Genomic DNA, 72,089 nt, shown 5'->3' on the forward strand with positions numbered 1-72,089 from the left:
TTGATGGATTGAAGCATAATCTTCTAAGTGTCAGGCAGATGTGTGATCAAGGAACCGAGGTGATATTTAGATCAAATGGATGTCGTGTTCGTGATCTTGATACAGGTGAAACAATGATCAAAGGTAGAAGAACTCCAAATAATCTATATATATTTGAAGAAGGACAACAACAATGCTATTTGAGCAAGGATGATGAACACTGGTTATGGCACCAGAGGTTGGGGCATCTATGTTTTTCACAAATAAGGAAAGCATGCAAATATCAGGCAGTTCGTGGTCTTCCAGATATCAAAATTCCAAACAACACCATATGGAAATCATGTCAGTTTGGAAAGCAAACCAGAACTAACTTTCTAGAGAAGGAAGGATCAACTAGCATGCCTCTTGAGCTAGTCCATACAGATGTATGTGGTCCATTTAGGAAAAGGAGACCTCGAGGAGAAGAATAATTGATATTATTCATTAACAATTTCTCCAGGTTTGTTTGGTTAGGACTTAGGAATCACAAAGACGAAGCATTCGAGAAATTCAAATCCTTCAAAGCCTTCGTTGAAAATGAATCAGGTTACAAAATTAAGTGCCTCGGGTCTGATAGAGGTGGGGAGTTTACCTCAAATGAATTTTTTGATTTCTATGAAGAATATGGGATAAGAAGAGGATTCTCTACAGCTAGAACTCCTCAACAAAATGGAGTGGTGGAAAGGATGAACAGAACAATCCAACAAATGGCTCGTGCTATGCTGGATGAGTCTGGAACTCCCGCAACTTTCTGGGGTGAAGCTGCATATGCTGTGGTTTTTATTCTCAAAAAAACAAATGTCCAAGTGAACAACACTCAAACTCCTCATGAGCTCTGGTATGGTGAGACTCCTTCAGTAAAGCACTTCAAAATCTTTGGGAGCAAATGCTATATTAAGAATACTGATGAGCAACTTGGCAAACTTGAACCTAGCGCAAATGAAGGCATTCTTCTTGGTTATTCTCCACAAAGCAAAGCATATAAGTTCTACAATAAAAGACTTGTAAGAATTGTTGACAGCATTGATGTAGTGGTTGATGAAAGGGGATACATTCCTAGGCAAGTAAATCATGAAAATATCGAAGAAGATGAAGACTACCCTCAAAGATAGAATGATGAAGAAGAAGAACCTCAAGAAGCACTAGAGAAAGAGATAAGGATAGAAGAGAAGACTCCATCCCGGTATGTTCAGAAGAATCATCCAGAATCTCAGATTTTGGGGCAGAAACAAGCAGGTGTACAAACAAGAAGAGCAATTGTAGAAGCTTCAAGCTATTTGGCATTACTCTCCTCAACTGAACCACAAAATGTAAAAGAGGCATGCAAAGATGAATGTTGGGTCAAAGCAATGGATGAAGAACTTGAGCAGATCGAAAAGAACAACACTTGGGAGTTGGTTCCTAGACCAAAGGATAAGAATGTTATAGGGACAAAATGGGTCTTCAAAAATAAGTTGAATGAAAATGGGGAAGTAATTAGAAACAAGGCAAGACTTGTTTGTAAAGGGTATGCGCAGCAAGAAGGAATAGATTTTGAGGAAAATTTTGCTCCTATTGCAAGACTTGAGGCCATCCGAATGTTCCTTGCTCTCTCAAGCTTTCAAAAGTTCAAAGTATTTCAAATGGACGTGAAATCAGCCTTTCTGAATGGAGACTTAGAAGAAGAAGTATACATTGTGTAGCCAGATGGTTTCATTCTTGGAAATGATCCAAACCTTGTACGCAGACTGAAAAAGGCTCTCTATGGACTTAAACAAGCTCCAAGGGCTTGGTACTATCGCTTGGACAAATATCTTCATCAACAAGGTTTTTCAAAAGGATCAGCAGATAGCAATCTTTATATAAAAATTGAAAATGACAAATTGCTAATACTTGTTGTGTATGTAGATGACATTATCTTTGGCAACAATGAAGAATCTATGAGTCAAAGCTTTGCCTTGGTGATGCAGAAAGAATTCGAAATGTCCTTTCTTGGAGAATTGACATATTTTCTTGGCCTGCAAATCCAACAAAAGGAAGGAGGGATCTTCTTGTCTCAAACCAAGTATCTCAAGCAGATTTTGAAGAAATATGGCATGGAAGATGCAAAACCAGTATGTACACCCATGGTCAGAGGATGTAGCCTCAGTGCAAATGATGAATCAGCAGCAGTACATCAACCAACCTACAGATATATGATTGGAAGTCTACTTTATTTGAGAGGTACCTGACCAGACATCATGCATGTAGTGGGAATATTTGGAAGATTTCAGGAAAATCCAAAGGAAACTCATCTTCAGGCAGTAAAGAGAATCTTCAAATATCTTCAAGGGACTCAAAATTATGGCTTATGGTATCCTAGAGATACAGATCTCACAGTTCATGCTTACACTGATGCAGATTGGGCCGGAAGCGTGGATGACAGGAAGAGCACAAGCGGTGGTGCATTCTTTATGGGTTCCAGATTAGTATCTTGGTTCAGCAAGAAACAGAGTTCGATTGCCTTGTCTACAGCTGAAGCAGAATATGTTGCTGCTGCATCTTGCTGCACTCAACCCCTTTGGATGATGCAGACCTTGCAAGATTTTCAAATCACTTGTACACCACCCATCTCCATCTTATGTGATAATACAAGTGCAATCAACATTTCAAAGAACCCAGTCATGCATTTAAAAACCAAGCACATACCAATCAAGTATCACTTTCTCTGGGAACAAGTGCTTGAACAAAAGGTCAAGTTGGAGTATGTTCCTTCTAAGGAACATGTTGCTGATATACTCACCAAACCATTGCCTAGGGAGACCTTTGAATACCTCAGGCAAAAGCTGGGGGTTGTTGATGCACCATCTTGTTGTTGAATCTCTTCTGATTGTTGGTTGTACGAAAGGTTCATCTGAAGTATATGCGTACATGTGCTGGGTTGTGGATTGGTCAAAGATCGAATGGCACAAGTTCAGGGGGAGCACATCGTGCATTGTTGGCATTATGGAGGAAGTACAGAAGGAGATCATGGATGCTGGTCTGAATATTGTTGCAATATGTCTCTATCTCTTTCATGGTCATTTATGGTGTTTGATGGATTATGGTTCTTCTTTGCAGATCTGGTTTATAGTCAAGGGGAGCATGTTCTTAAGGGGAGCATAACCCTTTGCCCTTGATGTCAAAGGGGGAGAGTGATTGGTTGTTGTTGCCATCAACTCCAAAGGGGGAGATTGTTGGCATTATGATACATATGTTGTACTTGATGGCAACCCACTCATCTCAGATGATAAATTATAGTGCAGCAAAGTTCACACACTTTCATGAAGATAAAAGTTTCTTTCATGAAGATAAAAGTTTCTTTCATGTAGAGAAACGTTCACGCACTTTTATGCAGAGAAAAGTTTATTTCATGTAGAGAAAAGTTCACGCACTTTTATGCAGAGAAAAGTTTATTTCATGTAGAAAAAAGTTCACGCACTTTCATGCAGAGAAAAGTCCCTTTCATGAAGAGAAAAGTTCACACACTTATATGTAGAGAAAAGTTTATTTCATGTAGAGAAAAGTTCACGCACTTTTATGTAGAGAAAAGTTCACGGACTTTTATGCAGAGAAAAATTTATTTCATGTAGAGAAACGTTCACTCACTTTCATGCAGAGAAAAGTCCCTTTCATGAAGAGAAAAGTTCACGCACTTTCATGGTTGGCTCATGGTATTAGTCCGACAGTTTTTGATCCTATGGTTTTGGTCCTTGGCATTCCATCCAAAAGTGTTGATCTCACGCACTTTCATGGTTGGTTCATGGTATTAGTCCTATAGTTTTTGATCCTATGGTTTTGGCTCGTGGTATTGCATCCAAATGTGTTGATCTCATGCACTTTCATGGTTGGTTCATGGTATTAGTCGAACAATTTTTTGATCCTATGGTTTTGGACCGTGGTATTGTGGAAGGCCTAAGACTATAAAAGAGGAAGGAGATCATTTGGCAAAGTATCATCAAATAAATTGAATATCTAATAAGTGCTAGATCTGAAATATTTGTGATTGGGTTATGGTGGAGATCTGGATCTGAATGAAGGAGGAACCTTACCGCATAAAGAAAGATAAGTTTTATTGATGGGTCATAATCTTTATGCTTGAATAATAGTATCTTTGCATGATTTTGATATGTTATATGAGGCACATGCTTGATCTATAAATCTGACAATCTGGGTTAATTATTGTCTGAATATTTGAAAGAAGGAATTATCCTTTATAGATCTGCACGCAGGTTTCAGGTTGTTGAAGTAGCGTATATATTTAAATTATGATCTAGCTGCCTCTGTCTATTGCTGCAGTATTCTAGGTTCAAAATTTGGTGTGTGGTTACTGTTACTGTGTTCTGGGTACAACTGTCAGAGAATTGTTTACTTGATTCAGTGCTAATTGGGAAAAGAAGATTGTTTGATGCAGATATACTTGATGATTGATTGATGTTCATGGATCCAGTCTGAAAATTTATGAAACGTGGTCCCTAGAAGAAAGAGAAGGTTGTAGCCTTCAGTAGGCCAGCACCTATGTACTAGTATCTTGGCTAGTACAAGAGCTAAGTGGGTTGTAGCTCCCTTCCAGGAGAAGCTGGAGAACGAGAGAGGGTTGTAGCTCTCTGCAGGTTGTAGCCTGCGTACTGGTAAAGGACTGCACCAGTAGAAAATAATTGTAAAGGGAGTTTTCAATTGAAATAAGATAGAGACATATTGCAGCAGGTGGTTTTCAGCCACATTGGGTTTCCACTTTATATCTGGTGTTCTTTTGTGTGACTATTCGCTTTTCTTGTTCCTGCTCATTATTTTATGATACTGACATACAAAGTAATGATCAATATTTGAAGAATTATTCAAAGTATAAATAAGAAAGATAGATTGATAATAGTTTGATAATACTGATTCATCCCCCCCCCTCTCAGTATTATTTCCAACACCCACATGCATCTCACTTGACTCGCTACAAGGTCACACAATTTCATCCGACTAAAGTTAGCATACTTATTTCTGTGCACTACCGCGATTAAGGCACTACATTACCACCCACTGTTGGGACTCCGACTCTAAATGGTTTGAGGTTTAGCTGGGACTTGTTACCGAGGAGATCCCCTTGAATGTTTGTGGGTCCAACACCATCAACATGTGGATAAAATAGTTTCGACAGTGTCTAACTTTTCTACTGGAGAAAATGTTTCACCATAGTTGACACCAAATTTTTATGAGAATCCTTTAGCAACCAACATTTCCTTATGTTTCTCAATTTCTCCTTTTCCATTCAGCTTGGTCTTATATAACCATTTTACACCAATTTTGGTTTTGTCTCTTGGGAGATCAACAAATTCCCAAGATTTTGTTATTCTTTATGGTAGAAATTTCTTGGTTCATTACACGAGCCCAAGTTTTTTTTATTGTTTCTTCAAAATGGGTTGGTTGAGATGAAAGAAAGGAGAACATATTATGTTGATCAAAATCATGCTCTTGGTCACATATTTTTCTTGTGCTTCTTCTTTTCTAAATGTTTTCTGAAGATCTTGACTCACTAATGGATTCACTGTTGGTCGATGTACCATTTTCAGAGTGGTATGACTCTTCTTAAACCTGCAATCTTGGTAGTTGTGGTGGATAAACAGTCTAATTTACAATTAGGGATGTCCTATGTTTTCAGTTGGGAAAATGCAAGGTGTTGGCGTTGTTGGGACCGTAAACTCTGCTTATAGTTTGAGTACAATAATTGCTTCTGGAACCATTTCAAATGTTCGATTGATTCCTTCATATGGTAGCATCCTTGGTTTTTGTAAGGTATCCATGATGGTGTGTTGGACATAACCATTTAACATGTAGTTATTGGGAAAATTTAAGCAGTCAACTATGTTTTTAATCAACTTAGATTAAAATTCTTCATTTGCATCGCAATCTGTTCATGGAATTTTGTTTCAATCTAATAAAAATAAAACATGGTTGGCACACTCGATTATTTAGAGTAAATTAGCTCTCACAATCTGGGTTTAATTTTCTTTACTAGCTGAGGATGTAGTTTTGTGCAATTTGTCCAAATTTATCGTAACAAAAACTCTACAAAATGATATGTAAAATCCATTTTAGTTCGACTTTATTAAATTAGATTTTGCAAAACAAATCTATGATTGAAAAGTGCAAAGTGGGTTTAGAAATCCACCTATTTCCCATGAGCGCTCAAATTAGATTTTAGGAAGGAATTTCATTGGTTGCCCAATTTCCTTCACAACCTTCATTTTCAAATTTTGATTTTTTTAGTTGTTCAAATTTAATGTTTTACATTACATGATGACATTGATAATTTGATCCATGTATTGCCCCTCAGGATTCGAATGATGGAATATTGGCATATTCCATACCTACTTTCAAAACAATGGGCTATGCCATAAATGCTGACCAGGGCAAGTTTCTCCAACAATGTGTATGTCTAGAAAGATAGAGGCTTATAACAATCGACTGACCAATATCCTTTGATTATTTTAGAAGTATTAATAAATGAATATATTATCTTTGAACACATCATAGATGTCTTCATAACTTGTAAATTCACACAACAGGCTTTGATTCAGTTGGTCTCACATAGCATAAGGAATGCTCATTAACATATTCAAATTAGTGTTGATTAACTAATATGGTTTGCATATTTTATATCTCATAATTTTGTTTTCTAACCTATCTATTCCAGAGCCTCAACCACAGAAACACAAACAGACCAAAATTCAACATGTGAATACAGGGCAACTGAAATACATACCCAATCTCAGCGTCTAGAGCTTTGCTCCAGGAAGACAATACATTGGTACGCTAAATGCACAACTTCTTCATGATACCTTCAATCGCTTGCTGCACTAGAGTCCATGACCATGATAAAGTTTTGTTTCCTCACTGTCCAACTGAACTATGTTAATATTTTTCTAATTATTATTATTTTATTAAATCTTGGTCTGCAATCTATCAAACTGGGTGAAAAAGCAATAAATGCTCATATCGATTCTCTTGATGGTTGATCCCAAGTTTTAACTACTACGTGCATTATTATTACTGTATTATTATCAAGTTTATGTGATGTAGAAGGTGAATGGAATAAGCATCTCTTACTAGTTAGACCATACATTATTTGCCTCTAACCTTCTTTCGATTTTTTCTTTGCCAATTTTCCTTCGCATGACAATTCTATCGGTCATGATTAAACACAGTGAGCATCAACAATAGAGTTTTTATTGATCCCGGGTTTACAGAATGTTCTTAAAACTTGAAGCAAATTAAGATTTTAAAGTGCCAGTTTTCATATTTTTTCAGGATGAGGACACACAACATTGAACTCTAGAGCCCCAAGAAATATTTTGCACCGCCACCAGACCAATACAATAATGCGTTTGTTAAATGTGACTGGCCATGACATAATAAGTTCCGAGTTGTTCAAATGCAATGTTTAGATCGAATTTGCAGTAATGAGATTTGCCATAGACGACCAGACATAACAAACAAACCTATACGGCATGATAATATTCAAATTTATATTTACACATAAATGAGCACAAACACATGCATATCGTAGTGACATAACAAACAAACCTATACGTGTGATAATAAGTTTTGAGTGGTTCAAACTATTATAAAAATTTTACGAGGGAAAAGGAACTCAGAAATAGGTTGCAGCAAAGTAGGAAAATTCAAATTCAGTTACGGAAAGGTAAATCTTAGGTTGCTGCGAGGATACTGCAACCACACAGGGACTTAATTAAAAGACAGAGTTCACTCACGACAAAACAGAGTAAAATAAAAGAGGCTGTAGAAATTTACTTGTGTAAAATTGAAACCATAACGCAACTGACCACACTTTATATTATATGTCAAAACATAAAGAAACTACATTTTCATGATAAATGGAGGCTACAGCACCAAGTGAAAAGCACAACAAACTTACTGCGATTTGCGCATTACTGGGTTGCGGAGTAAACTTCTGTAAAACTCTGTAGAACTGGTTTTCACATGCCCACCAAAATTTCCTCCACATTTTTCTCCTCACTACCTCACAGACTCTCGCTCCCTAACTTGCCCAACATGCCCAACATTACAAATGAATTTTACTTATATATTTATCCTAACATAGAAATTTGACATTAATTACATGATAGAGAAAATATTTAATACGCAACATGGGGAAATTTACATAGCAAATGCTTTTTTGAACTTGCAGGTGTTGTGGAGTGTGGGAAACAATGGTAGAATGAATATTTTCCCATATCTAATTAGTAAACTTCATTAAATTATTTAACCTCTGCGATGTGTTGCGGAATGGTCTGCTCTGAACTTATGTTCTCATTTTTTCATTCTGCCTACAAACAAAATCACAACCGTGCACTGGTTGACTAGGCCAGCATGGTGTTTGTCAGTGTGTTAAGGCGGTGGTTGGGATTATTATTTCCAACACTCCCCCTTAATAAAAACTGTCTCCATTAACAATTCCCAAGCAATCTCTGAGATAAAAAAAAATCACGTGCCAATGGCTTTGTGAAAATATCAGCATATTGTTCCTATGACCTGTAGTGTTGTAACACAATTTCATCATTGTTAATCAATTCTCTAATAAAATGATATTTAGCATCAATATGCTTAGTCCTCTTGTGAAACACATAATTCTTTGACAATTCAATTGCTGAGGTGTTGTCACAGAAAATAGTTGTTGCTCACTCTTGGTCACAACGAAGATCCCTCAACATCTTTCTCATCTAAACTACCTAACACGTTGTTGTTGTTCCAGCGACATATTCAGCTTATGTTGTTGACAATGAAACTATTGGCTGCTTTTTGGAAGCCCATGAAATGGCTCTGGAACCCAAATGAAAAACTTATCTTGATGTGCTCTTTCTGTCATCGACACTTCCTGCCCAATCACTGTCGATGTAACCAACTAGCCTAAAATCATCTGTTGCGGTGTACAAAACACCATACTACTTTCTCCCATTGGCATACCTTACAATCCTTTTCGCTGCTTGTGAATGTGTCTCCTTGGGTGTCTCCATGAACATCGACACCAAACTCACTGCATACATGATATCCTGCCTAGTGGCAGTTAAATACATCTAGTTTCCTAGCATACTATTGTATAACATTGGATTGACATTGTTGTTGCAATCTTCTTTGCTCAAATTCAACCCCATGACAGTTGGAGTTGATTTGGGCTTGTTGTTCTACATTTTAAACCTCTCCACAATGTCTGCTACATACTTTGCTTGAGAAATAAAAATGCCATTTTCTATTTTCTTCACTTCTATGCCCAAAAAATATTTTAACAACCCCAAGTCAGCCATTTCAAATTCATTCTTCATTACTTTTTTGAAATCAGTGATGAGGAAATCATCACTACCCGTAAAAATTAAAACATCTACATATAAGATAGCAATGATAATCTTACCATCATTCTCTTTGATGTAGAGAGTAGGCTCATCATCACATTTGTTGAAACCATTGTCCGACAAGTAGGCATCTATCTTATTGTACCATGCACGTGGTGCTTGCTTTAGCCCATAAACAGCTTTCCTCAACTGATACACTTTGTCTTCTTGGCCTTCAACCTCATAACCAGGTGGTTGCGCAACATACACTTCCTCTTTCAGCACTCCATTCAAGAATGTTGACTTTACATCCATTTGATACACTTTCCATTTATGTTGTGCGGCAATCGCCACAACTGTACGCACCATCTCCATCCTTGCGACTGGTGCGAACGTCTCCTCATAATCTCTTCCATGTTGCTACTTGTATCCCTTAACAACTAGCCTTACTTTGTGCCTTGCAATCTTACCATCGACATTTCTCTTGGTCTTATAGACCCACTTCACTCCAATGACATGTTTTGCTTGCCGCAAGTCCACTAGCTCCCATCTATCATTCTTTTCTATTGCTTCTATTTCTTCCTCCATTACTGCAACCCATTTTTCATTTTTGACTAGATCTTCAAAGTGAATTGGGTCATCTACATGACAAAACAGAGAAAATAATGAAATCATGCCAGCACTGCTATCAACTTCATCTTGCTCATATATTTCATTCAAAATTCTGAAATTTTGTCTTCTTATGCTTGTTGAAGATGAGATTGATATGTCACTTCATGTTTCTCTTTGCGGTGTGCTTGTAGAAGCACTTGCTTAACTACGTGACGTTGTCCTATTATTTGTTGATGGTGATGTTTGTTGCCTATTTTTTTGAGCATGAATAGAAGTAGAGGGAGTCAGTGTTGAGGAACTCCTTGTTGCTGTAAATTCCACTTTGTCCTCATGTGGTATACATGCTTTCACATTAACTGTCTTCTCTAATATTCCATCCCATGCTTCCTCTTCTATGAACTACACATCTATGTTGATTATAACCTTCTTTGTTGAGGATTATAGAGCTTGTATGCTTTAGATTCATCATTATATCTAACAAATATACATTTCTCCCCATCGATGTCCAACTTCTTCCTCAACTCATCTCGGACATGGGCATATGCCACACAACCAAAGACCCTCATGTGAGTGGCACTATGCTTTATTCCACTCCATGCCTTTTTAGGAACTATGTTCTGAATGCTTTTGGTTGGACATCTATACAAGATATATGTTTCACAAGCGACAACTTCAGCCAATAATCATTTGGAAAATGCTTTGCCTTCAACATACTCCTTTCCATTTCCATAATGGTCCTATTCTTCCTTCCTGCGACACCATTTTGCTGAGGTGTATAACTTGTTGTAAATTTCTTGTGAATTCCGTGTTCCGTACAAAAATGAAGGAAATCACTTGAGATGTATTCGCCACCTCTCTCAGTCCTAAGGATGTTAATGTAGTGTCCACTTTGCTTCTCAACAAGAGCTTTGTATTGGTGAAAATGCTCAAACACTTCACCTTTCTATTTTAGGAGATAGACCCGTGTCTTCCTTATTTAGTCATCTATGAATGTCAATACATAGTGGCTGCCACATAAATCTGAATGGACAATCTCCAAAGGTTCTTTTGCCCTTACTGACCTTCTTGCTGGAAATGTCTCGCTATGCTGCTTAACCAAGATGAATCATTCAAATACGCTGTCCGATTTTTCTATGAGTGGTAATACCTTCACCATGCCTTTCCTATGTAGCAAATTCAAACCTCCAAAGTTGAGATGTTCAAATCTCAAATGCCATAACCAATTTTCATCTTTGACCTCTGCTTGATAGTTCACTTGTGTGACAATTACCTCTCTTCTTCCATACTCTTGTGAGTTCATTGATAGTTGTGCTTGTGCACCTTCTTCTTTCAAATTTGATCTTATTTTTAGGGGAAACAATCTATTGTTTGTTATCAGCGCCTTTGCAATCAACAGTCTCCTTGTAGGGCTATCTAAAATTTTACGAGGCCAAAGGAACTCAGAAATAGGTTGCGGCAAAGTATGAAAAGTAAAATTCAGTTGTAGAAAGGTAAATCTTAGGTTGCAGCTCGCAACCACACAAGGAATTTATTAAAACAAAGAGTTCACTCAGGGAAAAACAGAGTAAAATAAAAGAGGTTGCGGAAATTTACTTTTGTAAAATTAAAATCATAACGCAACTGACCTCACTTTATATTATATGTCAAAACATAAAGAAATTACATTCCGGGTGGGGGAGAAAACTTCTGTAAAACTCAGCAAAATGGCTTTCACATGCCCACCAAAATTTCCTCCATGATTTTCTCCTCACTACCTCAGAGACTTTCGCTCCCTCACTTGCCCAACATATGACGTTTACTTGCATATTACATGACAGAGAAAATATTTAATACCCAACATGGGCAAATTTACATAGTAAATGATTTTATGAACCTGCAAGTGTTGTGGAGTGTGGAAACAGCCGCGAAATGAATGTTTGCCCATATCTAATTAATAAACTTCATTAAATGCTTTAACCTCTGTGATGTGTAAATGATTTTCTGAACCTGCAGGGTGGTGGAAATTTCTGATAATTTCGAACAAAACAGAGGAAGCAAAGTTCCTCAACTCAACACAAAGAAATGAGAGAAATCTGGACAAAGAAGATATGGAGAAAAGCTCTGTTTTTATTAACCATAAAAATGACAATAAAAATTACAAACTTCTTCAGAACTACAGTTCTGGAATAACTAAAAAACTCCATACTCTGTTTTCTTGCTATTTTCTCTGCTCTGCCTTCTTCTATGTCTTTTTCTATTTCTCAAACTCTCTAACATTCTTCTAACATAAAAAAGAACTGTTGTTCATTACATTTATATGTTAAAAACATATTTTACTTTAAATAATAAGATAATAAAAATATCTTCTAAAGCTTATCTGCGTATTGAATGCAGCAAGCAGTGATGCCTTTTGAGGAAATGAAGTCGGTTGTTCCGGGGGAATTTAATTTTGAAAATTTAATGCAAAGTAATGTGAAAATTTTCAAGCACGACTTTGAGGCATCCAACAGTCTGGAATATCTACAATAAATAGGATTTCTTTCCAGCTGTTTATGTTGCAGTTGGAATTAAATTCCAACACTCTCCCTTAATTTCAACTACTGGGTTTTTCTGCATACCTAGGCATTTCCTGAAATGATCGAAAACTTTTCTTTCCCAATGGTTTTGTCAAGATGTCAGCTAACTGATCCTCTGTTCTGCAGTACTGCAAAACAATCTCACCATTGTTAACCAATTCACGTATGAAGTGAAATTTGGTGTCTATGTGCTTTGTCCTTTTATGAAAAATAGAGTTTTTAGGAAATGCTATTGCCGAGCTATTGTCACAGTAAATGGTTGTGCCCTTTTCTTGTTCATGACACAAATCTCTGAGAACACTTCTCAGCCACACTGCTTGACATGTTGCTGCTGTTGCTGCCACATACTCTGCCTCTGCTATTGACAAAGACACAACTGGTTGTTTCTTGGAAGCCCATGAGATGGCTCCTGATCCCATATGAAACACATATCCCGATGTGCTTTTCCTATCATCAACACTTCCAGCCCAATCACTGTCAGTGTAACCTGTCAACATGAAACTTTCAGAGGAGGAGTATAAAATACCAAACCCCTTGGTTCCATTCACATACCTTAGAATCCTCTTGGCTGCCTCCCAATGAGTCTCTTTCGATCTTTCCATAAACCTGGAGATTAAACTCACAGCGTGCATAATGTCCAGCCTAGTTTCAGTCAAGTACATAAGGCTGCCAACTATGCTCTTGTACAATTTTGGATCAAAATCCTTACTGTTGTCTTCTTTGGTCAATTTCAACCCCATTACAGTTGGACTCATAGCTGCGTTGCTATTCTGCATGTTAAATCTATTCAACACTGCTTCTACATATTTAACTTGAGAAATGAAAACACCATTTTCACTTTGGTCTACTTCAATTCCAAGAAAATATCTTAAGATGCCCAAGTCAGTCATTTCAAATTCACTTTTCATGACTGCTTTAAAATCAACAATGAGAGAAGCATCATTGCTAGTAAAAATCAAATCATCTACATATAAAACAACAATAAGAATTTTATCGTCATTCTCCTTTATGTAGAGTGTGAGTTCACCATCACACTTATCAAACCCATTCTCAATCAGATAAGCATCTATTCTGCTGTACCATGCTCTTGGTGCTTGCTTCAGCCCATAAAGAGCCTTCTTTAGTTTGCAGACTTTATGCTCTTGGCCTTCAACTTCATAGCCTGGAGGTTGTTCAACATAAACCTCTTCTTTTAACACTCCATTTAGGAATGCAGATTTAACATCCATCTGATAAATATTCCATTTGTGTTGTGCCACAATAGACAACACTATTTTGACTATTTCCTTCCTTGATACTGGTGCAAAGGTTTCATCATAGTCTTTTCCTTGTTGCTGCTTGTAGCCTTTCACAACAAGTCTTTCTTTGTTCCTGTCAATCTTGCCTTTAGCATTGCTTTTGGTCTTATGGACCCACTTAACTCCAATGACATCTTTGCCTTCATGAAGGTCCACTAACTCCCATGTTTTACTCTTCTCAATTGCACCAATCTCTTCATTCATTGCTTCAATCCATTTATCTTCATTTACAGCATCTTCAAAATGAACTGGGTCATCAACATGACAATACAAAGCGAATAATGAATTCAAATCAGTATTATTACTTACCTCTCCTTGTTCATAAATCTCATTCAGATTTCTAAATCTTGGTCTTCTTGGTGTGCTTGGAGTTCCATCCGAACTTGAGGGTATTTCTGATCCTTGTGGTGTGCTTGGAGAAGCACTTCCTTGACTTCTGAAGGCTATTCGAATTCCAGCTTGTCGTGTGGTTTGTTGTACTTTCTGTGATGGAGGAGGAGACACCAAGGAAGGATTATTTGTTACTGTTCCTTCCTCTTCTTCTTCGTGAAACACAATTGTCTTCACATTCACTGTCTTCTCTAAGCTTCCATCCCAAGCTTCATCTTCAATGAACTGCACATCTCTGATTACTATAAATTTATTGGTGGATGGATTATAGAGTTTGTATGATTTTGACTCATCACAATAGCCAATAAAGACACACTTCTTCCTTAGCTACTCCAGTACATGTGCATATGCTACACAACCGAATACTCTCATGTGAGTGACAATTTTCTTTTGACCACTCCATGATTCTTTTGGTATTTTGTTCATGAAAGCTTTAGTTGGGCATCTATTCAAGATGTAAACTGCACAAGTGACAGCCTCTGCCCAATACTCATGCGACAAGTGTTTTGGCTTCAGCATACTTCTGACCATGTCAAGAATGGTCCTATTCTTCCTTTCGACAACATTGTTTTGTTGAGGTGTATACCTCGCGGTGAACTACTTTTGTATGCCATTCTCTCTGCAAAAAAGCAGAAAGTCTTTAGAAATGTACTCTCCTCCTCTATCTGTTCTGAGCACTTTGATATAATGCCCACATTGCTTCTCAAAAAGAGTTTTGAAGTGGTGGAATTTCTCAAACACTTCACTGTTCTGTTTCAGCATATACACCCATATCTTTCTGGTGTAATCATCAATGAAAGTTAAAACATATTTATTTCTGGAAAATGATGGTATTTGCATCGGTCCACACACATCAGAGTGAACAATTTCCAAGGGTGCTTTTCCCTTATACTCTTTCTTGCTCGAAAGATTACTGTGTTGCTTGCCCAAGATGTATCTTTCACAAAGGCTGTCCAGTTTCTCGATCAATGGCAATCCCTTTACCATTCCCTTTCTGTGCAACAAATTCAAGCCTATGAAATTGAGATGTCCAAATCTCAAGTGCCACAACCAATTCTCATCTTTCACTTGTTCCTGAAAGACTTCTTGTGTTACAACTGCAATAGTTCTTCCTTCCTTCAAATCTGCCCTGAGTTTGAGAGGAAACATTCTATTGCTGGTCATCTGCACCTGTGCAATGATCTTCTTACTTGGAGGTATGTCTCTGATTGTACACATATCATCTTTGAAGAACACATTGTAACCTTTGTGAATGAGCTGTCTAATGCTCAAAAGATTACATTTCAGAACAGGTACATAGTATACCTCTGGCACAATCATTTGTTCTCCATTTCTTGCTCAGATATTGACTCTGCCCTTACCCTTGACAGATATCTTACTATCAGTTCCTGTTGTTAACTCAGATTTCACATTTTCATCCAGATTGGCAAACATTGCAATATTTCCAGTCATGTGATTACTACAACCTGAGTCTAAGAACAAAAAATCTTCTTGTTTGTCTTGTGCAATGTTACATGTTAACAGCAAAATCTTTGGATTCTTATCTTCTTCATTTGCAAAATTAGCATTCCGCCTACTATTCATGTCATTTTTTTTATTCTACATTCATTGGCGTAGTGCCCATATTTCTTACAATAATGACATTGGACTTGGGATTTGTCATACCTTTGTCCATGAGCTTGTTGTTTGCTTGAGCTTTCATCTTGGTTCTGATTACAGCTCCTTCCGCTTGTTCTTGTAGGATTATTTCTGCCTTTGTTTTGGCTTCTTCCACGACCTCTGTTATTTTCTCTGCCTCGACCTTTTCCTTGGCCAAAAGACATCTGAGTCTTGAATGCTTGCTCAAAAGAGGAATATGTTCTTCTACTCAGTCTGTGTTCATGAGACATATGAGAAGCACTCAGTTCATCTACTGTGAACTACGAGAGATCCTTTCTTTCTTCTATTGCTACCACAATAGCTTCAAACCTTGAGGGTAAACTTCTCAAGATCTTCTCCACAATCCTTCTTTCTTCAAGAATCTCACCAATAACCTGAGTGAAGAATGAATCTACTGTATCTGACTCCTTCATGCTGAGTGTTTCAAAGTCTCTCCTCAACATCTGCAACTTTGCAGTCTTCACCTTCTCCATGCCTTGATAGGCAGTTTTGAGAATATCCCATGCCTCTTTGGATTTTTTTGCTGCTGCAATCTGTGGAAAAACACTTTCATGTACTGATTGGAAGAGAAAAAAGAGGGCTTTGGCATCCTTCTTCCTGTCGCTCTTAAACTGGTCTCTTTCTGCTACTGTCAAAGCAGCCAATGCCATTTCATCTGCAGGTTCAGCATAGCTAGTTTCAACTAGCTCCCATATTCCTTGAGAAGCAAACAATGCTTTCATTATTATGGACCAATAATTGTGGATTTTTCCCATTAAACTGTGGTAGTTGGGAATTTGTCAAACCAGTTCCAGCGTCTGCCATCTTAACCTGTATAAGTAAAGAAGAGATACTGACTGTATAGTTAAAAAAAAGCAAAAAACTTTCTCTGCTGGAGAAAAACTGCTCAATAAGCTTCCTAGAACTCCTACAGTGAAAAAACAAACTTTGTTTTTTGACTCACTGAGCACTTAGACCAGCTCCGATACCATGATGGAAATTTCTGATAATTTCGAACAAAACAGAGGAGGCAAAGTTCCTCAACTCAACACAAAGAAATGAGAGAAATCTGAACAAAGAAGATATGGAGAAAAGCTCTGTTTTTATTAACCATAAAAATGACAATAAAAATTACAAACTTCTTCAAAATTACAGTTCTGGAATAACTAAAAAACCTCCATACTCTATTTTCTTGTTGTTTTCTCTGCTCTGCCTTCTTCTCTGTCTTTTTCTATTTCTCAAACTCTCTAACATTCCTCTAACATAAAAAATAAATGTTGTTCATCACATTTATATGTTAAAAACATATTTCACTTTAAACAATAAGATAATAAAAATATCTTCTAAAGCTTATCTGCGTATTGAATGCAGCAAGCAGTGATGCCTTCTGAAGAAATGAAGTCGGTTGTTACAAGGGAATTTAATTCTGAAAATTTAATGCACAGTAATGTGCAAAATTTCAAGCACGACTTTGAGGCATCCAACAGTCTGGAATATCTACAACAAATCAGATTTCTGTCCAGCTGTTTATGTTGCAGTTGGAATTAAATTCCAACACAGGAGTTGTGGTGAGTGGGAAACAGTCGCGGAATGAATGTTTGCCCATATCTAATTAATAAACTTCATTAAATGCTTTAACCTCTGTGATGTGTTGCAGAAAGGTATTCTATTCTGACTTTTGTCATTTTATCAGTGTGTTAAGGCGGTATTTGCGATTATTATTTCCAACACAAACGCAATGTGTAGATCGAATTTAAAAATTACACATTAGTAGTGGGAGCGAAGAATTTTTTGATACTTAGAGAGGAAGAATAATTTTGATATCACTGTCTCTACTTGCTTGCATTTATGAATTTTAAGTACATGTTTTCTTTATTCTTAATAATTATGAAGACATGACAATAAATATTAGGAATCAAAATTGATTCAGTAGATGTATCAAAATTGATTTAGTAGATGTATGATTAGTTATTGTTATAAATTTTATGCCAAAGAAGTAATGTTTATTCATTTTTGTTGACAAAAATATGTTATTTCAATTTTTTTAAGATGGTATTCTCTATGTGCATTAATCATTAGGCCACATGTGCATTGCTCATTAGGCTTATAATTCTTATAGAAAAAGATTCTTGTAAGTTATGTTTCTTTTATGGAAACTTGTGTTTTTGGAGGTTTTAATAGTTTTTGTTGTTTTTTTAAATTGAAGATTATAATGATATTTATAAAATAGTACTATATTTTGATTTCTTTTAAAAAACTCATTATAATTGTTTGAATGGAAGAAAGGAAAATAGTTTCATTATGCAATAATGACATCCATGAAATGAAAGAGTAAATGGTCCTACTAAATTTCCTCCATATGGTTCTTCTATAGATTGTAAATAAACAGTCCAATTAAATTCCTTTCATATGATTCATATAGTAAATGTAAGTGGTCTTATTAAATTCTTTCCATATGGTTTCTATACAAATTATAATACTAATGACTAATGTAAACTATAAATATTTGGAGTTTTGATTTGTAAACAAGATTCATCATTTAATATTCACACAACTTAACATAATAGAAAATATGATGTATAAAATATATATGAAATTTAAAATTATTTTTCATTTTCCCATGAAATGATATTTTATATTAATAATATATATATATGAAATTTAAAATTATTGTTCATTTTCATATAAAAAACTAATTTATTTCGTTAATATTAAAAAACTAAAATCGAATTAACCCTCTAAATTAAAATATAACCCTTTCCTTTAAATTTGATTGGAAAATACCATGCTGAAAACAACATGATTTATTTAGAACAACTATGTTTATGTGTTAATTGCTTATCCAGTGATCGCTAATCGAATTCCGTAAGAAAGTTCCGGCGATGGAAGCGGCACCCATTCGAGAAGAACACATGCAAAAACAACATGATTTATTGAGAACAACTTTGTTTATTTGTTAATTGCTTATAAAGTGATCACTAATCGAATTCTGAAGAATGTTCCGGCGATGGAAGTGGGCACCCATTCGGGATGATCACATGCAATATCATTACAAATCCTACACGTCTCTACAAAATCCTCACTACAGAAATGAGTCTTTTGGTAAGTCATTGCGATATGGAATTGAGGTTGCGGGAAAATAGGGATTTAATTCACTTAAATAAAATTTAAAATGTTGTATGTGTAAGATCTATCAAATTGATGACTGACATAAGTTTAGGTTCGGAAGTGATCCATTCAATCACAAAGACTTTTATCTTGTTTAATATGTAAAATATTTTAAAACTAAAAGATGTTACAATATAGAATTTATATTTATAATTAAAAAATTTAGCTAGTGTAAAATGTTGATATTATACATCTATAATATATATGTTTACCTTATATTTATTGTCTTTAATATAACAAATAATAATATATTTGTTAATTTTTTTGAACGTTAGGGTGGTACTTTCTTCTTCTATTTAATAAATAGGTTGTTCAAGATACACCGTTTTGGTAGTCTCAACTTGCCCATATGGGAAACCAAGTCTGTTGGCCACCTAAGTTCGTTATAGGCCATCCAATAAAAAATTTAATTAGTCTTTCTATCCAAGCTACATGAATAGCACATCTAAAAACACTGAACATACTACACACTAACATACAAACGTCTGAAAAGAAAAGCTAGCCGCAAAATAATCAGACAAGAAAATTGTAAAGGACTAATCGTTCCAGTGTTCTTCATCAGAATCTACATTAACAGGTGTTGTCGTCAAGTCATTTGGTACAGGTGACAATTTCTTCAACTGTTGTTGGATTTCATTCAGCTTGTTGTCTTGCATTATCATGATGATTTGCAGGTTTTTCATTTCTTTTTTAATATTAGGCATGCCTTGAGCTATCGCTGCCACTTCTTCAGCCACCTAGTCCAAAGCCTTAGCTAGTAACTGCTTTAAAACCTAGAATACATGCAAAGCTTGCCGATACAGTGTCATTCGGCCTCTAGTATGCCCTAGGTCGGGGATAATATCTCCCCATTCCTCCATCTCAGGTTCTGATTCTTCTTCCATTATATTGTCTTCCACCTCTTGAATTCACTCTCGAATATCCACGCCTATCCTTTCTCTATAGGCTCGAGCAGCTTCCTGGACTGTCATCCTCATGGTTTTCCTTCCTTTCCTCTGACTCGCTGGCACCGAGGTTGACAGCTTGTTTCGACACTGTTGGCTCTGTCGCCCTCTGCCTCCGCGGTCCCTGCCTCTGCCTATGTGAGCCATTTTCTCCTTTATTGCCTCCTGCTTGCAGTTATCAACAACGAAGGTTAGCTTTCATGGTGCTATAATCTTTCCATCAGTCAGTATTTCTTTGTCACTTAACCTTCCAGCCCCACTCCAACCATCCCCATTGTTCTTTGGCATCAGAGAACAAAGGAAGGTAGCCATGTCATGCTTCCCTCTGTTTGGATGGGGTTCTTGGAATACTCGGGCTAACCCTCATCCCCAGTAATAAAATCTTACCACTCTCTACCGTCTTACTATGTGGGGCCATGTAAGAAGCAGACTCGCTCAAGCACTGCCCCTCCCCAGCAATTCCCATCATTCCCCCCTATCAACCAAACCAAACAGGCTAGAGTGAAATGAAAGAGGAGAGTCAAAGGGGACATACCCGTAATCACGCTCACCCACTAAATATCCCTGCTCCTGCGCTGCACCGTTCTCCTTCTCCCTTCACTGCATATTAAGTTTTGCTCCCACTTGTTAGCCTCTTGTTGCAACAGGGTTTCATTTTTCATGATTCACATTTTTACATGCCAAATATGTCATACTTTGCAGGCTGCAGTGTTCCATATTTCCACAACATGCCATGAAGTGTGCTAGTTCATAGGCACTGCCGTATTCCAATTTTGATGAGTTGTTCTAGTTTTGAAGAATTTTCATTTAAGGGAAGTCCAAACCGTCTAATCTTGGTCTCCCTAGGTTTTAATTTCCAGTTTTAGAATATAGAGAATGCATCTGACCAAACAGTTTAATCTCGGCAGATCTGTAGATAGGTAGAGAATCAAAGGGACCCAACTCCTTAATCTGGGCCCTGGTAGAAATAAGTGTAGATTTAGATAGGAAACATTCAAAAAGAAAAACTTGTAAAGCTGGGTTTGCAAGTCTAAGTGCACCCAAATCAAAAGAAGAAAAAATGTTAAGTGAGTAGGTTGGGTAGGTAGTTGTGAGGTTGCAAAATGATGATTTATGATCAATTTTGTGTTACAAAGTGTTTTATCTCTTCAGATTACAGTTACAGGCAGTTTTTCATTTGGTGGAGCTCAAGCTAGACATCACTAACTTCCCCTTCTTCTTCCCCAAGTCACTTACTAATTTCCCCAAAGAGGTCAAGATCTGCTTGAAACCTGTTTGTTTCATCATTTTCCATGTCATTTGTCTTGGTGAAGATCTGCTTCACTCAAGGATTTCTCATCTGTGAGTCACTGTTCCCTCGAAAATTGGCCTAAGGTCCCCCACCTTAGCGCCTGCTTATCATTTCCATATTGACTACTAACTCTAGTATATAACTCCCCATCAGTTTTCGCCCTTCCCCTACTAAAAAAAATGTATATAAAACTCCCCTATGTAAATATCCCCCCACTGGTAATATAGCCATATTTCTTGTAAGTCCGAGGAAAAATAGTCCATATAGAGCTATTTTTAGCCCATCCGTGTCATAGCAAGAGTTAGATAACAGCTGGTCATGCTAATAACCTTCCCCCTAGCCCTAAAAAACCCTCAAAAAACCCACACTTCGCCCTTATCCTAACTTTTTGTGCATAAATACATTAACCCGCGCTCATTAAACTCTGTAACCCACTTTCCCTAAGTCTAAAAACCCCTGCCACGCTACATTTAAATCGAAATATTCCCGCGGATATCCCCGCCCACTAACCCGCCGTCGCCCCATCCTTCCTGCCAGTCGTCCGATCGTCATGTGCCCAGATCAACGGCTGGCGGGGCTTCCTGTCTCCCAACGTGCCCGAAGGATAGCGTCCGGGAGATGGGCGGTATTGCCACTGTACTCCCGCCACGCGTTGCCTTCTAGGCTGTGGCGGAGCCCCCTCTGACAAAACCGTCTAGGCGCTAAGGCGGTGCACCCAAAACCATTTACCACTCCTGCGCAATGACGTCACCTGCCTACGTCACCCCCCTGCCCTGTCACCATGACGCATCATCTGCCTACGTGACCCTCCTGCCACTGTACCGCCGAGTCACCCTGCCACGTGCCCTGCCACTGTGTCACCCGTCGTACAAAGTCCTGTCATGCTGACGTCATCATCAGTTTTTACCGCGAAGGGCGCAAATCGCTCATCGCTGAATAAAATAGGCCGAAATGGGGAATCTTTAGGGAATCTTTTCATCATGCAGCCCCCAGCAAGCCCGAAAGGTGCCGAATGACCCGTTTTTCTTCGCGAAACATTCAGGAAGGAGCCGAAGACAGTTTTAAGGAAGACAGAGCCAAACAACAGCCATTAAATACTGATTTAATGCATAGCACATCAGAACAACATCCCAATTTATTGTCAAAGAGTATCAAAGAAGAAAGAACAGCCAAAGAATATCAGTGAAGATTTTTTAGGGGCTCGAAGCACCTGAGCATTGATGAACCCCCTCAGCAAAGTCAAATTAAGAGGCGTAAGCCCATCCTTGCCCTCAAATCACAGTTAAAGCTTTAAATGCAGACAGACAACAAAGCAGCAGAAACCCATACACATTTATTGCAGAAAACACTACACCAAGCCACGGAGGACAACATAATTTATTCAGTTTTGATACGGCCGCCCTCAGCGCAGCCTGAGATATTTTCATGAATTTATTTCTGATAGAATTAGGTCAATTAATCATTTTTTATGACCTGTTTAGGTCGAGATGTAATAAAAGCAGGTGTAGAGAGTTTTTCCCCTATATATACCATCCTCTACGTTGTTTCAAGGGTTGGTCAATTGAGAATTTTCACTAGAGACTCGCATTGTATACCTAAGTTTTTTCTATAACCAAAGATCACTGAAAGCTTGGAGAGCAAACTGCCTGTTGTTAATGAATGTTTTGAAGAAATGAAGATGGAATTCTTGTGTTGCAGCCTGAAACAATAAGTGCATCTTACCTCCGTTTTACTGTTTACCACTATCTAAATAGCAGAAAGAAAGAATAGCTTAGAATTTGTTTAAATACACTCTATGCTCAATTTCTGTTATTTCCTTATGTTTTCCTCTAAATGAATTGGTTATGAATATGAATTCCTCCTGGCTCATATTTACCCTAACTCACCTGTGTAAGCCAATTATCTAGGGATTCTTAGATGCCCCTAGGTAGAGCTCTGTTACCTACATCTGTTAAGCTGATTGAGAGATTCTTAACTGCCTCTCATTACTTAGCATTCTTTCCATCATTTAACCTGAAAAATTGTTTCATGTGTAACTATCTTGCTCCATTTTCACTTATTGTGACCAAGGAAATGCACCAGCAGTCCTCCTCCTCGACTCCACGCCCAATGGTTTGAAACACTCAGACTGTGCTATGCCTCTCTACCTGAATCATCAATTTTCCCACCAAAACAAAACAAAAACCCTCTGAACTCAATACCTAGCCTAAAATCCTTTTAAACATAACTAAATTTGAAAGAGATAGCCCTCTCTGATTGCAGGTGGGTTAGAACCTGCAATCCAAAGTTGGTTTGTGGTTACCTCGGTCGTATCCCTTACTCCAACCTGGGGACAACGTGAGTGATAACATAATGGCGACTCCACTGGGGATCATCCTCAGTTAATCTCAAGAAGAAGGTTGGAAAGATCCCCTAAAAAGGTCAATTTTCTAATTGTTGTATATTTCTTAAAATTACAAATGAAGTCTGAATGTCAGCCAGGAAGCCTTTGAAACTGTTTCTGTTTTACATTAGTAGAAGTAAATAAAAGCTGCTTCAGTCAATCTTCATGCTAGTTTTAAGATATACATAGCCATTCCAAAATCTGATCTGTCCCTTGTTAATTACCAAAATATTCCCATAAAAATACCCAAAAAACAATTCGGAAGCTGGCTCCCAAGAAGAATCCACGATATACAAGGTCAAATCCCGATCCACACCCTCCAGCTGTTTTTGAAAACCCTAACATAATCCTGAAAATCCTTAGGAAGTAGGAAAGACAGGAAAAATTCCCTGATTTAAGTCCTGAAGTAGCTTACCCTAGCTGTATTCCGACTCCTGTCAAGGTTTTGTTTCTTTCGGCCCCTGTTTCCCCTAGTTCATCATCTACATCGCGAAGTACCCCTTCCACAACTTCATTCACTTCACATACTACCACTACTGTTGTTTCCAGCGTCCCTATTGCTCCTATTATCCCAGTTATCCCTATTGTTCCATTAATCCCCGTTGTTCAACTTATCCCTGCCAATATGGCTAATATATATATGCACCCCTGCAATTACCTGCTAATGCTAGGGCTTTACCTCAAGAGTACCAATCTAAAATCACATATTTTGATTCCACCGGTCCTTTTACTGCCATTCAGCATACTAAAAAGATGCAAGACTATTTTGAAAACTACGAGATAGACGATGATAGCGTAAGAATAAGAATTTTTGTTCAGAGTCTGACAGGTGATGTAAGAACTTGGTTCAGATCACTTGCTGCAAATTCAATAACCACCCCAGATGAGCTTTACCAATCCTTTACCAACAGATGGGAGAAAAGGAAAGACCCCTTGCACATACTAGTTGAATATGATACGATTAAACGAGGTCCTCAAGAGACCGTTTTGGAGTATTGTGCAAGATTCAAGAATCTTTACAATGCAATACCACAAAACCTAAGACCTCCCCCTGATCTGGCCTTGTACAAATTTTCGGATGGTTTTGACCCTGATATGGCATATCAGTTAAAAGAAAGAGCTCCTCAGACCCTTGCAGACATGAAAAACGTTGTTGTCAGTGTTGAGGCTAACTTAATTGCCAAGAGAAATAGAGATAGAATGGAAAGAAGAACCACCTTTAAGGAAGAACCCTCAGCCTTTGATCAAAAGCTTGATGCTATTATCAATGGCCTACAAAGGCTAGGAGAAAGAGTAGAAAATGTTGAGAGAAAAGCATCATGGGAAGGACAACAGTCCAATACCATAAGGAATCCAAATTTTAGGAAAACGCAGAACACAAATGCTGGTAGGTCTACCCAAGACCATGAGATAAGACCCCCTTTTCAAGATAACTATGTTGAAGGATCTACTTCTAGTGAACCCATAGGGGACACTCACATGAACCTAATGGATCTAAAGGGTGAGCACCAAACTGTCATGTCCCAAGAAGATCAAAATGAACTCGATTACAATCAGTTTCAAACTAAATATGGTGAGTCTTTTGATTTTAAACAAGGATATGATACTACTGTGTATGAAGTACACAAACAATATAAGCTGAGAACTAGGACCATTGACATTTGAGAACCTAGTAAAACAAAGGATGGCAAACAACCCAACAAGACGAAAGGGAAGGCTGTCATAACAGAACCCACTGATACAAATGTTCCAAACCCGCATCAAGTGACTGTAGAAGACATAATAGAAATACAGCCTTCCAAAGATCAGCCTTTGTCGCCTTCTCCCTCGAAACAAAGCTCGAACAGTGTTCCAAAAAACTTTCCTGAAACTAAAAAACCGCAAGCTATCAGTCCTCATAATGCTGATAAACAAGAGCAAATCGCAGATAATTTAAATGAAAAGGAAAAAATTGCCTTTATCAACAACAAGAATCCATTGGAAAAACCATTTAATTGAGAGGCAGAAATATCTAAGTTGAAAATATCCATCCCCCTCTCAGAACTTGCCAAACACGATGTATATAGGCATCAAATTCAAAGGTCACTTCAAATTCCAGAAAACAAGGACGATGTAAATGTTTTGGATGATTCCCCAGAACTGTTGTTTGGTCCAGAAGTTAATGGAAAGTTAACATATGGACCTATTCCACCCTTCTACGTCAGTTTGCATATACATGACAAAGTTTTGCACAATGCTATGTTTGACTCAGGGGCATCGCATAATCTAATGCCCAAAGCAGTTATGGAAAAACTGAACCTTGACGTTACAAGACCTTACAAAGACTTGTACTCATTTTACTCAAGTCAAGTGAAATGTCTAGACCTCATCAAAGATCTGTGTGTCTCGTTAGTTCAATATCCGAATAAGACCATCCTCATGGATGTAATGGTCGCTGAAATTCCACCAAAGTACGGTATGCTCCTATCAAGATCATGGGGAGAAAAGCTTCAAGGATCCCTTCAATTAGACCTTTCCTATGCCACCATTTCAGTCTTTGGGCAACCAAAGAGACTGTATAGAGAAACGCTCATGAAATATGTGGTAAGTAGTGAGAGCAAGCCAGAAAATTTTCCCTTTTACTCAATCCATTCCAATATGGATTCCTTTATTTTGTTTAATGACGACACAAATTCTCCAACCAAGAATGAGCCCTTGGCCCAAGAACAATAAGCACAAATAAATGAAGAATCAATTGCACACACTGATGAAACTGTCACAACAGTTATTGCAACTAGCACGCAAGAAGAACTTCCCCAAATAGAAATTTCAAATCTGCCCAATCCTAAGTTGATTAACACTTTAGGCATCAACCACAAGCAGGAAATCACTGGATATTTAGAATTTGATGGCTCTGTTAACAAGTTAGGAGCAAGGGTAGGCGTCTGGATTCACAACACATATAACAACCATGCAGAAGGTCATGCCTACAAACTGAATTTTAAATGCACAAATAACATGGCAAAGTATGAGGCTCTGCTGCTAGGCCTTAAACTGCTCAAAGCTCTAGGAGCTACAAAGGTGTCTATTTTAGGAGACTCTGATTTAATCATACAACAAATGAAAGGTAATTTTGTTACCAGCGACAATAGAATGAGAGCCTATAGGACTGCTGCCACTAATATACTCAATGCATTCACTGAATTCAAGCTTGACAAGATTTCCAGAAATCACAACTTTCATGCGCACAGCCTAGCCACCTTTGCTAGTATATGCAAGCTTCCTTTTGACCCAAACCATCACTTCATAGCTGAAATAAAACATAGGCCCGCTAGCCCAAATAACATCATAGATTGGCAAGTGTTCGAAAATGACGTCCAGATTAATAATTTCCTTACCCTTGAGCATGAATTTTCAAATATCAACATTGACATGGATGCTATGACAGATCCAGAACAGCAAACAAATGAGAATCAGGAAACAGTAACAGCTGCAACAGCCAAACAGATCCTGAAACCAACTATTTTTGATAAAGAAAACATAGAACAACTGAAAGAAATGCATTTGGAAGACATTTCCAAAGCAGAGGCAGAGATCATTGACTTAAAGGATAATTTTCTGCCTGCTGGCCTAACCCCACTAGAAGATATGTTTGATGCTAATGACGTTCCTAGAAAGCCAAAATTGCAACACATTAACATTGATATAGAGGAACACAACATTGGTACGACAGAAAATCCAAAAATAATCAAACTATCCAAAAAGCTACCACCTCATCAAAAGCCCAAGTACATTGACTTATTCAAATAATTTCAAGATGTATTTGATTGGAGCTATGAGGATTTGAAATCCTATGACACCTCGGTGATCCAACACACAATCCCCTTAAAATCGAACCATAAACCCTTCAAGCATAAACTTAGAAGAATCAACCCTATGCTTCTTCCACCGATTGAGAAGAAAGTAAAGAGGATGTTTGAAGCATGCATCATATCACCCATCAGATTTTCTGAATGGGTATCCAATCTTGTTCCTACGAGAAAAAAGACAGGTGAAATCAGACTTTGTGTAGATCTCAGAAATTTAAACCAAGTCTCCCTAAAAGACCATTACCCTTTGCCTAAAATGGATCACATCTTGCAGAGAGTAGTGGGGTCATCTAGAATCTCTTTGCTAGATGGTTTTTCAGGTTTCAACCAAATACTTGTTCACCCGGACGACCAAGACAAGACAACTTTTACCACACCATGGGGAACATTTAAGTATGTGAAGATGCCATTTGGTCTTAAAAACGCTGGTGCAACATTTCAACGAGCAATGGACATTGCATTTTTCAAAGAAATACATGACTTCCTAGTTGTTTATCTTGATGACTTGACCCCATTTTCCAAATCTGATGAAGAACACCTCAAGCATCTTAGGCAAATTTTTATGACATGTAGGAAATATGGCATTTCCTTGAATCCCAAGAAATCCCTATTTGGCCTCGGAGAAGGCAAGTTACTTGGCCACATTATATCAAAAGATGGGATCAGAATTGACCCTGAAAGAATCCAGGCCATCCTCCAAATCCCATATCCAAGAAACATAAAAGAGCTGCAAGCATTCCTTGGGAAAATCAACTTCCTAAGAATATTTATCCCAAATCTAGCTGAATTAATAAGACTGTTAAGCAACATGTTAAAAAAGGATGCCAAGGTAAGATGGTCCCTGGAAACCAAGCAAGGATTCGAAAGTATCAAATCGGCATTGACACAAACCCCTGCACTCACCAATCCACAGTTTGACAAACATTTTATCATATTTTCATTTGCATCTGATCACACAATAGCCATTGTCCTTTTGCAGAAGGATGAACAGGGAGCTGAAAAACCGATTGCATTTGTCAGCCGAGCCTTAAGAGACGCCCCTTTGAAGTACCCAATCATGGAAAAATAGGCCTACGCACTTGCTAAGGCCATCAAGAATTTCAGAGTGTACATTTTATGTTCACATGTGATTGCCTATGTCCCACACACTGCTGTAAAAGACATACTGACCCAAGAGGGATTAGAAGGCAAAAGATGCAAGTGGATTGCAAGCATCCTTGAGTATGACATAGAAATAAAACCAACCAGGCTGATAAAGGGACAAGTTTTAGCTAAACTGATGTCCAAAACAAACTTTCAAGCCCTAGACATAAACTAGCTGGACAATGAACCGAAGTTGGCGACTCCACAGATTGGTGAGATATTTCTGCAATGCCCTTGGTACACTGATATTTGCTTTGTATTATTAAACCTGTGTGCTCCCCCAGGATTGTCCAGAACCAAGAAAAGATTTCTGAAAATGAAGGCTTTAAAGTTTTCTGTTATAGATGGTGCATTATTTTGGAGAAATCATGAAGGTATATTGCTTAATTGTTTAACCATGAATGAAACTGACAATGTCATGAAAGAATTCCATGCAGGTGACTGTGGAGGACATCTATATTGGAAGTCCACTGCTGATAAAATTCTAAGGGCTGGTTTCTATTGGCCCTCTCTTTTGCAGATGTAAAGAAGTTAACCATGTCATATCACAAATGCCAAATCTTTGAGGGCAAGAGAAAGTTGTTACCCCTACCCCTTAGACCCATCTCAACCGAACAACCTTTTCAATATTGGGGTCTTGACTTCATTGGAGAAAACCATCCCTTTTCCTCAGGCCAGCACAAATGGATCCTAACAGCCACTGACTATTTCACTAAGTGGGTTGAAGCCATTCCCTGCAGACAAGCCAATGACACCATCATTATCCAATTCCTTGAGTCCAATATCCTATCTACATTTGGCTGCCCTGAGAAAATCATCACTGACAATGCCGCTGCCTTTAAGTCCAAAAAAAAGATCAATTTTTGTCACAGATTTCATATTACTTTAGGCCACTCTATGGCCTATTACCCTCAAGGTAATGGCTTGGCCGAATCATCTAACAAAAGCCTCATCAACATCATAAAGAAAGTGCTAGAAGAAAACAAGAAGAACTGGCACAAAAAGCTGGTAAATGCCCTATGGACAGACAGACTCTCGAGCAAAATATCCATTGGGATGAACCCTTATGAGCTAGTATATCGCATGGAGGCTAGATTTCCTTCATCCTTGGGCATTCCTACTATCAAATTGTTACAAGAAATTCAGGCTGAACCAAATGACATTCAAAGAAGAATCAATCAGACCATTCATCTTCAACAAACCAGAGAACAAGTTTATGACATAGCTCAAATTTTGCAAGAAAAGCTTAAAAAGATGTTTTATAAGAGATCTAAAGCTGAGGATTTCAATGTTGGTGACAAAGTTCTAAGATGGGACTCAAGAAAGGAAGACAAGGGCAAACATGCCAAGTTTGATTTTTTATGGAAAGGTTCATTCGTTATTTCTACTGTTAAGGGAAATAACACATATTTTCTCAGGTCTATAGAGGACAACACTGTTGAAGAAGGCCCTGTCAATGGCCGTATGCTGAAACATTACCATGACCCCTTTTAAAGGACAAAATGCAGTTTTGTATATATCTTTGCACAATATTTTTTGTATATATCAGCACTTTGTTTTTATTTTTGTATAAGCAGGCCGATTGTTTAAGGAAAAGCAGTAAATTTGTGAAAGACACAGTTTTTAAAGCTTTGTTTCTACACCAGTTTTCAGCAAAGTATCAAGAGAAAAAACTGTCACATTACAAGCAATTCATGGTAGAAAATAACTATTTGCAGTCATTTTGCATAATTATCAAGCATGCAGAAGAAAGCAGGCGATGCTGCACAGTTCACAGTAATTCAGTTGAGGAGGAGGTTGTTCATAGTTCAAAGTTTTACACTTTTAGTAGCCAGAACAAATGTTTCCAGTCTACAGCAACATACAGAAGATCAAGGCAGTCTGACCTACTGTTCTTGAACTTTCACAAGGAAAATCCATCCCCAAGTGGAGCCACTGTTAGCCTCTTGTTGCAACAGGGTTTCATTTTTCATGATTGACATTTTTACATGCCAAATATGTCATACTTTGCAGGCTGCAGTGTTCCATATTTCCACAGCATGCCATGAAGTGTGCTAGTTCAAAGGCATTGCTGTATTCCAATTTTGATGAGTTGTTCCAGTTTTGAAGAATTTTCATTTAAGGGAGGTCCAAACAGTCTAATCTTGGTCTCCCTAGGTTTAAATTTCCTGTTTTAGAATATAGAGAATGCATCTGACCAAACATTTTAATCTTGACAGATCTGTAGATAGGTAGAGAATCAAAGGGACCCAACAGCTTAATCTGGGCCCTAGCAGAAATAAGTGTAGATTTAGATAGGAAACATTCAAAAAGAAAAAATTGTAAAGCTGGGTCTGCAAGTCTAAGTGCACCCAAATCAAAAGAAGAAAAAATGTTAGGTAAGTAGGCTGGGTAGGTAGCTGTGAGGTTGCAGAATGATGATTTATGATCAATTTTGTGTTACAAAGTGTTTTATCTCTTCAGATCACAGTTACAGGCAGTTTTTCATTTGGTGGAGCTCAAGCTGGACATCACTAACTTCCCCTTATTCTAATTCCCCAAGTCACTTACTAATTTCCCCAAAGAGGTCAAGATCTGCTTGATCCCTCTTAGTTTCATCATTTTCCATGTCATTTGTCTTGGCGAAGATCTGCTTCACTCAAGGATTTCTCATCTATGAGTCACTGTTCCCTCGAAAATTGGCCTAAGGTCCCCCACCTTAGTGCCTGCTTATCATTTCCATATTGACTACTAACTCTAGTATATAACTCCCTATTAGTTTTCCCCCTTCCCCTGCTAAAAAAAATGTATATAAAGCTCCCCTATGTAAATATCCCCCATGGCAATATAGCCATATTTCTTCTAAGTCCGGGGAAAAATAGTCCATCTGGGGCAATTTTTAGCCCATCCGTGTCATAGCAGGAGTTAGATGACACTTGGTCATGCTAATAACCTCCCCCCTAGCCCTAAAAAACCCTCAAAAAACCCACACTCTGCCCTTATCCTACGTTTTTGTGCATAAATACATTAACCCGCGCTCATTAAACCCTGTAACCCACTTTCCCTAAGTCTAAAAACCCCCGCCGTGCTACATTTAAATCGGAATATTGCCGCGGATATCCCCGCCCACTAACCCGTCGTCGCCCCATCCTTCTCGCCAGCCGTTCGATCGTCCTACGCCCAGATCAACGACTGGCGGGCCTTCTCGTCTCCCAACGCACCCGAAGGATAGCGTCCGGGAGATGGGCGATATTGTCGCCGTACTCTCGCCATGCGTCTCCTTCTAGGTTGTGGCGGAGCCCCCTCTGACAAAACCACCCAGGCACTAAGGCGGTGCGCCTAAAACCATTTACCACTCCTGCGCAATGACGTCACCTGTCTGCATCACCCCCCTGCCCAGTCACCATGACACGTCATCCGCCTGCGTGGCCCTCCTGCCACTGTACCGCTGAGTCACCTTGCCACGTGCCCTGCCACCGTGTCACCCGTCGTACAAAGTTCCATCATGCTGACGTCATGTTGATGTCATCATCAGTTTTTAGCGCAAAGGGCGAAAATTGCACTCCGGAGCCCCGAATCAGTTTCTGAAGCAGTTTTTGATGAGATATTTGCGCCTAGCGCTGGATAAATAGGCCGAAATGGGGAATCTTTTCATCATGCAGCCCCCAGCAAGCCCGAAAGGCGCCGAATGACCCGTTTTTCTTCCCAAAACATTCAGGAAGGAGTCGAAGACAGTTTTAAGGAAGACAGAGCCGAACAACGGCCATTAGATGCTGATTCAACGCATAGCACATCAGAACAACATCCCAATTTATTGTCAAAGAGTATCAGAGAAGGAAGAAGAGCCAAAGAGTATCTGTCAAGATTTTTTAGGGGCTCGAAGCACCTGAGCATTGATGAACCCCCTCAGCAAAGTCAAATTCAGAGGCATAAGCCCATCCTTGCCCTCAAATCACAGTTAAAGCTTTAAATGCAGACAGACAACAAAGCAACAGAAACCCATACACATTTATTGCAGAAAACACAACACCAAGCCACAGAGGACAACATAATTTATTCAGTTTTGATACGACCGCCCTCAGCGCAGCCCGAGATATTTTCATGCATTTATTTCTGATAGAATTAGGTCAATTAATCATTTTTTATAACCTGGTTAGGTCAAGATGTAATAAAAGCAGGTGTAGAGAGTTTTTTCCCTATATATACTATCCTCTACACTGTTTTAAGGGTTGGTCAATTGAGAATTTTCACTAGAGACTCGTATTGTATACCTGAGTTTTTTCTATAACCAAAGATTGTTGAAAGCTTGGAGAGCAAACTGCCTGTTGTTAATGAATGTTTTGAAGAAATGAAGATGGAATTCTTGTGTTGCAGCCTGAAACAATAAGTGCATCTTACCTCTATTTTATTGTTTACCACTATCTAAATAGCAGAAAGAAAGAATAGCTTAGAATTTGTTTAAATACACTCTATGCTCAATTTCTGCTATTTCCTTATGTTTTCCCCTGAATGAATTGGTTATGAATATGAATTCCTCCTGGCTCATATTTACCCCGATTCACCTGTGTAAGCCAATTATCTAGGGATTCTTAAATGCCCCTAGGTAGAGCTTTGTTACCTACATCTATTAAGCTGATTGAGAGATTCTTAACCGCCTCTCGCTACTTAGCATTCTTTCCATCATTTAAACCTAAAACATTGTTTCATGCGCAACTATCTTGCTCCATTTTCCCTTATTGTGACCATGGAAATGCACCAGAAGTCCTCCTCCTTGACTCCACGCCCAATGGTTTGAAACACTCAGACTGTGCTATGCCTCTCTACCTGAAACATCAATTTTCCCACCAAAACAAAACAAAAACCCTCTGAACTCAATACCTAGCCTAAAATCCTTTTAAACATAGTTAAATATGAAAGAGAGAGCCCTCTCTCATTGCAGGTGGGCTAGAACCTGCAATCCAAAGTTGGTTTGTGGTTACCTCGGCCGTATCCCTTACTCCAACCTGGGGACAACCTGAGTGATAACACCACCCTTACCACCCTCATGTATCCCAGCCTATCTAGCCCACGTCCCATCCCACTACCGCTGCCACTTTTTACCTCCTCTCTCCCTTCACTTCTTCCACTACGTTGCCTTGAAATTCCCGCAGGCATGCAGTATGCCACCATAGCCATTTGATCTCCGGTGAGGGCAGTAGGTGGCCATCCTAGTCATCCTCTCCCTTGCGCTGTCCACTTTTTCGTACATTCCCTCTTTATCACCCTGATCGGGGGCCACCTGTATCCACTATCTTGAAGTCATGTCTTCATGGCAATCTTGGGCAATGATTACTTTGAGGGGCTCTAACCTGGGCTCCTCTAGTTGGGTCGGCCAGATGCTATCCAGCTTACCTCCTTGTTCGTTACTTCCATAATTTGCGAGGAAGTCCGCTGCTCTATTGCCTTCCCTTCTAACATGATTGATGATCACATATTCAAATCTCTTTATAATGGTTTCTAAGTCTTGAACCAGGATCACTGTCCTCTAGCGTCTTGTAACTTTATCCCATGTCTTCCCATTATTGAGTTTTCTTACCATGTCAACAACCAATTGAGAATCTCCTTCTACTTCCAGGTTGTTGTAGCCATTTCTTATCGTTGTTCTTAGTCCTTGAACACTGCCATAAGCTCTGCTTCATTATTACTCATAATTCCTACACAGTCTAAGTATATCCATCTTGTTTTGCCTTGGTCATCCCTGAATATGTTGCTGATCCCTACCGGCCCTGGATTGCCTTTGGAGGCTCCATCAAAATTCAGTTTGATGAAACCTGCCGAGGAACGAGAAAATGAGTAGGGCTAATGCTGCATATGTCAGGCAGTTTCCACATCTGAGGTGCTACCATTCCTTGTTCTAAATTAAGCTTATTCAAAATATTTTCTTCCTCAGGTGTCATTTTTGAATCTTCTTAACTCCATTTTTCCGTTAGAATAGTTTCTCTTATATGATCTAGGGTTCCTTTCCAAACCCACGCTAGAGGTAGCTCTTTGTTTTGAAAGATTCTCCTGTTTCTTTCTTTCCATATCATCCACATATTCATGCCTATTGCTAAACTCCAAGCTCTTCTTACAACAAGGCTCATGAATTGACCTCGTCCCCATTGTTTTATAGTTTCCTTGATGTTTTGATGATCTCTATTTGTCCTGCCAAAAAGTCTTCTTATTTCCTCCCATTATTGTTGTGCAACATGACAAGAGTTCAAGAGGTGTTCCTGCGTTTCCTGATCCTATTTACAGAGACAGCATCTGGGGGACCCTGAATTCCCCGTTTTTGCAGTTGATCCCAAGTTAGAATTTGGCCTTTACCAACCATCCATAGGAAGTGAGTCACTTTTGGCCACCAATTACCCTTCCATATTTGCTTCCATAGGGGTGTCATGTCATCTTGGCCCTGCTGTGTAATGAGATTGTATGCTTCTTTTATCGTGAAGTTTCCCTTCATTGAATGCCCCCATCTCAATATATTTGGACCTATTCTAATAGATATTCTCCTTGTCTTCATTTCTTTTATATACATCTCCCTTTGTTCCATATCAATATGCCTATCCCATTCCTCTGGATTTTTCCAAGTTCTCCAGGATTTCTCTTGGTGAGCTTCGTTCCAGAATTCTCTAACATAGTTCAAACCTTCCTCTTTTTCCTTTTGGCATGTGTCTCTTAGAGCCTGAACATTATACAGTTTCTCCCTTTGTTGCCAAGCCTCTTCCCAGAATTTGGCTGAATTTCCATTCCTAATTTCCCAGAAGGCATGCTTGGATACTATGTCTCTGTTTTGGCTGGCCAGATTCCATATTTTCGAGCCTTTCGAGGTTTCCTCCAGTCTTAATATTTCCTCTGGTGTTGCTGGCATGTTATATTTTTTTGTCCATATTCTTTTCCATAAGTCTCCCCCTCCCATCATCCATCTCCACCAAAGTTTGGCTCCCATTATTTGGTTCAAAGAATATGGGTCTCTCAAGTCCAATCCCCCTTCATCTTTACTCTTAACCAAGCCCTTCTAGGATATCAATGCCCACTTTCTTCGCTGCTTCAGTCCTCCCCAGAGGAATTTTTTGAAGATCTCCACCATTTTGGCGCACGCACCTTTGGGGGCAACCATTGCCGAGAGTTGGTAGATTGGAATCGATTGCAGGACTACCTTAACTAGTACTACTCTTCGTGATATATTCAGGGTTCTGAAGGACCAATTGGCCAGTCTACTGGTAAGTTTCTCAATGATTTGTTGCCAATTCACCATCTTTAGAGGATTCAAGGCTAGCGGTGTTCCAAGATATTTTGTGGGAAATTCTCCCTAATGGAAACCTAATAATTTTGTTAAATATGCTTCGACATTTCCAGCGGTGTTGAAGAAATATATGCAAGATTTCTCTTTATTGATTTGAGTACCAGAGGCTTCCATGAAGAGATCTAGAATCCCTTTTATTCTTTTTACTTCTCTGAGAGAAACTGTGAAGAACAACATGATATTGTCCACAAATTGTTGGTGTGTGAACGGGAGGTTATTCCCCCAAATCTTGAGCCCTTTGATTTTCCTTTCCCTCAATTCTTTTGTTGACACCTAATCCTCTGTGGTAGGGTGAATTTGGAATGTGAACAGTCATCAGAAGATGAACTGAGCAGTCACATTCTTTGTATATAAGAATATCTACCTAATGAAATAAAACGAATCAGTTTTCTGCCAAACTGGAGTTACTCCTAGCCTGACACGGTATTAGAGACAACCCTTTTTTTAGCTATTGTAACTCCATATTCTGCTCCTCTGCTCCTCTACTTTCCATTCAAAAATGTTGCCTGTTCATAAATATGGTAGCCTGCTCCACACTATCACCTGAACACTGCTGCCTGACATTGCCTGCGCCCTCTTCTCTGACCATTTTTTTCATATTCACTGTAAGTTGCGCTGCTCATCCTCTGAAATACATTCTGGACGTTGTCAGAGGCGTTAGAGGATTTGACAATCGTAGGCGTTGGAGGCAGGCATAAGCGAGCACACATTGGAATGAGTCTATCTACATGCCAAAGGAATATATGAACGATGCTCTTGATTTGAATGTTGCTCCTGAGTTGAATGGTAACCCTATATTGAATACGCTACTCCTGATTTGAATGCGCTCTGGAATGTTGCTCCATTATGAAGAACACTGGTATATATATGTTGAATGTGTTTTGGCTATACGCTGTGCTTTTTTTTTGGCATATGCGTTAAATACACCGCCCATTATACCTACGGATCTTGGTATTTGCTGCCCATACATATAGTTACGCTGCCCATGTTTTACCTCTCACAACGTTGTCATGCTTGGCTCCAGAAACGCTTTGTTAAACGCTGCTTTATATAAACGTTGATGTTTATATATTTATTAAGTATAGGTAACATGGATTTGGTTGCACCCTATGAACATGATTCATGCAAATTCAAAGATTGAATTTGTAATCACGTGAAAGGTAAACTAAGCAGTAATCCGTGGACATTGAAGAATCGATGCAATCATCTATTAACTAATCACATTTCTGAGCATTTCACAGATTCAGAATTTATGGTGAGAGCTGGTTATTTATTCATCTTCATCGTATGAGCTGAATATAAGTTGTATGATCCTTTTTTTGTGGTTGTCACATGGTAATTGAGTTTTTAAAAGGAGACGTATGCCATATGCATATATAATAGTGGATTTACATGGATTTATATAAAACTTATATGAAGTTTATATGAGATTCATATGGTGGATTCATATGAGATTTATATGGTGGCCTATGAAATTGATTTATATGAGGTGGATTTATATAATGATGGATTTATATGGGTCACATGGTGGATTTGAAATCTTTTGACAATGCCATTTTGAGTACAATTTTACTGTATATTGGCAGAATTTTTTTTTATCAGCAGAAGTATTTTTTTACAGAATGCATTCAATCATCTCTATGGTAGGAATAGTTTTCTCTGGCAAGGAGAACTATCCAGAATGGTCCCAGATGATAAAACACACCCTCATCTTTAATGAGTTGTGGAAAGGAGTGTGTGTCAGAGAGGGAGACAATGACCCAGTACAGCCTACATCAGACAAAGAGCTCGTCATTTAGGAAAACAAAAACAACAAATCCTATGCATTAATCGAAGCATCTGTAAATGAAGAAGTAAGTCGCCATATTTCGTCATATTCAACTTCCTTTAAAGCTTTACAAAAGCTGAAAGAACTCTATGACTCACATTCTACACTTGAAGTTGTTCAGGTCATGATTAAACTCTTCACTCTTGAACTGGAAAATAATGATCCTCTTGCTCTTGCATCTGAAGTAAAATCTATAATGCATGATATCAAATCCACTAAGGTTGAGCTAGATATCCCTCTTATTTATTTTCTCAAGGCACTCTATCCTACTTACTCCAATTACCTTGAATCTTTACAAGAAAATGGAAATATTAAAGATATAAGCTTTGACTCTCTTGTGAAAAAGTTTGCTGAAAGAGAGAAAGCCTTTAGAAAGAAGACATCCCGTGAATCTTCTGAAGAGACTATGTGCCTTGCTCATAAAGAAAAGCATCATGCTCAAGATTCTATAAGAGGAAGAGGAAGATACTTCAGAGGCGGGGGGGAAGACATTCTCAAGGAGAAAAGGCAGACTTACATTGCATTCGCTGCAAAAGAAATGGATCACATGATGCCTCTACATGCAAGCTACCATGGGACAAAATTGAGCAGAAAAGAAACCAACAGAAAGGTAAAACTGATGATATAGACAAAGGTAAAGCACCTAAATCCGCTCACTATATTGAGGCACAATGTAACATTGGAGTAAATGAAGATTTGTTTAATGCTTCGCTTTCTTCTTCGAAAAATCATTGTTTGCTTGATTCAGGAGCAACCTATCATATGACTCATAGAAAAGATTTTTTTGAAGATTTCACTGATAATGTTGATGGAGCAGTATACTTTGCAGATCAGTCAAAAATCAAGCCATCAGGGCTTGGCACAATCAGGCTTAAACTGCCTGATCTTCCAGACTTTCTTCTGGATCATGTTCGATATCTCCCATAGCTCAAGAGAAACTTGTTGTCCTTGGTCCACATTCGCCAACAAGGTCACTCCATTCGTATGTTTGATGGCAAACTTGAGGTAAGAAAAGATTCTGACCACTCACTTGTTATGAGGGGAATAGAAGAAGAAAGGCTTCTCAAATTGCAAGGAACATCTGCTCATGCACAACATTTCTCATATATTTCTCATCATGAAGAAGGTACAATTCCATCAAGTTTATTATGGCATGCTAGATTTGGACATTTAAACTATGACAATCTCCGCTTATTGAAGAAAAATGGTGTTGTTGGTTTGCCTACAATTCCTAGGAAACATAAGCAATGTGATGCTTGCATTCTAGGAAAGCATAGCAAACAGTCTTTTCATGATTCACATTCAAGAGCACATAGGAAGCTTGAACTCATTCATTTAGATTTATGTGGTCCAATGCCCGTTCCTTCTGCAAATGGAAATAAATATATCATGACATTTATTGATGATTACACCAGAATGTGTTGGGTTTATTTATTGAAGAACAAATCTGATGCTTTTCAAACATTCAAGAATTTTCATAAATGGATTGAAAATGATGCACAATCTCATATTGGGTCTATTCTAATTGATAATGGAAAAGAATATACATCGAATGAATTTGAAAACTATCTTCGCCAACATGGGATAAAACATCAAACAACTGTGACTTATAATCCCCAAAAAAATGGTGTAGCTGAAAGAATGAATAGAACAATCTTGAATATGGTACAATCCATGCTTTTCTTCAAAAATGTAAAGATAATGTTTTGGGCTGATGTTGTTCTATGTGTTGCATATATAAAGAATCGATGTCCATCTAATGCTATAAGAAACAAGACTGCTTATGAATTGTGGTATGGACATGTTCCTTCGGTAAAACATCTCAGGATATTTGGTTCCACCTGTTATGCTTTGATACCAAAGGTACATAGAAATAGACTTGGTGCTAGAAGCTGTAAGTGTATCTTCCTGGGGTATTCAAACACCTCCAAAGCATACCGCCTCTACGATGAAGTAAATAAAACGTTTGTTGTATCTAGAGATGTATTTTTCTTGAATCATCCAAATCTGACAATGTTGTTGAGCGACAACTTGATCGCTGGATAGATTCACAAAAACGAAATAATTTCAAGAATTTGATAATCAGATTCCACATCTTGAAGGGGGGATTCCTATACTAGATCAACATGTGGAATCTTCTTCTGAAGAACAATCTCCCCTGCATAAAACTCCAACAACGGATGATGCTTTAAGTGGTGTAATTGATAGAATTGGGAGACTCAATCTTGATTCAGTCGCAACTCAATCAATAGAGTAGCCCGGACCATCTCACAAAGGTCCCCCAAAGTGGCTGACAAAGACACTTGAAAGTGTTCATCCTGATGAAATTGGAAAAACATGAACCAGAAATTCAAACCAACAAAATGGAGGTGGTGTAGATAACTCTAATTCACCTGTTGATATGGATGTTTCTTATGATTGTGAATTGAACTTGTCTACATATTTTGAGCAAACTTCCTTCAAAGAAGCTGCTTCTCATGATAAATGGAAAGAAGTGATGCAAAAGGAGTATGATTCCTTCATAAAGAACGACACTTGGAATTTGGTTGATCCTCCATTTGTAACCAAACCAATTGGCTGCAAGTGGGTCTACAAGAACAAGTACAAAGCTGATGGCTCACTTGACAAGCACAAAGCTAGGCTTGTGGCAAAAGGTTTTGAACAGAAGGAAGGGGTCTATTATGAGGAAAATTTTTACCCCACAACAAAATGGGCCACCATCCGGACACTCTTTGCACTAGTAGCTCAGAACGGTTGGAAAGTCCATCAAATGGATGTAAAAACTGCCTTCTTGAATGGAGATCTAAAAGAGAATGTTTTTATGTCCCAACCGGAAGGATTTGCTATGAAAGGACATGAACATAAAGTATGCAAACTTGTGAAGTCCTTTTATGGCCTCAAACGAGCACCACGAGCATGGTATGAAAAACTAACTGAGCATCTTCTGAAACTCAACTTCAATCATTTTGATCTTGATGATGCAACTTTATTTGTCAATAAATTTGGAGAAACAGTCGTATATCTTGTGGTATATGTAGATGATCTTTTAATGACAGGGAACAATGAAAGCTACATTAAATCCATAAAGAAGGAATTGGGGAAAAGTTTTGAAATGACTGATTTGGGCTACGTTCATTACTATCTTGGCATTGAAGTAACACAACATCTAAAATCCATATTTCTTTCTCAAAAGAAATACATTGGAGATTTGTTAAATAGATTTGGCATGAAAGAGTCCAATCCTCTTTCTACTCCAATTGAACGAAACTTAAAGTTCACATCTATTGAAGGAAAGGAATTTGAGGATGCAACAAAGTATAGACAGCTTGTAGGAAGTCTCATCTACCTCACTACTACCGGACTAGAAATTTCATTTGTTGTTGGAATCCTCTCCAGGTTTATGCAAAAGCCTTGTAAGGGACATTGGTCTGCTGCAAAAATACTTCTAAGGTACTTGAAGGGAACTCAAGACCTTGGAATCAAGTATACACAGGTGGACGACTTCAACTTGATTGGATACTCTGATTCAGACTTCGATGGAGACAAAGAAGTTGGGCTATCTACTTCAGGATATGTTATGAGTCTTGGATCAGGAGCTGTCTCTTGGAGATCACACAAACAATCAGTTCCAGAAGATTCCACAACAGAAACAGAATATGTGGCAGCAGCTGAAGTAACGAAAGAAATTGTGTGGCTCAGGAAAATTCTTGAAGATTTGCAGGTAAAACAAGTACAATCAACTCCACTCATGATTGACAACACCTCTACAATAAAGTTGGCAAAGAACCCAAAGTTCCATGATCGTACAAAGCACATCAATACTAAATATCATCTGATCCAACATCATGTTGAGGCCAAAACGATCCATCTCTGTCATTGTTCCACAAATGAGCAAATTGCAGACATCTTCAGCAAAGCGCCTGGAAGAGAAAAGCTTGAAAGATTCAGAACGATGCTTGGACTCACCAACATCCCTTCAGACTAAGGGGGAGAATGTTGACACCTAATCCTCTGCGGTTGGGTGAATTTGGAATGTGAACAGTCATCAGAAGATGAACTGAGCAGTCACATTCTTTGTATATAACAATAGCTACCTAATGAAATAAAACGAATCAGTTTTCTGCCAAACTGGAGTTACTCATGTCCTGACATATTTTTTGATATATATTCGTAACCCCTCTGCCGCAATGATAAACAAGAAGGCGGACAGAAGATCCCCCTGTCTCAATCCTCTAGAGACCTTGAAGGTTGTGGATGGCGATCCATTCAGGAGAATGGACAAATTCAGGGTAGAGATCATGGCGGAGACCCATTCTATCCATCTATTGTAGAAACCGAAGGCCATTAGTACCGATTTAAGATATGCCCAATCCAGACGATCATAAGCTTTGGATAGGTCTAGTTTGATCATCATTCCAGCTTCTTTTTTGGTTTTCAAGGAATGCACTACTTCTTGTGATGCTAACAATCCATCCAAAATTTGACGTCCTTGCACAAAACCAGTTTGTTTTGGGGAGATAATGCTAGAAAGGATTGGCTTAAGCCTTTTGTAAATAAGAGTTGCAATAATTTTATAAATCAAATTGCAAAGGTCAATGGGTCTAAAACCTTGGGGATCTTCAGACTTGGCAGATTTAGGAGTAAAAGACAGGGGAGTTGAGTTTAAGCTTGGACATACCTTCTGCTTTCTTCAAGATTCTTACACCACTTCCAGAATGTCTTGACCCAAGAATTGCCATCTCGCCTGGTAAAATTCCATTGTGAAACCATTTCTTCCAAGAGCTTTATTCCTCTTCATCCTTGTAACGATCTCTTCAACTTCCTCTAGAGTTGATGCCCTCATAAGAGCAAGGTTTTCGTCTCTGGTAATCATGCTTGGTATCTCACTGCAGATTCTCCCAGCAGCTTCTCTTCTGTCTCCTTGGGGCTCCATAAGGAGGTCTTTGAAATGCCTTACCAGAGTTTGTTCCATATCCTCATGTTGAGTTAAGCGGAGTCCTTCTTCGTTCTTTATAGAGAAGATTTTGTTTCTCTGTCTCTGTTGGATCAGTGCCTGATGGAAGAACTTCGTGTTCCTCTCCCCTTGTCGTAGCTAGTTCATTCTTGATTTTTGTCTCTAAAGAATCTCCTCCTGTTTCCTTATTTCTTCAATTTGGCCAATCAGAATCCCTTCCTCTTTGGAAAGTTCCTTGCTTCTACCTGCTATTATAATTTCTTGTTGAAGTTTATTCATCTTCTGGTCTAAGAGTTAATGGTCTTTGAGGATATTTCCAAATTCCTCTTTATTCCATTTTTTAATTCTTTCTTTCAGTTCTTTTAGTTTTAATTGGAAGGTCTGCATTCTGCTTCTTCCCCTCTGTTGGCTTTGTTTCCACCATTCTTCCACTTTCGTCATGAACTTATGGTCTCTAAGTTAGAAGGCCTCAAATCTGAATGGACATTTCTTGGGGCTAGCTTTAATATCACGTTCCAGTTTAATCGACCAATGGTCAGAACCCATTCTCGGTAGAATCATTGCTTCTATGAATATTGTCTTGGTTTATGATCTGTTCTGATATTAGAAATCTATCTAGTCTTGAGGAAATTTTGTGCATGCCTCCCCTTCTGTTGTTCCATGTGTGAATCCCATTTATCGTTGGTATGTCAACTAGTCTTTGTTCCTCAATCATTTCCCTCGAGGATTCTATATCCGAATCTATTCTTCTTAGGCCTCCTCTTTTCTCCTTTAGAGAAGTGACCATGTTGAAGTCCCCTCCAACAATCCATGGAGTTTCTGGGAAGATGGTTCAGATTTTTTCCAAGTTCTGAAGGAATGTCCTGCATTCTCCCGGTATATGCGGACCATATACTCCGGTGAGAAGGACTGAGACCCAATATTCCTAAATTTTCGTGAAAGAATCCTAGGTACACTGAGCCAATCTTCAAAGTGAATCTCCTCTGTATTCCAAAGAATTGCGAGGCCCCTAATCCTAACCTATTATCTCATAATGTGGCTTGAATTTGCTCATAATCTCTTTTAAATTCTGTTGGTTGATCTTTGTTTCTTGGATTAACATTATATTGGGCTTATCTTTCCTAAGTCCCTCTTTCAAATATCTCTATTTTCCCTTACTATTCAGACCTCTAATTTTCCATGTTGTAATTATCATTTTAACAGTTTGAGGGGTTGTTGAAATACCTCTGACAGAGGTATGACTTTTCCTGAGTTTACCAACATTTCTCCAACCATTTGGATGGTCTCGCTCATAGGTCCTCTTCCTCGTTTTCTTCCTCCCTTCCCCGCGGTACCCACTTTTGTGCTCTGTCCTCCTTGTGATCTTAGCTGTTTTGGCTGATTTATTATCAATGCTCCTCTTTTCTCCTTGTATCTTTGGAGCATGTCTTTGTATAATTGCTTTTGGTCTTCTAGGATGAATCTTTCATCCAGATTCCTCCATTCGTATAGAAGTCTCTTCATGACTTGTTCCTCCTCCTCGCTTCCTTTATCCTTTTGTGGATCGATCTCCATTTGGGTCTAGTCTTGAGGGTTTTCTGATCTTTCCCCTTATTTCTCTAGTTCCATACTTGTTTGCATTTTATTTTTTCCTTTGTCTTCCTTTATAGGCTTTGTGGTTTCTTCTTCGCTGTCACCACCTTCTGCCTCCATGTCCTCTTCTTGTAGTATCTCGAACTTATTCTAGGTTTTCTGGGTTAATTCTGTAGAGGGTGGTGTTTTATTAGGCGGTCCTTTTTGGGGTTTTCTCCGACGAGGCACTTTTTTAAACCCTTCATCATCCTCCCCACTCGTCGCTTCCTCCTTCCTGGCATCCTCCTTTTTCCTTAGATATTTTGTTTCTCCATTAGCATTCAAAGGGCATGATTTGAAAAGATGGTCGTATTCATGGCATCTTCTGCAGCGGAATGCGATGTGCTCATAATCCACTGGTTGTTGCCACTCCTCATTGTGATATTCCACTTCGATATAGTCCGGAAGGGGTTCCATAATATTCATGTATACACAAATCCTGGCGTAGGACATATATCTACCTCTTCTGGTGGTTTCTGCCACATTGACAAAAGTCCCAGTTGAGTTCTTGATACCTTCCAGAATCTCTGAATCCAAGAATTTGATTGGGAGTCCAAACAGTCTGATCCATATTGGTGTTGCTAACATTTTCTCCTTATCTGGGTTGTAGCATTCTTCCCAGTGTCTCATAAAGAGGCATGCATTGTTAAAGAAGTAGCGTCCCTTCTCAAAGACTCTCTCTTTATCTTCCAGATTGGCGAAAATCACTGTAAAGAAGCCCTTAGCCCCTAATTTTAGGTCAATATGTCCCTTGGACTTCCATCTCTGTTGGATCCATTTGGCCAGTTCTTTCTCAGTCGGACATGTCCCCACAAACTTACAGATCAAGGTGTGATCTTTCATATATCCTCTATATTCTTCGAGTTTGTTGTTTGGGATTACAAACCTGGGTTTTTCCATTTCTCTAGGCAGGCATCTGTAACCCAACCTTGCTTGCCATCGAGCCCCCATGACTGGCGCGTCCTTGTTTCATTTCCCTGTGCCTTCGTTCAATCCATTCCTACTTGTCTCTCCTGCTGCTACATTTTTATAACAGAGGATCTCTCCCCCCCACCAGCTCTTTCATTTCTTTTATTAGTCCTGCCTGTTTTCTGTCTACCTCCCTCCAATCAACCCGAAGCTCTCACTTGTCCTAATCTCGTGTAGGTCGCTGCAAGCTATCCCTGCACCCTGTCTAGGCCCAGGTCCGCCTGAGGCAAACCTTGCCGAAACCCTAACCCTAAGCTCTTCCGTACATCGCCCTTTCCTATCCACTCCCCCCCCCCCCCCCCCCCCCCCCCATTTTTGAAAAACCAATAAACTTTGGTAATTAAATTGCTATACAGAGATAGGTTTTTTCGGCTCATAGATTAGTGTCAATTCATCTTAAGTACAGATGTAATATGAGTTGAGGGGAATCCTCTGAAAATATTCTTTTAAGTGTAAAATACGATATGTACTTTTTATTGTTTAAATTGTATTTTTGAACGTTACATAGTATATAATTTAAACATATAAGTCCAAAAGAAATTTGGTTGATTCAAACAAAAATTATATACCTAAAAAAGGATCAAAGTGTAAAATACTAGACCAATTCAAACATTTCAAGAATACATACATATATATATATATATATATATATATATATATATATATATATATATATATATATATATAGATATGTTCTCAATAACTTTAAGTGACTATTTTATTAGCCCACAATATTATTACCGCATTTTTTCATATTTCAATGTAATATTAATAATGAACAAAGTGAGCATAGTGAGAACGATATTATTAATGTTTTTTAATTAGTTTAATTAAAACAAACTAAATATGTATAATCATTTATTTTTTTATTATACTTGAAATTTTTGATATTTAAAGTATTTTTTTAAGGTAAAAATGTCTACTCCAAGTTGAGCATGGATGGAATTACACATCCCCTCATACTGGCTTGTATAATGAGCCTAAAAAGATGTCTTTGGAGTTGTAGAATGATTCAATCCACAAGGCCATATACCAGAATTCAAGAGGGATCAAATATCATTATAGGAAAACCTCTTTTTATAATGCAAAGCTTGGAAACATATTTACAACTCAAGAGATTTAATCCCTTTTAGTACTTGATGAATACATGGTCTGTAATGGAAACTTGAAGGTGATATACAAAATTGCAAGTGAAAATTTATGTATTTTGAGTAATGGATCAAGTTACATAACACATAAAAAAAAAAATTTTAAACTTAGTTAACAACCAAAACAAAGAAAAAATACCATATCAAAAACACATAACAACAAACATGATAAAGGATTTCACCCATCCCATGGGATACATCTCCTAGTCCAATTTCCAATATTGGTTCTTTCATTAATTTCTAAAATTTGTGTCTAAAAATATTTACAATGCTCAAAATGTAAAAACATGCTGCCAATGGATCTAGAATTGTCGAAAACCCCCATCTAGACTCTTTTTGCACTTCATTTGGCCAAAAGCTGAAAAATTTATGCTTCTTTCAAGTTTTTCCATTCTTTCATAGCTAACCATCCTCTAATTTAACCCAAACTTGGCTTGAGCGCCCAAAACATGAAATCAGCGTGGAAAACTGGCCTACAATCTCGCCCAATGCGCGAAATTGTTGGACACTAAAAATTGCCACTAACCCCTAAAATCTTGAAATTTATGGTCGTATGGGGGCATGTGCCCAAGGGTTGGGGTTAACTACCCACCCCATAAGCAGGCCCCCTAGTAGTCTTGACACCTGAGGATGTGATGACACATTCAAGCCCCCGAAACCCAAGACTAGAGCACCCACTCCACCCACTATGTGTTGTCCCCCACCCTAATGCTCTGCCTACAGTAATGTGTGGCCCATGTGGCCCGTGGTTGGCCCATATACCATAACAATTTACCTCAAAGTGCCCAAGGCTCCACACTATGGTCACGTCTGGTGCATATGGCCTCGGTTGAGGCCTTAAACCTAACGCCTCCTCCTTAGCACTTGTGCTCTACTCGTACCATGGTTCCATGTCATGGAATGTGACTTAGGCTAGATACCTTACCTCCCGCTCCTCCAAATTGCTGACCTTTGGGTTTGAACATGGTCATGTGCAGAGTTTTTATAACACCCAGATTGTGGCTTGGGGCTAAGGGTAAGCCCCAAGCCCTTGGCTCCCTCCGCCAGTCATATGGTTTCAAGTATGGCCATGGCCTTGGCCCCTTCACCCAAAATGTGCCATATATCAAAATTATATATGAATTTTGCACAATGAAAAATAAGGAACAAAGCATTGGTATAATGGTAAGGTTATTTACATGTGGGCATGAGGTCTCATGTTTGAACCATGTGGGGGTAGCTTGGCCCATATCAAATTTTTTACCTTTGTGGGGAGGCCATGCGGCTACCCATGATTAGCCCACGTGGCTCCTTCCTACTAGACCACATAACAAAAACACCATCCACCAATCAAAACAAAGGATAAATTCTACGAAAGGAGAGAGGCCAAGTGGAAGCCTATCATTGGCCGTAAAAAAGCCCCAAAAAATGTCTAATTTTCCATTTTTTTGCTTGTTTGAAAATTCAATCAGAACGTGATATCGGTAGAGTATGATATCAATTTGAACGATTAAAGTTGCGTTGGATTTAGTTTTTTCCCTTTTCTATCCGTTTGGCTTTGCTTGGTTTTGTATTTTGAACCCCATATCAAGTGCTTCTCATTCCATCTCCTTTAAGTTCTTATTTCTCTATCAAAGATATGATCTTGCTGCAATTCTTCAAAATGTTTGGAAGACAAAACTTTTGTTAAATAAATATGGACATTCTCTCTTATGTCTTCAATCAAAGGAGGCTTACCCATTTTCAGGTTTTTTCCACTTTGAAACTTTTCATTCCTAATTTAAAGCTTTACTTCATTTTCAACCTAGAAATTGTGGTCAACATGAATTTTATCATGTCTAGCCTTGTTTTTGGCTTGAATCTTCACCAAATGTGATCTCCATCACCATGCACTATCATTCTTCAAAGGAAAAACACTAGTAGACCCACAAGAAGATGTATTAAAACTAATGTTCCCTTTCTAAAGTAGCTCTTGCATCCACTTCTTGATTCCTTCTTTCTTTCACACTGGCATCTTGTTCAAACCAATGTTCAAAAGTGAATCATCCTGCAGCAAATTAACTGCTTGTGGTTTTCCTCGTTTAAGATGTAACAAATTAGCTTCCTAAAACATCCTACCATGTGTTAACAAATTCAACTGAATTAGATTTTATTGTTGCATCACATTCTTGGAAGACTTCAGATTCATCAATATCCTTATGTTTAATGATCAACAATGCAAAATACTGGCTAGAATTTACAAACCTCTTAATTTATCTAGCATTCACAAGAGACAAATTCAAATTCTTTCTATCTGCTCTAACAATTTACTTAATCCCATATTTAAACAAGTGATACTTGTTCTCATGGCGATGAAATATGGCTTTTCTATCATATAAGTATAGAATTCCCAAAACAATCCCACAAATGTCAAGTGGGACCACATCAAGTTCTACCTCATCAATACACTTTGAAGTAATGGAAAATACATGTATGCATTTTCTTGTGAATTGCAACTTGGCATTGTCACATACCCAACCAAAAGGACAAGGTTTAGGATGATGAATGGTTTCAAAATTTAGTTTCTTGACACTCTCTTTTGAAATGAAGTTCTCTTGTGAAACACTATCAAACAATGTATCTACCTTATTATGTTTTTTGATGATTCTAATATGATACAACTCTATTCTCTTTCTTTCATTTTGAGTTTCAATAGGTTTCCTAGAAGAAATAGTACTTGCAATTGAATCCTTATCTTTGAATCCGATGGCTATGATTTTTGTTTTATCTCCAGAATCATATCCTAGATATTGTTGTGTAGTTGCAAGAATATTTTATTTCTCCTTGTTATTAAACTTTCTGGGTCTCATTTCAGGATGAAGTTTCCAACAATGGTCTTCATCATGGCCTTTTTTTGAACAATGTTTACATGTGAGTTTTTCTCCTTTTTTCTTGACTGAAGCTTCCTTTTTATCCTTGCCTTTGAACTTCCCTTTTCATTTTTCTCCAGACATGAATGACTTCTTACTAGTTTCTTCAGAAACATCTTTCCCTCTTGGTTCTAAGTGATTTTCTTGTACACAAACCTCATCTAGTTTTCTAGGATTAGGATGAAGATGAGGGCGAGGATGATCCAAGTGAAGGTGTTGTCTTGTAAAAATTTCCTCCATTCCCTTTTGGAGGTTTCTTCTTTTCCTCGATTTCCCTTTGGAGGTTTTGAGCTCTCTCCATACAACCTTGAATTACTCTCTTCATAGAAAACCTTTACCATTTCTCAAAGAAATCTTTTCTTAAAGTTCTTTCATCGTCAAACATCACTTCGAGACCTTTTACATGTGCCATAGTATTGAATCTTGAGGATTTTTTGTTCTCCTCAAAAAAATTTGAGATCCCGGTTGCACAAGTTCTCCTTATCCTCTTTTAAGCTTCAACCTTGTAAGCATCAAAAAACACATGCAAACAAAATCAAACCTGCACAAAACCCTTGCACTCTGATTCCAAAATGACCTGTAATTGAAACTTGAAGTTGATATACCAAATTGCAAGTGAAATTTTATGTATTTTGGATAATGGATAAAGTTACAAAACACATAAAAAATGATTTTGAAACTTAATTAAAAACCAAAACAGATATAAAATACCATATCAAAAACATATAATAGAAAACATGATAAAGGATTTCACCCCTCTCCTAGGCTCATCTCTTGGTCTAGCTTCCAATATTGGGTCTCTTTCATTAAGTGCTCAAATTTACGTTTACATGTCTTTGCAATGCTAAAAATGAAAATCAAATGTCTCCAATGGATCCAAAACTATCAAAAACCCCCATATGGGTTTCTTTTCCACCTCATTTGGTCAAAATCTTAGAAAGTTATGCTTCTTCCAAGTTTTTTCAAATTTTCAAAACTAACAATCCTCTAATTTGACCAAAACTTGGCTTGAGCACCCGAAACCCAGAACCAGCGTGTAAATCTAGCCTACAATCCTACATCATGGGTGAAATTATTAGACACTTAAAATGTTGAGTCACCCTCAAAATTCCAAAAAATTTCATCGTATAGTCTTGACACCTAGGCATGTGATGGCGCATTGGAGCACCCGAAACTTGGGGCTAGAGGCAACAAATCCACGTGCATGCCACCTATTGAGGACTGTGGTCATATAGGGCATATGTATCCTCGAGTTGAACCCCTGCTCCACCCCCTATGAGTTGGCCCCCACTGTAATGCTCCACTTACAGTCATGTGTGGCTCATGTGGCTCAGGGCAGGCCCACATAACTTAACGCCTTACCTTGGAGTGCCCAAGGGTCCACACTATGGTCACATCCAATGCATATGGCTTAAGTTGTGGCCTTAGACCTAGCACCTCCTCCTTAGCACTTGTACTCCACTCTTGCCGTGATTCCATGTCGTGGCATGTGACTAGAGCACATACCGCCCGGTCCTCTTAACTATTGCACTTGGTGTTTGAACCTTGTCCTATCCAGTGTTATGATGGCACTGTGACCATGGCTTGGGGTTGGGGCGAAGCCTTGAGCCCTTGGCCCCCTTCGTTGTTCATGTGCTATGGGGTGTGGCCCTTCCCTGAAAATGTGCCATTTATCAAGCTTATATATGTTTGTTTTCACAATGATATACAAGGGAAAAATCGCAAGTATAGTGTTAAACGCTCTTGACTTGTGGGCACTACGTCTCGTGTTTGAACCCTCTGGGGGTAGCTTGGCACATAACCAATATTTTTGACCTCTATGGGGAGGCCACATGGCTACCATCCACTGGCCCACGTGACTCCTTCCTACTGGACCACATAAAAAAAGACAAAATCCACCAATCAAAACATACGACAAATTGGACAAATGGGGAGAGGCCAAGCGACAAGCCTCCACTAGCCCTAAACAAACCCAAAAAACTATCCAATTTGCCATTTTTTTGCGTGTTTCAAAATTCGATCAAAACATGATATTAGGAGCATATAATATCTGTTTTGATCGATTCAATTTGTGTTGGATTCAGGTTCCCGATATCTACGCACTAATATAGTTTTCGAGCTCTGTCATACACTTTTAATTTTGAACACTAAATTGATCCCTTGGATGAATATGTGATTACAACAGATCTATAGTGCCTTTTTGTCTCTGTCTATATAAACCATATGTAAATTTTAATTGCTTAATTTTTATTTTTGAATACTTTATCATTATAAATATTTTATATTAAAAAATGAATGAGTTACTTTTTTTCTTATTAAGATATAACTAAATTATTTTACCTTTAGTTACTGTTACTTTGGAGCATTAAATTATTTTACTCAGGTGAATATTAAGACACACATTATATCTATCTATCTATCTATCTATCTATCTATCTATCTATATATATATATATATATATATATATATATATATATATATATATATATACATATATATACACATATACATATATACATATATATACATATATACATATATATACATATATACATATATATACATCTATACATCTATACATCTATATATATATATATATATATATATATATATATATATATAGATATATATATATATATATATATATATATATATATCGAGAGAGAGAGAGATTCAAACAATTTATTCAAGTTCTATCTAGAAAAATTTATAAGAGAGATTAAAGTTTTTTTCTTTTTTTAACTAGTTTATCTCTGTAAAGTTATATAAAATTATATTATTTAACATAGACATCGAAAAATTAAATTTTAACTGGAAGAGTGCAAGTGAAATATCAATCAACCAAATCAACACAATGAGAATGCGATTATCAAAGTTTAATAATTCTTTTAGTTGAAACTAAACAAATATGTATAATAATTTATGTTTTTATTATAAGCGACGATGTTTTTTCGTTTAAAGTGTTTTTTTAAGGGACACGTGTCGACTTCGAATTGAGGACATATGTAATATCCCTCTGTTCCGCTAATAGTATTTTGATTAGTTGAGCTAAATTAAGAGAATGGCGGAAACACCATTAGTAATATTGGAATAATTACATAAATAGTTATTTATTAATAAGTAGATAAATGATATGTATGTAATTCGAAATGAGACACTTAAAAGTGAGATTCCTTCCAAAATAAATTAATTATAAAAATATCACTAATAAATTACTTTTGATAATTCTTCCATGACATGTACTTTAGAATAAAATTCTAGATAACCTTAATGGATGGGAGAGAAGTATGCATTAATTTTGTTAGCTGGAGAAAGATGCTAAGATTAGAAAATTCTAAAAGCATTGTAGGAGAGAAAGATGGGATTTTATGGAAAATCCTAGGCACGTGGATAAAAATATCAACAAAAGTGGGATGCCACTAAAAGGAAACCTTATCATGAAAAACAAGTATTTAATACTTGAGGAAGGGATCAAGAATTAGGTTCTTTGTTTGAATCTTGGATAGCGGAAGGCAATAAACTCTCATATCAGGGGGAAATTGAGAAAACAGTTCTAAGTTGGGCAAAAAGCATGACTGAATTTCCAACTATCATATTGGTGTTTTTATTTAAAAGTGTAAGTGTGAATTTTCAGTTAAAAATTGAGTATCCAAATTCATTTTATTAATCAAATGCCATTATATATATACAAGAATGTTGTCTCAAGATAGAGAGACTATTTTGGACACACAATCTATTGGTTGAGGAAATCTCTCAACCACACACCAAATTAGGAAATAGATCTTAACTGCTAGGAACAGACTCCTTTACTTAGTGAGAATCACAACTAGAGACAAGTGGGAATTAGATATTCCAACACTACCCCTTAATGAGTACTTGTCTCAATATCAATTTGAAAAATCTAGTTGTGGTCAAATATACCAAAAAAGAATATGTTGATGTCCATATAAATGAGCAACCATCCACCGAAATGCATGGGTACTAACCGCTGCAACCGCAAATCTTGTAGGATGTCATTTGCATACATAGTTCTTCCAACCATTATAACTCCACATATGTACCTGTACCTGTAAATCCCCCTCCATCATTGTTAACCTGAGTTTTGTTGGATTACCCGTAACCATGTTCTAGGTTTTAACAAATCACCATCAACCATGCCACCAGGGGCTCTGTTAGTGGTTTTTAGATTACCACAAACTGTACGGGGATACACATGCCTTACAAGGCTTACAACACACTCCAATTTTTTAAGTTACCAGGTACATAGTTTACAAAAACCACAATAAAACATCCTAGACTTGCTTACATTACAACTGTGATTCACATTACAACATAATAGAGTCTATTCCACAAACACGAACAAATTCACCCTTTCACCTCGTTGTCTACCACAATTTGATCGTTGTTGCAGCAAATTTCACATCTTGGGCATCTCTTTTTTTGTCAATTAAATCTTGGAACTCCATGCTTAACCTGTCATTTGTTAGAGTCGTGAATTCTAACAAAATAACCTTACCTAAATTGAGTTAGCTAGGCTCAATAAGGCACAATCATTTTATCCATAATTCCAACAAATACAAAAATAAATTTCAGATTAACAAAGCATCAAATTTCTTTATCTCTGTAGTTTGATAAATTCTGAAGCCCAGGTGAAACACTAAACACCATTGTAGATCTAAAGACTTTGTCATTCCTTGCATTCAAGCTCAATCTAGATTAGTACGCAGCCTCCAACAACTTGATTCGCTTCATTGTTACAAAATTTCACATTTCTGAAGTTGTAACCCAAACATTGTAAAGTAGTTTCTCAGCTGTGACTTTTTGAGCATTCATGGCAGCTTCTGCTCTGGCATTAACAAATCGCCATTGCATTAATCTGTTGTGAAGTATACACAGATGATGTGTCCACCTATAGTCCATACATTACCTATCCGTTCAAAGTGCCCATCATCATACACAGATCTATCTGCATCTATAAAAAATTCAAGGTCCCTGTGCTTTCCTTCAACAATACTCTCTCAAAGCAAAGGTAACTTCATGTCCACCATTTATGATATGCTATTTATTAATTTAGATTGATAGATTTTTGGAAAGTCCAAAGTCTTGGTGAGAAGACTAGTATGCCAACTTCAACTGGTTCTTGTGTGGATGCATTTCCTGTTTGTTGGTGCCTGTACTATGCTACTCTAAATGCAAATGGAGGTACAGCTCTCCCCCATCCATCATCCATGCTCAACAGAGCATTGGCTTATTCGCAAGGACAAACAAATTGTATCCGTCATGGCACCGACTAATACCGCATTGAACTGAACTAAAGGTTGTATCCCCTACACATTTAAACTTTATTGACTTGTGTGGGTCCTCTATTATTATTTGAGTTGTGTAGTAATCGCGACCTACACACCTCAACCTCACCTGTCCAGTGGTACTGCTCTATCTCTGGGCAACCTTGCTAAAATGTGGAAAACACAAAACTCTCAATTATGATCAATTATGTTCACTGAGAATCCCAGTTTTTTTTTTTATAAGCAGAGGACCCGCGATCCATCACTGCTACCCGAGCAACATTAGCCACATCTCGAACTTTGTCTCTCAACTCATGATCCCCTTCATCCTCCATGACGAACCTCACAAAATTTAGATGGACAAATAATAATAAAAAATCACCTCGCTCTTTATTCCTCAAGCCCAGGAGGGGCCAAGCCTAGGAGTGGTCAGGCCCTAATTAAAAACTGAGAATCCAGTTTCATTTTATTAATCAAATGCAATTACATATATACAAGAATGTTGTCTTAAGATAAAGAGACTATTTTAGACACACAATTTGTTGGTTGAGAAAATCTCTCAACCACACACCAAATTAGGAAATGGATCCTAACTACTAGGAACAAACTCCTTTATTTAGTGTGAAACACAACCAAAGACAAGCAGGAATTAGATATTCCAACAATTTCAAGTGTCATACTTGTGATTTTTATTTACATTTTCTATGATTTTTTTTCTGAACTAAGTTATATACAAATGTTACTTCATCTAAATAAAACATGTAATACCTCATAGGGAAATCACTAATGAGAATAATAAGCTATTTCCAAATAAATACAGATTTTATTCTGAAAGTGTTGTTAGATAATTATATTATAAAAATAAATAAAAGAAGGAAAATGTAGGATTTCGCTATTACATCACATTAAAATGTCGAAATGTAATTGCTTGAGAATGTGGACAATATATTTCTTACGAATTATAAGGAAGGGGAAGCAATCGCAATAAAGGTGGATTAGTCATATGGAAATTAAATATTATATCCTCATGCATGGAATGACTTGTATATTGACGGAGATAAACCTTGAGTGATTGTTAGCTATAGGATTTCCTTTAGTATTTAATTAGGTTCACAAGAATATACAATTCATTAAGTGGACTAATTGACAGGAAATTAACGTTGTTCTTGAAAAATAAATTAGGTTTTAAACCAAAGGTAACTATTGTATGAACTAGTATTGTAACTAGAGTGAAAATGGCGGGTAATTCTTAGAACATATTTAAGAATTTAACCGGAAAGGTGGAAAACCGTAATGAAGGAATGAAGTTGAATTCATAGGAGTGAGAGTATCTGTCGGTTGCATTTAATTTAAGAGTATTGTTTAGTTAAGAGTATGAAACAATAGGTACATCCCTGAGTGACACCGAGTGGGAAATCATTCTAACATTGACTCGTTATTATCAAATACATGCAATATATTAAGTGGGCGGGTTATTATGAGTGAAAAGGCCCCACCATCTGGCTGCACCATAATTGGAAATGTTTCCATTATAACATTTGGTAGTTGTACCAATCTAATAAGTATATAAATAATGTAAACACTGTGTGATACAAAGGTTAACTATGTATGTGTACCAGAGAGTTCACAAAACAGATAGTGCATATTAAACTAACCATAAACTGAAACTGTTGAAATCATCATACACTGCAATAACTGAAAATTATATAGCACAAACGTTTAGGGGAAATCGTTTCAATTACAATAGAAAGAAAATAACTGTGCCCAGTAATATCAGGGGCACAAATGGATAGCTATTAATATGCAAACATTACACCTCTGCAAATAAAATTTACAGTAATAGTATAAAGAACCTAATCGGAATTTTACAAGAGGAACGCAAGCTCCTTTATGTCTGAAAAAAGGTTATTAAATCCAAGCACCACCGTGGCTATGTTGAATCAACCATGAACACAATATAGAATTTTAGTTAAGGAATTTGGAGTGTTCATGAGTTAGGTGTATGAGGATATGACGTAGTTGTAAGTACACTCGAGGATAAAATGCTTATTAACAAGGACGCGATAGGAATCAACCAAAACTGTAGTTTGAAAGGCATTAGTAATATGGATATCACCAGAATATGTGTAGGAAGTCTAAAGCATGCATATCCATAGCAGCTATGACAAATTTTATTCAGTAAACAAATGTGGCAATCGTATGAACAATAAAGAAAAAATACACGTGGCACTCATTACCTCGTTGAGTGGTTAGGGAAATAATACCAAGAGCGAGAGTTCAGTTTAGAATAAGGACCTTCCGCCGAAATAAGGACACCAGGCTCTGTATATTAGTCAAAAACATCTACGCGTTAGCAAAAATATTAAATGAGGGTTCATTGCGAACTTCTTCAAACAATTACAATACTTCATGGGCAAAGATAGTAGTCAGCGCATGTGAAGTTATGTATTCATAACCCGCCTTCTCAGTGTAGTGTATTTATAATGGCGAAAAGGTTAAATGTACAGAACCCTAGTTAAGGGAAAACCCCAAATAGTGTATAAGACGAAGGAAGGGCTAGTAGAAAAAGTTCATTAAAATATTTCTACAATACCTCAGTGCAGAGTCTACGATTTCTGACACTTGCGGTAGAAAAAGGATCAGAACTCAGAAAAGAAAACAAGAGCCAATGGAAATATACATGAAACTTGGTGGGCGGCTTGAGCAATGGTAGTTTGGGGCTGTGGGTGATCACCTTCATTGTAAAAAAGTTTCCAATTTACAAACCTTAATGAATCTCTCTTTTGACTTAGGAACCAGATAACTGGAAGTCGAAATGTAGTACAATACCTGGACCAACGGATACTGAGGGTTGGATTCACGATAATACTCTATATAGGAAGATAAGGAATACACCCAAAAGGGGAAGGAACAAGGATCATTTTGAAGAAAACATGGAAAGGATATTAGTGTGAGGAAGGGACTCAAATACCTCGAAAGTCTACCTGGAATAGTCCTTCTATGCGAATTTGTTGTTGAACAGAAGGTATCGCCTCCCACGGACTATATGACAGCGGAAGTAGCCATATTCAAACCTTGTACACTCCAACATTGAACATTACGACCTTGAACTTCCTCAAAACAACGAAAGAGAAACCGAATAACCACAACAATATTAGGCCACAAACTTGAGTCAAAGCAGAGGCGATGGGTTTTCCTTGTGAAAAGGTTACTTTCTCTAGCGCACCATCGAACCTGCAGGAAAACCCTTTTAATCAAAAAAAAAAAAGTTTCAGTATAATAAATGTATCTAAAAGACAAGGGATGATTCCTTACCTGTGTCCTATGGATGATGAGTACCACCCTTTCCAGAATTTGCATAACCCACTTAATGATCAATGAGAAAAATAGAGGGAAGGAAACTAAATGAGAAGTAGGGTTTTTGGTTCAAATCAATGCTCCACTATAGATCTTTTCCTCTTACCTTCTCGACCATTCATATGATGTCGTGCATAAATTAAAGAGCAAGCATGTGAAGGGGATGGAAAACATCCAAGAAAGGATGACGTGGACAAAGGGGAATGGCCAAGTGTCAATGAAATCACAAGGGTAAGCTCCCTATACACCTCGATATTAATGTTGAGTGAGAGGACATTAATGGAAAACGATGACGAGTGTGCGTGGTAGCATATAGTCCCAAAGCCTAATGTGCACACTGTGCTAATTAATTGAAAGGTTGGTTGAACATAAAAATGATAGGTTTGAACACTAGGAATGTATGTATATATTCCACCAAAATACATTGACTGGGTAAGGAACGACAATTATGTTATAAGCGAATGGTGCAGAAAATGAACCTACATAATTCTAAAAACCTTAGTTTATAAAGGAAACTCATATTTATCACCTTGATAAGGATTAATTACACATATGGAAAAAGATATATATGTATGTAACTTACACCTTCAAGAATCAATGATAACGGATAATGGAGTATTACCATATTAGCACATTTAACCCCCATTGCTAGACTGTATAGGTAGACGTTGGTTGGGACACTATAAATCGTGGCGATATTACTATAGTCACATCGGAACTATGTTATAATCATAATGGAGTGGGTTTATGGATATTAAATTTAATTCATTCAGGGTTGAATACCGCCGTTGGGATTTATAAAATAGAGCATAAAGGAAAATGATGCTCTAAATTAGTAGAGGAAAATTCTAATTGCTAGTAGGCATATGGCAGTAAAATATAAGTGGACATCTTTTACGACAAGAATAGAAAAATAAATAGTATGGTTGAAAGAGGTTTGTGATAAGTGGTATCACATCTGTATGGTCATTACCGGAACCTATGGCCACTCAGAACAGCAAAATAGAATAATTAATAACTAGATCAAATTTGAAAATAACTGGTTATTCATTGAAATATCTAAACCAGAAAAGATCAAAGTTGGTTGTAATACACCTTACACCGCAGAAAAAGTGAACACTGACATAAGAATAAAGGCACAAAAAAATAATTCAGGTAATATAATTACAGAGTTGTTGGAACTTAAAACATGTCATTTAATTTACTATTTGACATTCAAAATAAAAGAAAGTCATATTATATCCAAAAGCATAGGAGTGAAGGGGAATAATTTTGTCTTCGTAAGAATTAAACAAGTGTCCTAAGAAGTCTCGAATTTGACTATTGTAATTAGAGCGAGAGTGGTAATTTTCCAGAAAGGTATTGAGAAAATCTTTTTCTTTTGTATAATATTCCCTGTATTTGGTAGGCAGAGCAACCACGTGTGTCCGTCATACAATTTTTGTTATGTAAACCATAAAGAATTTGAATTCTGATCATTATGAAAAAAAATGACTCCTTATATTATAGAAGATATAGATATAAGGAGATGCACACATTATTAGTCCCTGCCATCTCGCAATGGCCATGGATTATAGTAACCCAAATGCGTTGCTATAGCATTAGTTTGGAGTGCTTTGTTATTAGTTTACGGTGATTAGACCAAAGTTTTCAAATGCGCCGGTGTTTGCTATGGCCGGGATAACCAAAGTCTTCAAAATTAAGCTGGTTTGCCATCTTATTTGGCCTCTTCCCGAGGCGGAAGAGGCTGGAGCATAGGCTATTTTGCTTTTTACCCTGTTTATTATGAGTGACCGTCAACGGTTTCATATTAATGTTAACATTAGTTTGAATTATGAGCACAATGGTTTGCAGGTTGGCTATTTTAGTTGAGCATATTAGCAGGTCTGAGCATATTGGCAGGTGTGCATGCAGGTGCTGCAGGTGTCCATGCATGGGGGAGGTGTCATGTTTCGCTGGCCTCCCTTTCTTGTTTCCCCTTTCGGCTGGCCTGCCTTAGTTCTGGCCGTGGTCTTCCTTGTTTTAAACCTAACCTCCCTTTGCTGGCCTCCCTTTGTTTCACCTTCCTGGTCACCTGGTAAATGCGGTTGTTCCGCTCGCTTCGTTGGTTGGTTGCTTGTAGGTCACCTGGTTAATGTTGTTGTTCCGCTGGCTTCGTTGGTTGGTTGCTTGTAAGTCACCTGGTAAATGTTGTTGTTCTGCTGGATTCGTTGGTTGGTTGCTTGTTACTTACAGATTAATGTAACAGATTAATGTTGTTGTTCCGCTGGCTTCGTGTTCGGCCTGGCATCCTCTAGAGATGGAAGACGCTGTGAGCTAGAGATGGAAGAAGCTGCGAGGTTCTTGCAACAACTTTGATAGGCATCCAATTTGGCCTTGCATCGTCTACAAAAATAGTAAGTAGCATCAACGGAATAGAGAAGAAACTATTAAAATTCTAGACTATTCAAACGTCTCCTCTGTCATCACCTTCATATAGTTGCTGTCGAAATGCAAATACAATAGATCCTATAAAGCAAGCAATTGGTTATGTGATTAAAACCCGTAAAGAAAGCTATCAGACCTAGAAAGCAAGAAATTGTAAAGCAAACACTACACTGTAATGCAAATGAACCTGTGCAATCGAAATACATGGAATCCACCAAATTCAATTGTCATTGGCATACCTGGAGTTTGTTAACATGGTTTCTGTAAAGCTCTTCCGCCGGTTGGGGCTGGGGATGTGTTTTATAAATGTAATAATGCACCATCCATTTTTTATCACATGCCCTGTGTGTGTAGTGCCTGCATTGAATCCAATGGTAGGAAGCAAGTCTCGGCCTACTTGTCTGCATGGTTGCCTTATCACTTTGATAGCATTCTGTCCACTGTTAGTCGAGTGTAAGGATTCCCTGCGCTGGGAGGATGGACTAAATCCAATGGGTATGGGTGGCTTGCTAGTTGGGAGAGGATCCAAGAGCTGGTGAGAGAAAGAAACCGTGGAAGGCTGGGCTGGGAGAATAAACTCGTGCTTCCTTCATCGAACTTACAGCTTCGACCTGACAAACTGCCTGAGAGGTGATATCTTGTTGCCTTCTCCCACCTGCTTGCTTCGACCTAATTGAGTCCCTTTTGCATAGTCCCTCTGCATAGTCCCTATTAACACCCAGGTTGTTCCCTATGACTCCCAAGGGAATACGGCCGGGGTAACCACTAACCAATCTTTGGGTTACAGTTTCTAGCCAAACTGTAATGAGAGAGGGCTCTCTCTTTATGATTTGTCTCTGTTCTGATAGTATTTTAGGCTAGCTATGTTGTTCAAGCTTGTGTTTTTGTGTTTGGTTGGAGAATGTTTCAGTCAAGATATATATGCTCTCACAAGAATGTAATATGTCATTGGGCAATGGAGTCCGTGGTCCTTTAACTGTTTTGAGGTGTTGTGTGATGCTGTAGTGATGCTGCAGAGCAAGGTTAGTGTCTGAGAAACAAACGATCATAAAGTGATTGGGTGGGTTGTGTCCATTTTATGCAAGGCAATCAAGAATCTTACAGTAAACTGCTAGAGAAAGACAGTGAGAATATTGACCTAGGAGCATTTAAGAATTTCTAGGTAATATTCATACATATAGAATTGCCAGCTACATGAGCAGTTAAGAATTCATGTCCATGGTTAATTCTGTAGACAAACATTTACAGCAGTAAAAATTGAGTACAAGGTGTAGTAAAACAAATCCTGCACTATTCTTTTTCTTTACTGCTAGTTTAGTGTAACATGAATATGATTTGATAAACATAAGAAAGACAAGAACAGAGATTAAGGAAAAAACTTGTTATTTCATCAGACAACACAGGAAATTCTGCATCAACACAGGAATCCTCAGCAAAACACCATAGTTCCAGGAAATCACTGAGATGATCTAGCTCTTTGTATTAAACAATTCTGAAAGTAAACAGTATACATGCCTCAGAGTGAAAAATTACCAACCCCTTATGCGTTACTAAGGGGAGTATATATACAAAGTTTACATAAGAAAATATCTGAATGGAGAGTAAATGCTTCATTAATAGCATGCCAACCGCTGGAGTGTAGCAGCTGAGAAAGTTAATGCTGTAATAACTTTTGTTCCCTTAGCTGTCAAAAATGGTCAGAGCCTGTTGACTTGGTGGCAGTTGGAGTCGGCTGAGGGTACGCTGTCAAAATTTGCGCATTTATTTACCTTTTGGGCTAGCCGTCATTGTCTATGTGCTGAGTCATTTCAGCTGCCTTTAATGCTGACTTTGTCATGCTGTTTGTCTTGTAGTGACCTGGAGCTGGCAATGACCGAACAGCTGAAGCCACCGTGGCAAAATTTGAAGCATTGCTTGCCACCAATCCTTCTTTGGCATTTGATGCCTCCTAATCTTTATCAAGTTCTCATTGGCCTCTGTATATCTGTAGAAATTAGGAGGGGTCTCAAAAAGATGATTCACTTCATTCTCAATAAAGAACAGGCCTTCCAATTTTTCATACAAGCTCTGTCCTGAGGGAGGTCCTGTTTGTTCAGATGTACTGCCAGATGCAGTAATCTGATTCTCAATGTATGTTGCCATTCTGTTGGCAAAATGATCCCGGGAGACTAGTTTTCCTGCACCAGTTAGGAGGCTGGGCAGGCCTTTTGCTTGCAGCACTGCCAACTTGACTTTGAATTCCTCCACATCTGTTGTGATCTCATAGCACTTCCTCTCCAGAGTTTGTACATAGTTCCTGAGAGTTAGCACCTTCTTGGCAGTGAGGACAGCCTCTGTTCTGTTAGGAATTCCTATGGCTGCCAGTTCCTCCGTTTCTTGCCTGTTCAGGAAGTCTATCATTCTGTTGGCCTGCTCTGGTCTGTTTTGCAACAGTGTTTTGTCCTTATTGATTTCTGTTTGTGCTTGGCCCAGCAAGTCCATCTGTTCATGCATTGTTTTTATTGATCTCCATTATTGAGTGATGGATTGGCCTATTTTGGCCCATAGAATCCTTTTTGTGTCGGCCATGGCTGTTTCTAGATTCAGCTCCTTTTCTAAGGCCTTTATCTTGTCCTTGAGGGCTTTTATCTCTCTGCCCTGCTCTGCCACAGTTACCTTCGACTTGTCATATTTGGCATCCAGTTCCGCCAATTTTTCCTTGGCCTTCTTTATTTCATTGGCCTGCAGCTCCATTTCCTTGATGGCCTTGGTCAATTCCTCTATACTTTTGCTGGCTTCTGGAGTTGTTGTTGTTCCTGCTGCTTCTGTTGTGGGGGCCACTGCTGCCCCTGAAGTTGTTGTTGTTGTTGAAGTGGTTGGAGGAGCTTGGGAAGTGGATTCTCCCTGTTTATCTTGTAAAGCTCCTTCCAATTCCTTCTCCAGATCCCTGATCCTCTGGTCTTGCTGTATTAAGAGGTCTAATTGGTCATCAACCTGTTTTTTCTTTTGAAGCTCTGCGGTTTGAGGATGCTCTGTGGGCTGCAGCTTCAACCTTTTCTTTAATGCATTCAGGTCATCATCTTTCTTCTTCATAAGGGCCTTCACACCCTTTGGATCACTAGGATCATGTCCTAGATCAATGATGATCTCCTCAAGAGACTTTATTCTGTTATCCTTGGCTAGAGAGGACATTTTCTCAAAATCCAACTGAGTGTTGGTATTTTTGAGTGATTCATTCAGTTCATGTGCCATGGTGGCCTTCTCCACCAAGGTTGCATAGATCATCTCCCCAGTCTATTTATGGAGTTCAATTTGGTCCATGGGATGTATATCTCTGGCTAGGACCTCCACCCTTGTCTTCACAAAATCTACAACTGACTTAGGCTGCGGCCCTTTGGGCTTAAAATGGCTGAGGAGCAATTTTTCCTCCTGAATGTCATATACCGACATTAGCCTTTCTTGCTGGGCTAGGGTTGCATCAAGAAAATGTTTATAAACCTCTACCCTTAGCAGATCATTCTGAGCCTTTATTTGTTTGAAAGAAGCCTTAGTGCTCTTGGGCTTCTTGCTCTGCTGGGAAGAGGAGGACACCTCTAAGCCAAGTTGTAAACCTTGCTCCTGCTGAAAGGAGCTTGTTCCTGTGTGCTGGCTGCCCTCCCTGTTTTTCCTTGAGCTGTCAAGGAATTCTTCAGTGATGTCTTCCACCTCTGGGGAGTCTAGCCTTTGCCTTTTGGCTTCTGGTTGCTGGGAGGATCCACTAAGAGGAGTGGACTCTTCTCTATCTCTTTTTGTACCCCTTTCCTCATGTGCTGGGGTCTGCAAACAAGGAGCAGTCAATGGCTCAGTCTGTGGTGGTGGTGTTTGCATTATTGGAGCTGCTGGCAGCCCAGTTTGTGGCAGGACAGTTTGCCCTTGCTGCTGTTCTGGCTGCTGCTCTGTTTGTTGCCCTGTTTGCTGCTCTGTTTGCTGCTCTGTTTCAGGGGCAAGCTTTTCTTTCACTGCTTCTTCCTCTGCACCCATTATGCCTTTTCCTTTTTCTGTCGCCGGTGCTGATGTAGAGGGTGCCTGTGGTGCAGTCCTTGTGGCCGAGGTACCTTCTCCTGCTGAGTGAGGCCGTTTGAGGGGTACCTGCTGCACAGAGTCTAGGTCAATGGTCTTTTCAAGCTCCTTCATATTCTTTAGCATTATTTCTTCTTCAGTTCGCTTTTCAACTAAAGTACCCTGTAGCCATTCTTGCTGGTTGGCATATTTCTCAATATGTGGGTATTGACAATGCCTATAACCTAGAAGTCTGTATTTGGTTCTTCTTGTAGTGATGAAGCCCTCAGGGTCATAAGGGACCCACCGGAAACTGTATGATAGTTTATATTTGTCCTTGAGGATGAGGTCAGCATCTTCCCATCCTTCTTTTTTATTCATGATGAATGGGCCCAACTGGTGTTTGAACTTGAGGTTAGCCTTCTTCCTGGAGCTGTGGAAATGGGTGAGGTCAGACTGAATCAATTGCCTATAATATTCCACGGCAAATATCCTCATGGGCACATACTTTGGGAGTCTGAAAGGACAGAGCTCACAGCCATAGACCCTGATGACTGTGTGTTCCTCATATAGGTACCAATCACCTATTTTACATTTTTTGGAAAGCTGCAGAGCCTTCTGTATCTCTGTTGACATCCTGGGAGGAGGGGACCTCATTAATAGGCAGGAGACTGGATACACAAATTGGTCAACAAACTCACAATAGGAATAGGGTGAGTTTGTGAGTTTGTGATAGACAGAGGTCCAGAAGATGACAAATCTTCTTTCCCCTCTGTAATCCAGCTTTTTGATATAGCATGGAAAAGCCTCAGACTGATAATACATAAAGAGATGATAAATATAGGCCGAGTATTTGAAGACACCCTGCCTGTCCACTCTGCTCAGCTGATCATGAATTTTATTAGCAATGAACTTGGCAAAGATGTATTTGCGGGCAGGGGGTTGGCCTGGGCTGTAAACAGCCAGCAATACTAGCATGGTTTGATCCACATGCTCACTGGTGTTGTACCCCAGCACATAAGTAATCATGTCCAGGAGTAATCTGCCTACTTCAGTAAAGTGGATATTTAAATAAGGAGGTGGACCTGTAGGCTGGCAATCAGGTCTCATGAATGTCCTGGTGACCCTTTGAATCTCCTCACTGGTCATTTTGGTACCAGTGTCCAGCAGATAGTTCATAGAGAATGGGAACAACAGCTCTGTTTGGTCAAAATGTAGCATTTTGTTGATGGTCTCAGGATTAATGTAGAAAAGGACCCTCCCAAATGTGGTGTTGATGGCCCTGTGGTGCACATCATAGTTTTCAGCACATAGGCGAATGATTTCAGGAAAGACATTTACAGAGGGGAGACAATAGTATGGCAGGTTTTACTCCCAGATGCCATATGTATCATGACCAATTAAGTAGTCCTCTCTCAACTGTCTGAAGGTTTGCAGAAAATCTCTGTCTCCCACATAGTCTTCAATAAGGTAGTCCTGGTCAGCAAGAGATAAAGACTGCAGATCTTTATTGGGTGGATTTAATGGAGCAACACTGAGAGCTGTGGGTGCAGGGGCAGCCATTTTATGGTTTGATTTTGAGTGATATGAGTGCACTGGTTTGCAAAGCTTTTAAGAGCGTAAGTGTTAGGCCAACTATGGACAAAGTCTGAAATGCTTTTTTATAGTGAAAAAACGGGCTTGCTTCTGCAGTCTTGGTAGGTTCACAGAGATTGTGAATTGCTAGAGGTGAATTGCAGAGGGTGAGTGAGATTTACTTTGGTGAAAAAATGTTGTTGGTCTGCACCCGGCAAAAGGGAACAATGCCGGGCACCTCAAAGATAATTTCACAATTTTTGGCTTGCGAATTGACTGTTTTAATGCTGAATTTGTGGTTCTGGGCGTAAGCAGGTTAGCTTGGCTCACTTTAGATAGTAGGTGCAGAGTTTATATGGAACTCAACAGGTATTTTAATGGCAATTTACAGAGAAATGGTATGCATGGGTTAAAATGGGGAATTATGGTGAATACCTAGATAGAACGCTTAAACAGCCTGCGGGCCGAACTCTGAAGGTTGACTTGATGAATAGGAATGGTTGCAATTTGAATTTGGAGGCCTGAAGGTGCTTTGGCAGCTGCAACGACTATCTCTTCCTTTACGTGAAAATGACATAAAAACTACCCAAAACGTGACTTTAACGACAAAATTCAGAAAAAATAGGTATTTGGCGCCTTTCCGCCGATGACGTCAGCATGACGTCATGGCGGGCCCGAGTACGGAGGATTACGTGGCTGCTGAGGTGTAAGCCAAGGTGGCAGGACACGGTGGCAGGTGGATGAGGTGGCAGGGCTACGTGGAGGGCCACACGGCGCGGGGGCGGGGAAGGGCGCTACGTCATGCTGACGTATTGATGACGCAAGGGGGAGGCGGTAACGGGATGGTGGTAAGCGGGTTCCCCGCACCACCTTTGGGCAAAGGCGGTATCGGGGAGGGGGGCTCTGAACAACCCCACCACCTGCCACACGTCCCTTGTACGGGGCAGAAAACCACTTTCCCCGGACGCTAAAGGTCGGTAGGTCGGGGGGCGAAAATGACCGCCCACCGTCAGATCTGGGCGGCAGAGATCAGATGGCTGGTGGGTCCTCCGACGGATCGTGCAGGTTGGGGGGGGTCCCGCTGGCCTATTAAATATTCAATTAAATACTTTCGGGTGGAGAACCTTAGGGTTAAGGGTTTTTGTATGTATTTTCAGGATTTTTGGGTTTTTCAAGGGTTTTATAAGGAAAAAGAGATTTAGGAGTGGGTTTAGCAGGGGGAAAGGGGTTTTCTGTGGCATTTTTGAGCAGAGGGGAGGTGAGGGCTTAGGGGAAGGGTTCTTGCTCATAACCAGAGGTTTAGAGCAACCACAAGACAGGGTTGACCACAGCGCCTGGTGGACTGAAGTCTCCCTAAACAACTTATTTAGCTATAGTTCCAAGGGGAGGGATATTTATACCATGTTTGGGGTTTATACACCATGGTGTTATAATAGTAGGGAAAGGGAAGTTTAGGGGATTTAGATAATAGAAGTTAGGGGTTAATGTGAATGAGGGAAGTGAATGAGGAGTGATTTCATAAAGTGTATTTGAAAGTCACTTAGTTTAGGGAGTAGATCAAAATGAAAAGATTTTTTAGACAAGAAATGTGTCTTTTGAAGGAACACGAACCACCATAAAACCCCAGATCTTCTCACCAATCTCAAATAGATGAAGGGATGTTAGTAATGAGAGTGAAAGGGGAAATTTGGGAAGTTATACATGCTTCCTTGCTTTGCTGCAACCTGATGGAGAAGAGGAGCTTCGCAACCATTGATTTTCCTTTGTGGACATTTTCAGCACACATTTATTTGCAAGGAATGATATTTCTGCAACCCCAACTGCCTACCCATATACTTGCCTAGCATTTTTTGTTTCTTCTTGGAGGGTGCACTTGGGCTTGTAGACCCTTATTTGCCTTTTCTTTTCTTTTGATTTTTCCTTTTGATTTTCTATCTAATGCTACCCTTATTGCTTCCAAGGTCCCAGATTAAGCAGTTGGGAACCTTATTTCTCTACCTGAGCTACTTGTCTGCCAAGTTTAAACAGTTTGGACAAACTTCTTTCTCTATTCTACAACTGAAAATTTAGAACATGGCATGATCCAGATTAGGCTGTTGGACCATCCATCAAAATTGAGTCTATATCAAGCTATATGCACAGCTTGTCTTCTCTTGGAAATATGTGATCTTTGCATCATCAAAGCAGAGCATATTTGGACCTTTTCATTGCCAATCATGAAATATGAAACCTATTGGTATAGGTAGCTAACAGTGGCTCCACATGGGGATGGTTTTTCATTAGAAAGACCAAGAACAGCAGGTCAGAATGCCTTGGCCTTTGACTGCTTTCACCAATATTTTGAAGTTTGCTGCTTTGAAATGCCAAAATTGTGTACTTCCCTTCTTGGTAGACCTCCGATCCTATTTACCTTTTGCTGATAGTCAATAAAACTTTGAGAAACTGCATTTCTACATCTTAATCAGAAAGTAATATATACATCTGGATATGTACAAGGGAAACTCAGGCTGCACTTATGGGTAGTGGTCAAAATAGTGCTTCAGCATCCTGCCATTCACAGGGCCTTCATCCAAGTCAGTCTCATCAAGATTTTTAAGGAAATAGGTGTTGTTTCCTTGCACTGCTTGGACAGCAAATGGTCCTCTCCAAAGGGAATCAAATTTTCCATGTTTTCCCTTATCCTCTCTCCTTGAGTCCCATTTGAGGACTTTGTCTCCAACATTAAAGTCTTCTGCCTTAGTTCTTCTGTCAAAGGCCTTCTTTAGCTTTTCTTGTAACACTTGAACTCTGTTGTACACTTGATCTCTAGTTTGCTGTAAACAAATTATTTGATTGATCCTTCTTTGTATATCATTTGGTTCTGCTTGGCTTTCTTGAAGAAGTTTCATAACAGGCACCCCTAGTTATGAAGGAAATTTAGCTTCTAATCCATAAACTAACTCATATGGGCTGGTCCCAATTGACCTCTTGGTTGTTAGTCTATCTGCCCATAAGGAATTAACCAGGTTCTTATGACAATTCTTCTTATTTTCTTCCAGCACCTTCTTTCTGATGTTTACTAGGCTTTTATTTGATGATTCAGCAAGGACATTTCCTTGGGGATAATATGCAGTAGAATGACCCAAGGTAATATGAAATTTGTGGCAGAAATTCACCATTTTTTTAGATCTGAAAGCAGCAGCATTGTCTGTTATTATTTTGTCAGGACAGCCAAACCTAGAAAGGATATTGGTCTCAAGGAACTGAATGATAGTGGAATCATTTGCTTGTCTGCATGGAGCAGCTTCAATCCACTTAGTAAAGTAGTCTGTAGCTGTCAGAATCCATCTATGTTGTCCTGAAGATGAGGGATGAATTTCCCCAATGAAATCCAAGCCCCATTGTTGAAAAGGTCTCTCTGTTGCGATAGGCCTCAAGGGAAGTGGCATCAACTGTCTCTTTCCCTCAAACACTTGACATTTATGACATGAGGTGGTGAATTTCTTGACATCAGAGAACATGGTGGGCCAGTAGTAACCAGCTCTCAGTATTTTATCCAGAGTGGACTTCCAATACAAATGTCCACCACAATCACCTGCATGAAATTCTTTTGTGATATTGTTAGTTTCATTCTCAATTAAGTAGTTTAACAATATCCCTTCATGGTTTTTCCAAAGTAAATTTCCATCCATAACACATAATTTAGAAGCTTTCATTTTTAGGAACCTACATTTAGTTCTGGACAGCCCTGGGGGAGCACACAGGTTTTGTAACACATAACAGATATCAGAATACCAGTGGGATTCTTCAAAGGCTACATTGATCTTTGGAGTCGCCAGCTCCGGTCCACTGTCCAGCTGGTTGATGTCTAAGGCTTGGAAATTTGTTTCAGATATTAATTTGGCCAAACCTTGTCCTTTTATCAGTTTTGTAGGTTTTATTTCAATTTCAAATTCTAGAATATTTGCAATCCATTTTCCCCTTCTGCCCTCTAAGTTCTCTTGAGTAAGTATGTCTTTGACAATTGGGCTTGGTACATAGGCTATAACATGGGAGTATAGGATATAGATCCTAAAGTCCTTAATGGATTTAACCAAAGCATAAGCTTGTTTTTCCATGATTTGGTATTTCAGAGGTGCATCCCTAAGAGCTCTGCTAAAGAAAGCAATGGGATTTTCATTCCCTTGGTCATCTTTCTGTAATAAAACAACAACAATAGTATGTTGGGAGGCAAAAGAGAAGATAATGAATTCCCTATCAAATTGAGGATTTGTTAGGACTGGAGTCTGAGTAAGGGCCAATTTTATACCTTCAAAGGCTTGATTTGCTTCAACAGTCCATTTCACCTTTGAATCCTTCTTTAGCATGTTATTCAGTAATCTGCTCAATTCAGCCAGATTTGGGATAAATCTCTTCAAGAAGTTAATCTTCCCCAAGAATGCTTGCAACTCTTTGATATTTCTTGGGTGGGGCATTTGTAAGATAGCTTGTATTCTATCTGGGTCAATTCTTATGCCATCTTTGGAAATGATGTGTCCTAGCAGCTTACCCTCTTCCAAACCAAATAAGGACTTCTTGGGATTCAAGGAAATTCCATATTTCCTACATGTTAGGAAGATCTGTCTTAAATGTTTCAAATGTTCTTGATCTGATTTTGAGAAAGGTGTAAGGTCATCTAAGTAAATGACAAGAAAGTCATGAATCTCCTTGGCAAAAGCAATATCCATTGCTCTTTGAAAAGTTGCCCCTGCGTTTTTCAATCCAAAAGGCATTTTTACATATTTGAAAGTTCCCCATGGGGTTGTAAATGCTGTTTTGTCTTGATCATCAGGGTGTACCAGGATTTTATTGAAGCCTGAGAATCCATCAAGTAGTGATATCCTTGAGGCACCTACCACTCTTTGGAGGATGTGATCCGTATTGGGTAAGGGATAATTATCTTTGAGGGATACTTGATTCAAGTTCCTAAGATCCACACACAGCCTTATTTGACCAGTTTTCTTTCTTGTAAGGACTAAGTTTGAAATCCACTCAGAGAATCTGATTGGTGCTATGATGCCTGCTTTGAACATTTTTTGTACCTCTTGTTCCATTGCTGGGAGAAGCATAGGATTGATTCTCCTCAATTTTTGTTTAAAGGGTTTTTGATCAGGCTTGAGAGGGATAGTATGCTGGATAACAGAGGTATCATAGGACTTTAGATCCTCATAACCCCATGCAAAGACATCCTGGAATTCTTTGAAAAGGTCAATGTATTTGGGCTTTTGATCAAGATGTAAGGATGCAGATAGTTTTATTATTTTGGGCTTGTCAATGGTACCAATGTTACATTCTTCAATAGCTGCATTTAAGGGCTGCATTTTTGGTTTTCTGGGAATATCATTTGAATCAAAGATGTCCTCTAGTGGAGTTAGGCCTGTTGGCAGAAAATTGTCTTTCAGCTCTATGATTTCAGCCTCAGCATTAGCCACTTCTTCACAACTGATTGGTTGAATTTGCTGAATGTTTTCCTTGTTGAAAATGGTTGGATGTAGTATTTGTTTTGCTATTCTAGGTGATATTGGGTGAGTAACCTATTGAAACAGTATTTGTGACTGACTTGCTCTGTCAAGTATTTGTGATTGACTTGCTCTGTCAGTGTCAATATTTAATCCTGCAAATTCTTGTTGCAGCGTTAAAAAATTATTTATTTGCATATCATCCTCAAATACTTGCCAATCTTTAACATTGTTTGGGACAGAAGGTCTATGTTTTACCTCAGCTGTAAAGCAATGATGGGGCCCGAAAGGCAGCTTGCAGGTACTCGCAAATGTGGCTAAACTATGAGCATGGAGATTATGGGTCCTAGAAATTTTGGTGATTTGGAATTCAGAGAAGAAGTTTAGTACTTCAGCAACAACAGACCTATAAGACCTTAGTCTTTTGTCATTGGTGACAAAATTTCCCTTCACTTGTTGGATAACTAAATCTGAATCTCCCATGATTGAAACCCTGGCAGCTTGCAAGAACTTTACTAACTTGAGGCCTAGTAAAAGGGCTTCATATTCTGCCATATTATTGGTACACTTGAAATTCAGTCTATAGGCTCGGCCTTCTGCATGACTATCTTGTTTATTATGTATCC

At 38.5% G+C, this 72,089-nt stretch overlaps 1 protein-coding gene across 1 annotated transcript; it reads right to left on the reverse strand.

Moving 5' to 3' along the window:
• Nucleotides 1-44,430: 44,430 nt before the first annotated feature.
• LOC149187848 (uncharacterized) lies at nt 44,431-45,270 on the reverse strand. The gene has a single exon (XM_089409792.1). It carries the CDS (start codon nt 45,268-45,270, stop codon nt 44,431-44,433), a length of 840 nt encoding a protein of 279 aa, XP_089265918.1.
• Between the last annotated feature and the right edge of the window lie 26,819 nt (nt 45,271-72,089).

This window comes from Pinus tabuliformis, chromosome 3_1 (assembly GCF_031772625.1).
Source record: "Pinus tabuliformis cultivar Carrire ecotype Pingquan chromosome 3_1, CPIR1, whole genome shotgun sequence".
Taxonomy (NCBI): domain Eukaryota; kingdom Viridiplantae; phylum Streptophyta; class Pinopsida; order Pinales; family Pinaceae; genus Pinus; species Pinus tabuliformis.

What these genes read in the sequence shown, in the direction of transcription:
- LOC149187848 (XM_089409792.1), bottom strand. Translation starts at nt 45,270, where the DNA reads ATGGGGGCTCGATGGCAAGCAAGGTTGGGTTACAGATGCCTGCCTAGA.